Source organism: Nannobrachium achirus, assembly GCF_963921795.1.
Source record: "Nannobrachium achirus genome assembly, chromosome: 10".
Classification (NCBI taxonomy): domain Eukaryota; kingdom Metazoa; phylum Chordata; class Actinopteri; order Myctophiformes; family Myctophidae; genus Nannobrachium; species Nannobrachium achirus.
This window is the reverse complement of record NC_137819.1, coordinates 55,339,708-55,411,796: the sequence shown is the minus strand read 5'-3', so window position 1 is coordinate 55,411,796 and position 72,089 is coordinate 55,339,708. Positions and strand designations below refer to the sequence as shown.

At 43.0% G+C, this 72,089-nt stretch overlaps 3 protein-coding genes across 3 annotated transcripts; all 3 read right to left on the bottom strand.

Annotated features, from left to right (window-relative positions):
• Positions 1-2,884: 2,884 nt before the first annotated feature.
• On the bottom strand, positions 2,885-3,875 carry LOC308292140 (large ribosomal subunit protein uL10-like; the record flags this gene model as incomplete). The annotated part of the gene is made up of 1 exon (XM_080734405.1): positions 2,885-3,875. Exon 1 carries the CDS (start codon positions 3,833-3,835, stop codon positions 2,885-2,887), a length of 951 nt encoding a protein of 316 aa, XP_080590531.1. The 5' UTR covers positions 3,836-3,875.
• Positions 3,876-40,262: 36,387 nt separating this feature from the next.
• Positions 40,263-42,930, bottom strand: arl4ab (ADP-ribosylation factor-like 4ab). Its single transcript, XM_080734417.1, has 2 exons — positions 42,802-42,930; positions 40,263-42,088 (listed from the first exon to the last, which is right to left on the bottom strand). Exon 2 carries the CDS (start codon positions 41,982-41,984, stop codon positions 41,379-41,381), a length of 606 nt encoding a protein of 201 aa, XP_080590543.1. The 5' UTR covers positions 41,985-42,088; positions 42,802-42,930; the 3' UTR covers positions 40,263-41,378.
• Positions 42,931-44,051: 1,121 nt separating this feature from the next.
• Positions 44,052-68,631, bottom strand: scin (scinderin). Its single transcript, XM_080735146.1, has 16 exons — positions 68,356-68,631; positions 64,289-64,443; positions 63,665-63,826; positions 62,284-62,433; positions 61,871-61,963; positions 57,317-57,449; positions 56,237-56,325; positions 54,685-54,900; positions 53,289-53,410; positions 49,341-49,431; positions 48,609-48,779; positions 47,919-48,096; positions 46,584-46,705; positions 46,015-46,092; positions 45,273-45,333; positions 44,052-44,751 (listed from the first exon to the last, which is right to left on the bottom strand). The coding sequence occupies exons 1-16, from the start codon at positions 68,543-68,545 to the stop codon at positions 44,588-44,590; spliced, it is 2,175 nt and encodes a 724-aa protein (XP_080591272.1). The 5' UTR covers positions 68,546-68,631; the 3' UTR covers positions 44,052-44,587.
• Between the last annotated feature and the right edge of the window lie 3,458 nt (positions 68,632-72,089).

The following is a 72,089-nucleotide window of genomic DNA, read 5'->3' as shown; positions in this document are numbered from 1 at the left end:
GCGAGGCGTTGTGTGTTTGTAGATCTGCTGTTTTCACTACTTTTGTGCGACGGCCTTGTATGATGAAGCAGGGCTTTGCTTTGCGAGAAAAAACTACAAATTTGAAACTTGGAGATCCGAGACTGGAACGAAGGCCGACATATTATTTTTAATTTATTCCAAATGGCCGGCCTGGACCGGCCAGGGAATGAACCAGCCGTTCGGGAGTTGTCCCGCTTTTCCCAATGGCCAGCACGTCCCTGCCCGGTCTAGAGGGTCCTCATCATCAGGCTGTAAAACGAAGGCTGAACAAGCGCCCTCGCCCTGCACACTGATGACTGTCCCGCAGGACCCTGACACATGGCATTGTGGGTAAAGGCCAGAGGATGGATGTGCATCTCAAATGAGTTGGTTGCCATCAGGCACGTGCACACATAGACATCAAAGGGGGCTTGAGCCCCTACCCTTTTACCTGTCTGTAAAAAGTGTCCTCTCCAGACCATGAATGCCATTTTCACTATGGTGAAAGAAATGCAAATTCCCCCTTTCCATGCCATACCTGAAGGCAGCATTCAAGAGAATTGTCTCGACTTGATTATGCTTATAGTTTATCAAGTACCGAAAATAGCCGACCTCCAAGCTCACAACGCGGCGCAGCGAAATGCATTGTGAGCTTGGAGGTCTGCTATTTTCAAAATGTTCACCAAACGCCCTTTTCGCAATTTGGGCCCCTGCCTCTCTAACATTCCCTGCACGTACCTGGTTGCCATTCCGTCATGAGGCTGTTTTGTCCATGCAGGCGGACGTGACACCAACAATCTGTGTGTGCAGCCCTCAACCTCCTGGTTCTCTCAGGTGCCAGTAACCTCATGGGAGAGCAAACCCCTTTAAAAACACAAAGCTGTGTCCCGACCCAAATCACTCCCTACTCACTTAAAGGTGTATTCAGTGATAATGAAAGTGGCCGGGGGTCATCTTGTCCCTTACTGGCCTTACAGCGTGGAATTTTTTTTATATATTTTTTTTACACCATTATAATGTTCTCGTTTTGATCATTAGACCCAATCACTGAATATCGGTAGGCCTACATCTCCAGCTTCAGGATATGTATGATACTGATTTATTGTGGCATTTTATGAGTTCAGTAGTTTACAATCTAGGCATTTAGCAGACGTTCTTAATTCAGAGCGACTGTGGTTCTCAAAACTTTTATTTTGACCATCATAACCAAACATCATAACATAACTACGGCCATACTCTGATTGGTCGAGGACTGGCTGGCCACCTCTGAAACCCGAATCTAGCTATGCTCGCAACACGGGCCATGGTGGAAGTCCTTATATGGTCAGCACACATTCTAGTGAGGAGAATGACTGGAAAATGTACCAATTATATTTTTATTTGAATGAAATACAATCACTGAATATACCTTTAACTATATAGTGCATGTGCACTATAGTGATTATGCTATCGGATTATGTGTCCGAGTGTAAAAAGGCTAGTGATGAATAGTATCCCCTTTTTCAAAGTGGGTGACGGGGCACCCTGGGGTGCCGTGACGGCAGTCCAGGGGTGCCGCGAGATCATTTGATAATATTTGGAAGTACAAAGTTATTCTCAGTAAGTTCTAACCAAAATGGCTATTATCTCAACGTTTTCCTCGCAACATAATGACTAAAATATCGTCACTGTCGGGCAGAAACCTTGTATCTCCATGTTTCAAATGTGTATGTCTTTTGGTAAAGTAAAGCCCTGCTTCATCATACAAGACTGTCGCACAAAACTAGTGAAAACAGCCGATCTACAAGCATACAACGCCTCGCGATGCGAGACGTTGTGTGCTTGTAGATCTGCTGTTTAGTACATTGTATAGATGATAAATACAAAACGAATGGTTTTGGACATACAAGGTTTCCACCCGACAACGACAATATGCTATAAATATAAGGTGCTGGGAGTGAAAATTATAATGTAGGGGTGCCTCGGATTAAAAACAATATTTATGGGGTGCCCTGAGACAAAAATGTTTGGGAACCCCTGCCCTACACAGTGGACTCATCTTTGACCGCAATGCATCATGAAAACAGAAAGACAGAAAAATGCTCAGGTTTTTCTGGTGAGCGACAGCAATTACAACATTAACAGCGATGCGACACAAATACTGTCCAAAAGTGTTTTTTTATTTTTATTTTGCAAATGAGTTCACACTATATATAGTCTAAACCCCTTATCCCTAAACATCTTTTTGCGTTTTTTACTATTTTTTTTTTTTTTAGCTGATCTACACGTTCACAACGTGTCGATGTTTAGCATGGACGAAAATAGGGCCCCCCAGAGTTAAAGCTTCTGTCTGTAAGTTTCTGGGCTGAACTGCTCCTCCATGAGGCAATCCCCACTTACCGTAGTCAGGGGAGATATTAGCTTCAGGCAGTACTACTTGTCAACCAGAAGGTGTCCTACCCAACAACAGGGTTTAATTAGTTATATTGTATTAACATACAATAACGTTGTATTCATTAAAACAAGTTGTGCAGCACATGGCCATCATCATCTTGAGGTTTGAGGTTCTTTCAGGGAACTGAGCCCATGGCACTTTGATTAACGGAATCAAGACATTGATCTAACTTGTGTGTACAAAATAATAACCAAATGATAACCAAATTCCCAGGAGTGGTTATAGTTGAATGGGCATGTTTTTTCCCCCAGTCTATGTGTCCAAGTGTCCCTGAACAAGACAATTGAGACCGTAGGGAGCATTTACTATCAAACCCGGGAGATCCTGACCGTCAGCAAGTAGGTAGGTAGGTAGATGCCTCAGCTCAGCTGACCTGTTATAACATCACATTGTTTTTTTAGTTTTTTTTTTTTTGAGTCGTCAAAGTATTCTGTTCGCTGTACTATGAAGTTAGTCGAACAGACCAAAGCCCATGTCGTCATCTGAACTCTCTTCCGACTCGATTACCGCTACCTCCTTCTCCTCCTCCCTGGCAGAAGCAGCAGTTTCTGCTGTTGCAACAGGAGCTGCAACTGCAAAGGCAGATGGATCAGCCAGGAATTCTTTAACCTTATCTGCCAGGGGGAAGGAGTAGTCCGTCTCCATGGCCACCGCAAGGACTCTCTTGTAGCCATTGACGATGGAATGGGGGATGGAAGCAAGAGTAGGGTAGCCAATCTCCAGACACACGCTTGCAATGTTCCTCACACTCTCCAAGAACCTGGCTTGTAGAGCCTCCTCGGTGATGTCCAGCACATCAGGGCTGTACACACTGCCCTTGTCGTAGACCTGCTGGATGATCAGACCGAACGAGAAGGGCGAGATGTTCAGCATGTTGAGGAGCGTGGCTTCGCTGGCACCGACCTTGTCTCCAGTCTTGATCAATCCAACGTCACTCAAGATTTCAATGGTTCCTCTTGAGATCTTGGTGGTGATGCCCAAAGCCTGGAAGAAAGAGGTCTTCTCGGGACCCAAGCCAGTGTTCTGGGCTGAAATGATTACGTCACAAGGGGCAATGGCTCCAGCACGGGCAGCAGCTGGCACCTTGTTGGATAAGAGCAGCTCCCTGATTTCAGCAAGATCCTCCCTGGTGAAGACAAAGCCCACATTTCCTTTAATGTGGAGCAGCAGCTTCTCCAGGGCGGGGTTGTTTTCCAGGTGGTCACGGATGGCTTTGCGCATCATGGTGTTTTTACCCATCAGCACCACAGCCTTGCCACGCAGAGACATGCGGATGGTTTGCATTTGCTTGGAACCCACATTGTCAGCCCCGACAATGAAGCACTTGGGAAAATCATCCAGCAGTTGGATGATTTTCATGAAGTAGTTGGACTTCCGTGCGGCCTTGTCTTCCCTGGGCATCTTTGCAGTGCTTCCAAGGATCGCTTAGCAGTTGGTTTAAAGACAATCGTTATCTCACGTTAGGATCGCGTGAAAGAAGTTATTGACCTAATGACCAAGGCAACTTAACGCCTTAATATCTATAGCTGACCTGTTGTGACATCACATTGTTGACCCATATTTGGTAATACCCATATATGGACGCTCCATATATGGCCAAGATAGAATTATTATCAGAATTACAAATGCCTCAATGTCTATAGCTGACCTGTTCTGACATGTTCATACCGGTATATGGAGATCCCTGATGTTATCAATATTAAGCCCATATCTGGGAATGCCAATATATATACATTCTAGTCAATCTAACCAGTGTGGCTGCCGCGACACGAGTCCCACTAGCAAATTAATTCCCTTCTTGTCCCCTGTATGCCCATATACAGTATGGAGAACCCTGATATAATCAATATTAAGCCCAGAGCTTGGAATGCCCATATATGGACATATTGTATGAGTCTCATGTGGTCTATAACATCTATGATGTCAGACGTCAGTCATATCCATTTGGGAAAATATTTTGTCCACATTTTGTCCAACTTAAACAAACAACCAGTAGGCTCCCTAATATGACGTTCCATGGGCTTTTGCTGTGATTTGGTGGTGACCAAATCATTGGTTAGTCAACTGTTTAGCATACATTAGAAGAAAAACTTTCACACATATAGAATAAAAACTTTAGGAGCAGGTGCATACTGCGTAGGCAAACAAACAATTCAGGCATGATGCCTGAATTAGCTTCAGGCAGTACTACTAGTCTACCAAAAAACAACATAAATGCAAACTATGCAGCAACGCAATGTGCTTACAGAGACACACTTTCCAGAAGCCATATTTGGGCCCTCATTTTAAAATTAATCTTGCTAGATTAGCTCAATAGCTTTTTTTCCAGTCTATAGCGCCTGAATACATGAAAGTACACTTCCAACACAAGCAGTTATATCTGGACAGTTGTATACAGTACATACTACAGACAGTACATAGGCCTCCATACCGGTATACACAAAACCATAACATCGTTAGTTTCACTAGCTTCACAGCAAACCAAAGCTCGAGGCAGGGTTTAATCAGCAGATATTAATATAACAACTATCACAAAGTGGTCATTGCTTCTGTGCTATTAATAACAGCAGTGTGACCTACTTGTAAAGTGAGACAGTGTTCATGTCATGATGCATGTGACGTGTCAACAAGCTGCTGTGTGGCTTCTCCACACGATACTGCCGACATACACCAAGCTCTGGGCTCAACCACCACATACAAATAACACCAACAGCAGGCTCATTATTCATACTCATATTCCACTACAAAATCCTAATGGAACTTGACATTGAAAAACCCACAATTGAAATGCTCTGGTCTGCACCTCCCAGTGCTGATAGCTTCAAACGAATGTCAACGCTCCTCCTTCATTACCAGACTGAGGGCCCTATTTTGACGGTGGAACTTGTGTTCAAGGTGCACGGTCTTAACTTGCGCCGTGAGGGTGTGTCCAGCGCGGGTGTCTCTCTCCATTCCGACATGTCGCCACTCCGAAATTGACTTCTTATTGTCGGAGTGGCGACATTTCCATAGGGGTTAAGTTTAGGGTAAGGGTTAGAGATAGGGTTAGTGTCAGAATGGAGACATGTCGGAAAGGAGACATGTCGGAGTGGCAGGGTGTAACCGTCCAGCGCTATGGTGCTATAGGTAGCTAAATGTTATGTGGGCTCGGAGCATCACATAAGCCCCTTTTCGACTGCAGCTTTAGCACCACACCACACCACACCACACTACACCACACCACACCGCATAAAAATATCTACATTTTCCATTACACAAAAGTACCCCTATCGGTAAGAAACAAATTGACCCTTTTAACTGTGATTATAATACAATATAAATTTGTATTAGTGTAAAAAAAACATCACAAGGATGCAGCTGGGACGTATCATCAGTGATGTAGCCTGGGGTCGACGGGTGTTTCGGGTCTCGCAACATCATACACCCTCGCCCAGGTGACCCAGCCGGGGTTGATCAAGTCCCGACTTACGTCCCAGTAGCTATCCACGATCAGTCCTATTAGGGAAAGACAGGGTCACTCAATGTGCAGCACCGGAACTACTCTGCCAGGATTGGGGAGCCATTCTGGCGCGTGGAATAACTAGGCTCTATGGGTTGACTCCTGGCCGGGCTCCTCCTACGTCTTACCAGGTCCTCTCCTGCTCTCACCAGGTTCAGAACCTGTGCGTTGCACCAGACCCCAATCCAAACATTCCATTCAGCTGCTGCAGTTGAATGGCCCTCCTAAAGGCCTCACCGTGGATTTGTTGGGCTTCTTCCTCACGGAAGACACAGGCTGGGGCGCTAACCCAACCTGCTCCCGGGTGCCGTCTAAATTCCGGCCGTCAACCGAGTCTCCGGTGGTCACCAAACTATTCCTGGTTGTCACATAGTCTATTCCTATGAGCCACTATAAATAGAACTAATAGTGTAAAAAAACATCACAAGGATGCAGCTGGGACGTATCATCAGTGATGTAGCCTGGGGTCGACGGGTGTTTCGGGTCTCGCAACATCATACACCCTCGCCCAGGTGACCCAGCCGGGGTTGATCAAGTCCCGACTTACGTCCCAGTAGCTATCCACGATCAGTCCTATTAGGGAAAGACAGGGTCACTCAATGTGCAGCACCGGAACTACTCTGCCAGGATTGGGGAGCCATTCTGGCGCGTGGAATAACTAGGCTCTATGGGTTGACTCCTGGCCGGGCTCCTCCTACGTCTTACCAGGTCCTCTCCTGCTCTCACCAGGTTCAGAACCTGTGCGTTGCACCAGACCCCAATCCAAACATTCCATTCAGCTGCTGCAGTTGAATGGCCCTCCTAAAGGCCTCACCGTGGATTTGTTGGGCTTCTTCCTCACGGAAGACACAGGCTGGGGCGCTAACCCAACCTGCTCCCGGGTGCCGTCTAAATTCCGGCCGTCAACCGAGTCTCCGGTGGTCACCAAACTATTCCTGGTTGTCACATAGTCTATTCCTATGAGCCACTATAAATAGAACTAATAGTGTAAAAAAACATCACAAGGATGCAGCTGGGACGTATCATCAGTGATGTAGCCTGGGGTCGACGGGTGTTTCGGGTCTCGCAACATCATACACCCTCGCCCAGGTGACCCAGCCGGGGTTGATCAAGTCCCGACTTACGTCCCAGTAGCTATCCACGATCAGTCCTATTAGGGAAAGACAGGGTCACTCAATGTGCAGCACCGGAACTACTCTGCCAGGATTGGGGAGCCATTCTGGCGCGTGGAATAACTAGGCTCTATGGGTTGACTCCTGGCCGGGCTCCTCCTACGTCTTACCAGGTCCTCTCCTGCTCTCACCAGGTTCAGAACCTGTGCGTTGCACCAGACCCCAATCCAAACATTCCATTCAGCTGCTGCAGTTGAATGGCCCTCCTAAAGGCCTCACCGTGGATTTGTTGGGCTTCTTCCTCACGGAAGACACAGGCTGGGGCGCTAACCCAACCTGCTCCCGGGTGCCGTCTAAATTCCGGCCGTCAACCGAGTCTCCGGTGGTCACCAAACTATTCCTGGTTGTCACATAGTCTATTCCTATGAGCCACTATAAATAGAACTAATAGTGTAAAAAAACATCACAAGGATGCAGCTGGGACGTATCATCAGTGATGTAGCCTGGGGTCGACGGGTGTTTCGGGTCTCGCAACATCATACACCCTCGCCCAGGTGACCCAGCCGGGGTTGATCAAGTCCCGACTTACGTCCCAGTAGCTATCCACGATCAGTCCTATTAGGGAAAGACAGGGTCACTCAATGTGCAGCACCGGAACTACTCTGCCAGGATTGGGGAGCCATTCTGGCGCGTGGAATAACTAGGCTCTATGGGTTGACTCCTGGCCGGGCTCCTCCTACGTCTTACCAGGTCCTCTCCTGCTCTCACCAGGTTCAGAACCTGTGCGTTGCACCAGACCCCAATCCAAACATTCCATTCAGCTGCTGCAGTTGAATGGCCCTCCTAAAGGCCTCACCGTGGATTTGTTGGGCTTCTTCCTCACGGAAGACACAGGCTGGGGCGCTAACCCAACCTGCTCCCGGGTGCCGTCTAAATTCCGGCCGTCAACCGAGTCTCCGGTGGTCACCAAACTATTCCTGGTTGTCACATAGTCTATTCCTATGAGCCACTATAAATAGAACTAATAGTGTAAAAAAACATCACAAGGATGCAGCTGGGACGTATCATCAGTGATGTAGCCTGGGGTCGACGGGTGTTTCGGGTCTCGCAACATCATACACCCTCGCCCAGGTGACCCAGCCGGGGTTGATCAAGTCCCGACTTACGTCCCAGTAGCTATCCACGATCAGTCCTATTAGGGAAAGACAGGGTCACTCAATGTGCAGCACCGGAACTACTCTGCCAGGATTGGGGAGCCATTCTGGCGCGTGGAATAACTAGGCTCTATGGGTTGACTCCTGGCCGGGCTCCTCCTACGTCTTACCAGGTCCTCTCCTGCTCTCACCAGGTTCAGAACCTGTGCGTTGCACCAGACCCCAATCCAAACATTCCATTCAGCTGCTGCAGTTGAATGGCCCTCCTAAAGGCCTCACCGTGGATTTGTTGGGCTTCTTCCTCACGGAAGACACAGGCTGGGGCGCTAACCCAACCTGCTCCCGGGTGCCGTCTAAATTCCGGCCGTCAACCGAGTCTCCGGTGGTCACCAAACTATTCCTGGTTGTCACATAGTCTATTCCTATGAGCCACTATAAATAGAACTAATAGTGTAAAAAAACATCACAAGGATGCAGCTGGGACGTATCATCAGTGATGTAGCCTGGGGTCGACGGGTGTTTCGGGTCTCGCAACATCATACACCCTCGCCCAGGTGACCCAGCCGGGGTTGATCAAGTCCCGACTTACGTCCCAGTAGCTATCCACGATCAGTCCTATTAGGGAAAGACAGGGTCACTCAATGTGCAGCACCGGAACTACTCTGCCAGGATTGGGGAGCCATTCTGGCGCGTGGAATAACTAGGCTCTATGGGTTGACTCCTGGCCGGGCTCCTCCTACGTCTTACCAGGTCCTCTCCTGCTCTCACCAGGTTCAGAACCTGTGCGTTGCACCAGACCCCAATCCAAACATTCCATTCAGCTGCTGCAGTTGAATGGCCCTCCTAAAGGCCTCACCGTGGATTTGTTGGGCTTCTTCCTCACGGAAGACACAGGCTGGGGCGCTAACCCAACCTGCTCCCGGGTGCCGTCTAAATTCCGGCCGTCAACCGAGTCTCCGGTGGTCACCAAACTATTCCTGGTTGTCACATAGTCTATTCCTATGAGCCACTATAAATAGAACTAATAGTGTAAAAAAACATCACAAGGATGCAGCTGGGACGTATCATCAGTGATGTAGCCTGGGGTCGACGGGTGTTTCGGGTCTCGCAACATCATACACCCTCGCCCAGGTGACCCAGCCGGGGTTGATCAAGTCCCGACTTACGTCCCAGTAGCTATCCACGATCAGTCCTATTAGGGAAAGACAGGGTCACTCAATGTGCAGCACCGGAACTACTCTGCCAGGATTGGGGAGCCATTCTGGCGCGTGGAATAACTAGGCTCTATGGGTTGACTCCTGGCCGGGCTCCTCCTACGTGTTACCAGGTCCTCTCCTGCTCTCACCAGGTTCAGAACCTGTGCGTTGCACCAGACCCCAATCCAAACATTCCATTCAGCTGCTGCAGTTGAATGGCCCTCCTAAAGGCCTCACCGTGGATTTGTTGGGCTTCTTCCTCACGGAAGACACAGGCTGGGGCGCTAACCCAACCTGCTCCCGGGTGCCGTCTAAATTCCGGCCGTCAACCGAGTCTCCGGTGGTCACCAAACTATTCCTGGTTGTCACATAGTCTATTCCTATGAGCCACTATAAATAGAACTAATAGTGTAAAAAAACATCACAAGGATGCAGCTGGGACGTATCATCAGTGATGTAGCCTGGGGTCGACGGGTGTTTCGGGTCTCGCAACATCATACACCCTCGCCCAGGTGACCCAGCCGGGGTTGATCAAGTCCCGACTTACGTCCCAGTAGCTATCCACGATCAGTCCTATTAGGGAAAGACAGGGTCACTCAATGTGCAGCACCGGAACTACTCTGCCAGGATTGGGGAGCCATTCTGGCGCGTGGAATAACTAGGCTCTATGGGTTGACTCCTGGCCGGGCTCCTCCTACGTCTTACCAGGTCCTCTCCTGCTCTCACCAGGTTCAGAACCTGTGCGTTGCACCAGACCCCAATCCAAACATTCCATTCAGCTGCTGCAGTTGAATGGCCCTCCTAAAGGCCTCACCGTGGATTTGTTGGGCTTCTTCCTCACGGAAGACACAGGCTGGGGCGCTAACCCAACCTGCTCCCGGGTGCCGTCTAAATTCCGGCCGTCAACCGAGTCTCCGGTGGTCACCAAACTATTCCTGGTTGTCACATAGTCTATTCCTATGAGCCATTACAACTATCCTAAATTATAATACACTATAATGGATTATAACTGTGATTATAATACACTTTAAAGTATTAATGTATTACTATGATAATTATAATTCACTATAATATATTATAATAGTGGTCACAACTCAATAGAACCTATTATCATGTATTACAACTATATCCTGGTGGTCTAAATGAAAAGTCAGTGAGTGATCAGTCATTATGAAGTGTTTGGCCCCGTTTGGCCTAGCTCAGACCTACTCTAGAGTGGATACTTTTTAGTACCACGTTTAGTAACACCTTCACACCACTCTACCCAGTTCCTTGTAGTGGAAAACCTGGCACAAGTGGGCGGTGTGGTGTGGAGTGGTGTGGTGTCGGGCCTGTGGAAAAGGGGCTATAGTGCCATCACCTTCAAGAACTAGGCTGCGCTTAGCGCGAGGCGCAGTCCTAAGTGGTGGAGATAATGCTATTCTACAGTAACGACGAAACCATGTCATACCTGGGATTCAGGAATGCATGCGCATGAAGTGAAAACACGCGAGCTTAAGCAGCATTAATAATGTGATGATTTAGATGTCAGGAAAATGTGGGTGAAACAAAAGTTGCATGCCAAAACATGACATTGAAAGAAGAGATGGCATATGGCACACTGAATCACTGTATGCCTATGTCTCATCATGTCCAACAGATAACCGTCATATCTTGACATATCAATTAATATTGACATGTTATTTCTCAGTTGGATATTATTAAAGCACCCTAAAGTGTTCCATTTCTCTCATTCCTTACAATAACAGACAGACATGATTAGGCATTTGGAGATTATGTTTATGAGTTGGGTATGGAGGTTAAAACGTATTATATTATTTATACTTAGTGCAGTTGCTTGCCATTGTTGCACACAAGCTCACAACGTGTCGCTTCAAAAATTGCTGCCCTAATGTTTATGTCCTTAGAAGTATAGCAAACGTGGGCACGATGGCATGTGTTCATCTCTGATGAGAGAGCGTGACCTGACTATTACACCGGTGTTTTTTTGCTGCATGGCCTTGTCAAGCAGCAAACACTGTCTGTCAGCCTCGCACGCCTTCATCCTGGTCTGGACTGTACTTGTCGACACAGAAGCCACACACACACACACACACACACGCACGCACGCACGCACGCACGCACGCGCGCACGCACGCGCGCACGCACGCGCGCGCGCACGCACCAGCCACTGCCAACCCCTAAAAAGCACAACTTGTTTTGACAGCGCATGCCGACAGTGAATGTTGACAATTTGTCTCTATATCGCCTTCTACCTGATTTTTTCTCTCTGTATATCTGTCTCTCAAACACACACACACACATGCACATTGCACACACACACATGCACATTGCACACACACACACACACACACACACACACACACACACACACACACACACACACAGAGAGAGACACGCTCCAGCCTGCTCCCAGAGAAAGTTGCTTGGCTGTTGACAGTGGATGGGGTGTCTATTAAACCCAAACACACCTGCAGGCTGTGTCTAGACCTGTGTTCAGCTGGAGAGACATGCTGTACTGTAGGCTACGTCAGGGGTTTTCAAAGTGGGTGACGGGGCACCCTGGGGTTAGGGCTGTCACAATTATTACATAATTGTCTAATCGTGATTATTTGACATTATCGCAATTATTTTGTCATAATCGTGAATGTTGAAAAAATTCCGAAATAGTGGAAATAGCAGATCTACAAGCTCACAACGCGTCGCATCGCGGCGCGTTGTGAGCTTGTAGATCGGCTATTTCCACTATCAAAGTTATTTTTTAAGTAGTAAGTTGTCAAATATGTCAGTAATTTCTTTGTATATTTAGGTTATGTGTCATATCTACCATGTACAACTTCAAAGCCTAAAAGCCAAACAGAAATTTAATTATCAACGACAAAAACACAATTAAATCGTTAATCGCCAATTATTTGAGTGACAATTAATCGTCATGTAAAATGTCATATCGTGACAGCCCTACCTGGGGTGCCGCGACGGCAGTCCAGGGGTGCCGCGAGATAAGTTATTTTCAGTCAGTTCTAACCAAAATGGCCATTATCTCAACGTTTTCCTCGCAACTTAATCACTAATGTATCGTCACTGTCGGGCAGAAACCTCGTATCTCCAAGTTTCAAATGTGCACGTCTTTTGGTAAAGCAAAGCCCTGCTTCATCATACAAGACTGTCACACAAAACTAGTGAAAACAGCCGATCTACAAGCACACAACGCCTCGCGATGCGAGGCGTTGTGTGCTTGTAGATCGGCTGTTTTCACTAGTTTAGTACATTTTATAGATGATAAATACAAAAAGAACGGTTTTGGACATACAAGGAAAAAAATATATAATGTAGGGGTGCCTCGGATTAAAAGAATATTCATGGGGTGCCCTGTGACAAAAAGGTTTGGGAACCCCTGGGCTACGTACATCATCCATGCCCTGGATGAAGTGCCTTCAACTACGGTATATATATATATACACAGGTATATGTATACAGTGATGTTAATAGGTTTTCAAAGTAATGGGTCCCGGGACCCACAGGTGGTCATTCGAATGAGTCCCAGAAAAAAATTATGGGTCCCCAATTTGGGTCCCCATTTTATTTATTTTTTGCATTGTGAGCTTTTAGATCGGCTATTTATATTTGCCTCTATCTTATATTATTTTACAATTAGGCTAATGTTTGGACATTTTTGATAGTATAGTTTTAGCTTGTTGATTACTTTGGTGCAATAATGTTCTTTTTTTTTCTTTTCTTGAGGTAATAAAAAGGTAACTTATAAGTACAATTTAAGGTACTTTTACTTTACTGGAGTATTTCCAATTTTCATTACTTTTACTTCTACTCCACTACATCTCAGAGGCAAATATTGTACTTATTCCACTACAATTACTTGAAAACTTTACTAGTTACTTTGAAAAGTATAGCCTACATAACCACTTCAGCCATGGCTATTTTCAAAGGATATTATTTGGTAACATGTGATACAGAATAATTGTGCATAATGAGTACTTTTAGTCCTAAAGTGTAGCCTATACTTTTACTCAAGTACATTTTGAATTCCGGACTTTTAACTTGCAGTAGAAGATACTTTTACTTAAGTAAAACATTTGAGTATTCTTCTGTGTATGGAGAGACCACTCGACGTAATACTATGAGAAAGTGGAGCGCTCCGGAGAACTGCTGTTGTAAATCACAGATAATTAGTTTCTCCGCTTTGAAAATCAGACGTCTTTTTATGACTTAATGAGTTTATGACCCTCTGCCAGCCTCACTGACTGTGCCAGAGAGCAGCCACGGCAGTAGCTTTTGCATGTAGCTAAACGTAGCAGCATCACATCAGAGTGACAGAGAGAGCACGTTCATTCATGCTGCTGCAGTGCAGAGTGCGGTGGCTCCGCTGCATGCAGAAAGAGACAGACAGACGGCAGGCAGTTTCTGGCGAGGATATTAATGAAACGAAATGCTGTTTGCGACACGTTCATTCCGCAGGGACCCTGACCGCGACGCTGTTGTTTTGCCAGTGTAGAGACGTCACGTTTCTGCGCCGTCAGTTGCACACGTTCTGTGGGGGAACCCCTTTTGGTGTATCACCTAACATGCTGTGCCACTATGATCAGAGAGCGGCCCGGTGCTACGCTAAAACTCAGGCACCCATTGAATTCTGTGACCATCTATGGGCGCACAGAATGGCGTCGGTGGACGATAGAACGCACTGTTGTTAGTTCTATCGTCTGTTTTAAGACTTTCTACGCGGATTTCATTTGTGTTAACGTAGGGTAAAGTAACATGCCTTCACCCATGAATAATGGTGGCGTCTGTGGACTTTTTAAAATATATATTTTTTCGCGACGTGGTAAATTATTTTAACGTGGATGCGTCCGTGGGACCCCAGGGCAATGACGTGAATGCGTCTCTAGGCAACGTGAATGCGTCAGAGACGCGGGACGCGCACGTAATGACGTCACTGTGTATATATATATATATAGGACTTTTGTCACACAGTCACACAGTGCAGGACTGCTACTAGGTCCTAGAAAACCACGCACTGACATTTCCTGAAGCCTAAAGCCTGTGCGTGTGTGTGTGTGTGTGTGTGTGTGTGTGCGTGTGTGCGTGCGTGTGCATCTCCAGCTTTCCCTGTCACTCGTGGCAGAAGCGTAGTGACACTGAGGTGAGGGTAAAAGTTTACATCGAGGAGATGGATGGTGTAAGACAGGACTAAATAATTGAAACACGGCGTCCACATTTAGTTCACATGGTTGAACAGACTGGCAACAGTCATATCTGAATGCATAGGATGATGTACGCGCACACACCAACACCTACATACACACACACACACCAACATAAACACACACACACGCGCACACACACCAACACACACACGCACACGCACACGCACACCACACACACACACACACACACACACACACACACACACACACACACACACACACACACACACACACACACACACACACAGCTATGTTATCCCTACTGCTGTGTATGTCCGCATGTTTCCTGCAGGCTGATAGGCTTCCTGTCTGTGCACTGGTCTCTTTCCGTCTATTCAACTCTTATTTTTGGTCTCCCGCCAGGCCTTTTTTCTACAACAGTACAGCTCTTTTCAGACAAGTCGCTATATATCAGGGGTTCTCAAACTGGCTCCGGGGACCCTCCCTGGGGTCCTTGAAGGGATTCTAGGGTGTCTCCAGCAAATGTAGTTAATATATAGCATCACAATCAATGATATACTTTTTTATATCAATTTATACTTTGGCTATTTAAGCTATTGATTTACAAGCTATTGCGACGTTATTTTTATTTTTTTTATTACAAATGCTGTCGCTGGCACAAATCATTTCGGATGGAGGTCCCCAGCCAAATACTGTACATATCAATTTAGGAACTGCAGCCAAAATGTAGTAGAATCTGTGTGATCCAAAGCAAGAACATTGATTTAACCACTTTCAACCTTGGCATCCCTATTTTGGGCAATTAAATACATTTCTAAAAAGAATAGAAGATCTACATAAGCTCAATAATACCCATTACTCTGCAACAACAATCTTGTACCACTATTTTCACACTTCATAATATGATTTAAGTGGTTTTAGTTAAGGACAGTGGGTGTGAGTGCAGTTCTAAATCGTATTATTAGCCTGTAGGAATTAGTGTTTGTTTTCTTTTATTTTGAAAGGAAATGAGAGACAGGAAAGTGAGGGCAGGCATAAGGGGAAGGACATGCAACACAGGTCTACACTGCAGCCGGGATCAAACGAGGAATGTTGCATTTATGATGTCGACACACTACCTTGTCTGCTACAGGCACAGCCCAGGAATTACAGTTTAACTTAATGTCAGGATCGCTACAGTACATGGTGACGGCAGAGTAGGTAGAGAGGCCAGGGACATGCTGGGCCCCTGATTCAGCCCGGGAAAAAGAGTTGGAGAGGCCCTCATTGCGCGCTGTAGAGAGAGAGATCTCTCTATAGCACTGCTGCTACTCAAAGATTTGCCATTTCAGATCATGACAAGTGACAAGCCAGTGGGCCAATTACATGAGTTATATTTCGTTGTTGTCGGCTGGAAACCTTGTATGTCCAAAACCGTTTGTTTTGTATTTATCATTTTAAAAATGATTTAAACTAGTGAAAACAGACGATCTACAAGCACACAACGCCTCGCCCCGCGAGGCGTTGTGTGTTTGTAGATCTGCTGTTTTCACTTTCTGCTGTTTTCACTTTTATCCGGTAATGAACCGGCCGTTCGGGAGTTGTCCCGCTTTTCCCAATGGCCAGCACGTCCCTGGGAGAGGCCACCAGTTCTCCCCCAGGCCTGCCCTGTCTATGTGTCGAAAGAGACACTTAAAGCCTAACTGCTCCCTGGGTGCCATATTAGTGACAGCCACTGCTCCTAATAGTTAGTTAGGATGGGTAAATGCAGAGGACGAATTCTACGTATGTGTAAACGTAGAGTAGAAAATACGCCAATAACAACTATTTAGTTACAATACCGTACATGCGACACAATACTATTTTTTGGTATGAATGCATTGCATATAATGCATTAAGTGGTGGTGGTGGAGTGTTCAGATAAGAATAACAGACCCCCCCCTCCCCTCCCCCCCTTGCAGTTGTCAGGAAGTTCATTTTGAGAGTTCCTTGAAATCCATGCATAGGATGTGTGAATGATGCAGTATTTATTTAAATTAGCTCAGGGCAACGGGTTTGTTGGCCAGACTGCATGTCAGTGGACCCTGATAACTGTTCTATCTATACACATGGTCTCGTAATATAAATGTCCCCGTGCCAGTTGAAACAAATCCTGACACATACCTCAGTGGGCATGAGTCTAGGGCAAAGGTAGTCAAGATTAAGCCTCATGCATGCTTTTGCATGTATACTTTTCGCTGAAGCGAAACACGGTTTAATAATAATAATTGGATTTCGAATAATTGCAATAGACAGGACAAAAACACGAAATACAAAAAGAAATGTCCCCCCGCAACCTTTTGTTCATGAGCACTGAAGTTGACTTGTGATGATCAAAAGAAGCAGTGGGGTCAACAGCATTCTCTCTATCTCTGTGTGTCCATTTGAATATGACTTCAAAAATCATACGTCGGTACACTCGGTACACCGTCTAGTGCAGTGTTTCTCAAACTTTTACATTTCAAGGTTTCCCCTTAACTCTGACAGTGTACAAATGGAACCACATGGTTTAGGGTCCATTTGGTTCCATTTGTACACTGGCTGAGTTACGGACTTGTATGGGTCAATTTAGAGCCCCCTAAAGCAGGGTTCCCCAATTAGTTATCCCCAAGGGCCGAATTATGTCCAGGGTACCAAGCCGAGGGCCACAACATTGCAGGGGTCGACGGCGGCGTTCCCGCTACTCCAGCGACAGTTCAGATATCGTTGTTGTCGGGTGAAAATCTTGTATGTCCAAAAAACGTTCGTTTTGCATTTATCATTTTAAAAATGATTTAAACTAGTGAAAACAGCCGATCGTAGATCTGCTGTTTTCACTACTTTTGTGCGACGGCCTTGTATGATTTGCGAAAGAACGTACACATTTGGAGATACGAGATTGCCACCCGACAACGACGATATACTAGTGTTGTTGCTGCTCTTATACCACCATTATTACTGGGGTTGGTGGGGGCCAGACAGTAGCCCCCCACGGGCCGCAAATGGCCCGCGTGCCGCCTATTGGGGAACCCTGCCCTAAAGGAACCCACAGAGTCCGTGGAATAGTGTGATCTACAGATGAACAGAACAGTTGTGGATCACAGATAGATACTGACAGTGCCTAGTTTTGCTGTTTGGTGTGTTGTCTTTCTCTGCACCGTGATTCGTGACTAGGACGTACTGATGAACAAAGAGAAGATTTGGGTTATGGTTATTATTGTGCTGAATTAATGACTACAGTGTGGACACACACAATAGACTGAAATAAGCAGATATACAAGGGATATCTCTCAGCTCTCTCACTCTCTCTGTCATGCCAGGGAACTTGAGAGGGTCTCGTCAATGTCTGACGATAGTGTCAGGAATGTCCTTTATTCATGGAGGGTAGCAGAGCAGCATGTGTCTGTCTTGCATCGTTGAGAAACACTGCAGAGCGATAGCAGTTGTATATAAATATAATTTTATTTATAAACCTTTTCACACAGAGAGAAGGATGGAGAGTCAGCAGATTGATAGATAGATAGGGATTTGTGATGTTGCTGAAACGGGAAACTGGAGAAGCAGAGTTCCCCAAGAATAGCCATCTCTCCCAATTTATTGGCTGTATTTATGGAGCCGGTGCTCTGGGCTCCACACCCAGCTCTCTTTCTGCATCTCTTCCATAATACAGTATCAGGGACGTGCAGAGAATGTTAGAGAGGCAGGGGCTGAAATTTCTAAAAGGGCCTTTTGGTGAAAATATCAAAAATAGCAGACCTCCAAGCTCACAAGCTTGGAGGTTGGCTATTTTCAGTGCTTGAACTATAAGCATAATCAAATCAATACTGTAGATGTGGCCTACGGCATGGATTTCTACACAAAGAGGGCACATTTTTAAACATAAAGATGCTGCATTCAAGTTCAGGAGAGTTTGGACAAGGCAATTCTCTTGAATGCTGCCTTCAGGTATGGCTTGGAAAGAGGGCATTTGTATTCCTTTCACCATAGTAAAAACTGCATTCGTCTGGAGAGGGCACTTTTAACAGACAGATAAAAGGGCAGGGTCTCAAGCCCCCTTATGTCTATGTGTGCACGTGCCTGTACAGTATGAGTCAACCAACCCATTCCCTGAACAGCAGTGTTGAAATAAATCGTCAAATGAAAGGTAATTAAATTGACTTTTTAACTGTTGCAAATTATTACAGTCCCAATATTACAGATGCAAGCTGTGGAAATGAAAATCATTTGTTATGAATTGAGAGTATCTATATTTTTGAAAATGAAAAGGGGTCTGATTGGTTAGAGAGGAGGCTAACAGTCATGGTGGGCAGTGCCACAGACTGAAGGGTTGAATAGAAAGTTGATTTGGGACGTAGGCCACATGGCTTCTGTGTGCTGGCAGGGAGCCTGGGCCGCCACTACTATGCATGGGCACAGAGGGGCTCTGCTCTGGGCCAGTGGCAGAGAGATGAGACCTATTCTGTACCCGGGCCTTAGAAGGACTCCTCCTCCTTCTTGTAAGCCACCTGGCTACCATCCAGACCTTCATTTATAGAGACATCTTCGGTACGGGTGGCAGCCAGTGGGTGGTGGACGAACACAAGAACGCTAATACACAACATATATGTGTGCACGCGCACACACACACAAGATTTTGAACACAAATATTGTATGGGGATTCCTGACAAAAATATTTTCAGATGCAGCTCTGCTGCCAAATATGTGTTAATTTAGGGTCCTTCTCGGTGTGTTCCAATAAAGTTTGCATCGGTAGCTATACGAGTGTGCGGCTTTACTCTTTTATTATTTAGTGTTTGTTCCGTTGGCTGGCACCTCGACCGGTGTGCCAAGCACCTTTTGATAAACACTTTTGGGGTTCCTTGACATGACAAAGTTTGAGAACTACTGGCTTCTCGTGGCTTGGATGATTTGATGTGAATAATAATCAAAAGCAGAGCAGATTGCTGGAGTAGGCTAGAAGATAATTAGCGCTGAATCTTTATCAGGGAGGAGCAGATGCAGGCCCAAAGCACTGCAGAGATGAATGCTTCTCACTGCCTTCCTCTCCATCATTTCAGCTAGGAATTAGACGCACGCACACAAACAAGCTGTGTGTGTGTGTGTGTGTGTGTGTGTGCGCGTGTGCGTGCGTGCGTGCGTGCGTGCGTGCGTGCATACACACACCGCACACATGTGATAAACAGCCAAAACACACTCGTCACACAGGATAGAGCGCTACAGGCTGAAGAGTAAAAATAACTCTTTGTTTTTGTGTCTGTGAACATATGTTTCCGAGAGGTATTTTCGGGTGATTATTTCAGGGGCCTACACTCTTGTCTTATAAGAGGATTTGCATCCTCAAGTTTGAGCTCTTTAAGCTGTGATGTACGGCACAGACAGTACATTAAACAAACAACTTCAAATTACTTTCTTGAACCAGACTGTGTCCCCCACCTCCTGTAGATAAAACATGTGGGATAATCTCAGCTGCAGAGATGAATGTTTTGTGGCTGTGCTCTGCTCTGCTCACACAAGAGGCTCAGAAACATCTGTATGTTAGGAGGTGTCATTTAATCATTATATATCATAAACAGGAGGCACTGGCAGGGAAACCACCAGGTTTTACAGTCCTCCTCCAGCGAGACACGGCAATTATGTCATTATTCACTTTGTGGCAGAAGGGTGAAATGAAGGCGTGGGCAGAGATGGTTAAGTAAGGCAATTGTTTTCTGTCAACATATCAAGAATAATCCGAGCATAACACTACTCCCTCTGTATTGTTATGCACAGCCTTGATAACCTTTACTTATTTGTGTATCTCCTGACACAAAAAAATATATATTTGTTTATTTATTTTTGCCTGTATTTAACCAGCTAAATTAATTTAGAACCAGTTCTCATTTACAATAATGACCCGGGCCACATGGCAAAAACAAGACATTAAAATAGAGAACATTGGGTGCTTGGGTGGCACAGGGTTCCTGCAAACCACCACAGATGCTTTAGTCCTCTGCACTGCCCTGGGGTTGGCAGGGCATCCATAAGAGCACAACTGGCCATTATTTGTGGGAGGGAAGGGCAATCTTTGTCCCTTACTGCACCAGCGACTCCACAGGTTTGTCAAAGCGCCTGTCAGCAGGGGGGGTTGAATTGTGAGGAAATGGGGTGTTCCTCCACACGCGCTACTTCCTGGCTGGTAAAAAGAAGCGGCAGCAGGTTTCATTTGTATCAGAGAAGGCACACAGTTTCAATACCATCCTTGGCACCAACTAGTAGGAGTCAGCAGTGACAAGATTACACAAATGACTGGGAATCAGGGAATTAGCATATTAACCAAATTGCGAGAATAGGACAAATCGCACAAAAAAAGGACAAGAACTTTTTCTTTTTTTTTAAGTAAGGAGAAAACTAGATGAATAATTACAGACATCGTGTAGGAGACTTTTGATTCAATCCTTGAAGGCAGAGACAGATGCAAGATTGTTATCAAACTCGCATTGTCAATAAGACACAGCGCCATGCACAAAGTGGCTGCTTAATGTTTAACTGTAAGTGTGACCATGTTTCCAGTGAGAGATAGTGAGCGGGTTAATGTGTAACTCCAAAACAGTACTGCCTTAAATTGAGCAATCTGTTGTGAACAGATTAAGGTAAAATAAGGCTCCAGAGGGACCTTTGCTGTGAAAGCAAAGCCCCAGAGGGACAATTGGTTGAGCAGCAGTTATGCAGTAAAAACAGTAATCACATAGTCTCGCAAAAAACAACAACACAAGACTCATGCATCTAAAAAGGGTTGGGCCAAACAAGTTAATTAGAGTTCATGCATATGAAAGCTTTGGACCACACAAGTACATTTGAGTTTAGATGAGATTTAGATGTAACGTTAAATCAAGCCAATTTTAAAGCAGTCCAATAAAACCGAAATAAAGAAATGCTGAGATTAACCGCTTTGAAACAAAATCTCTCCTTTAATTACTGAATCTTTGGTTCTCTAGTGTTTAATGTTTGATGAGCTTTGCACCAACACCTTGGGGATGGGGATTACTTGTGCGACAAAAAAGAAAAAAAGGTCTGGGTTCCCTTGACGCTGCAACACAGCCGATAGGAGTTATATAACTGTGAGATCAAATCACAAGGAACAGTCTCTTATTTAACACCAAGTACTTCAACCATCCATAACATCTCTCTTCTTCTACACACGCATGCCAGCATGTTTAGTGAGCATATGCACAAACATGTACTGAGCAGAGTATGAACAACTAGGCTGTCACGATATGACATTTTACATGACGATTAATTGTCACTCAAATAATTGGCGATTAACGATTTAATTGTGTTTTTGTCGTTGATAATTACATTTCTGTTTGGCTTTTAGGCTTTGAAGTTGTACATGGTAGATATGACACATAACCTAAATATACAAAGAAATTACTGACATATTTGACACCTTACTACTTAAAAAATAACTTTGATAGTGGAAATAGCCGATCTACAAGCTCACAACGCGTCGCATCGAGCTTATAGATCTGCTATTTCCACTATTTCGGACATTTTTCAACATTCACGATTATGACGATTATGACAAAATAATTGCGATAATGTCAAATAATCACGATTAGACGATTATGTAATAATTGTGACAGCCCTATGAACAACACACACAAACAAACTAAAAAAGGAGTGAGAGAGAGCCCTCGTGTGAACATGAGAGAGAGGGATGCTCAAAGGGCTTCAGATGTCTCTGAGTGATGGGTTCTGGTCTTATCACCAGCCACACGGCACTGAGGTTTATCGGTTTCCTCCTGTGGGCCTGCAGGGGGTCAGAAGGAATGGCTAGAACAGCCGGGGCCTGGCCTGACGTAAAACAGCACTGACTTAAAACAGCACTGATCACAGGCCTTTGTTCTTTTAGACACCATAGAGTGTGGGCTACTTGGTATTGTTTATTCATGTTTGGTGTCTTATAATCCCGTAAGGGATGGGTCTTTTGACATGACATGAGAATAAAATAAATAATTCTTATTTTTTTTTCATTCAGAGGTCATATATTACATTTCTATTATCAGTGCCGGTTCTAGGAAGCGCGCAACATTTTTGGTGTTTATTTTTAGTTTCGTTTTTTGAGGATACGGCCAGATACGTGTGTCTTTGAATGACCTGATGGCCTCAGCACATTGATTTAATACTGACACACACACACACACACACACACACACACACACACACACACACACACACACACACACACACACACACACACACACACACACACACACACACACACACACACACACACACACACACACACACACGGGTGGATTGCATAATGCAATTTGCAACTTGCATTCAACTGCATGTGGCATATTATCAAATTATTCTGTTGATGTGGCCCCCTTAGTGGTTGTGGCCCTGTCTATTATCAATACAACTAACTTAACAATGAGGCTTCACATTTGATAATAAAAAATAAATAAGAGGATAAATAGTAAGCAGCAGCATTGTAGCAGGCAGACTCTCGTGAAACATATTTCATAGTGGGAGCTAAGGCGTACACAGTACACAGTACAGGAACACACTGTAATGCCTGATTATTATATGTAAAGTTAAAAGAGTATATTAAGCCTTAATAAAACAGGATCTAGGATCAGACACACAGAGCTGTTCTTTTTATAGTCCCCATCTCCTCAAATATTCAGCCACACTAAATCGGGACCCTGCGAGTTACAATTTAGCTGTTGAGTAGCTGGCAGACATCCAGTTTGTCTTCTCCACCGCTAGCAGCTCCAGACACTGTAATGAAAGCACTTAATGAAATGTCTCAATAAAGAGAAGGGGGGAGGGGGGGCGGGGACGTTGCACTGTCTGTACGCTTGTTTTGTTCATATTCAAGGCAATCCTTGCCTGACACGTATCTCTCTCTTTCTGTTTACATGACTGGGCCCAGCCATGATTCCCTGGTTTTAACACGCAGCAGTTGGAGTTACATAACATCTGGGCCTCAAAGTCTGATTAACATCCACACAGACTGGCCTAGAGGAGGATTCTATTCATAACTGTGAACTAATGAACAGGAACTACTCAGATGTTGACTGATCGGTCTGTGTCACCAAATGTTATTCGGGGTAAAGCCAGATTTATACTTGACACATTGTTAGCCTATCAGTTCTAAGTTCTAAGCTTATGACGATTAATCTTCTAATTCTGACCACAGAATGATTAACACAAAGGCCTATACACGTACAATATAACGTATAAGCAATACAAGAACTTGTGAATCCTTCTGTCGTGTTCTCCTCCCGTGAATGTCACTTGGTTCTAAGGTTGTCCTCTTTGGAAACATAGGCTTTTCAAGTGAACACTGTGAATCTTGTTGTAAGTCAAGATAGTCGAGGCTTGACCCATCACAGCATATATATGAACATAATTAGACTATACTCCATTTAAAGTTTTAACCCCTACAGACTTTGTGGACCAGGGTCCCCCAGAGGTCTATACTTGGGTCTCTTCCTTTTCTTTTACCCTCTACACCAAATCTCTTAGCAGCGTTGTTGTGAGCTTGTAGAGCCATTTTCACCAATTATGACATGCCCGAAAAGGGACACCAGGAACCCTGTGGTTAAGCAGTGTAATCATATAATTTAGATAATGTGCTTGCGTATTTTCCTCTATCACAAACGTGTATGTCCAACACACAGTTTGTACCGCATCTGTTTGTTCCTGTCCTGCCGCGTAATCGCACATACAGTATATTTCTCTCTTTATCGCAGAACAGTATGCCCATCATTGCCCAACGTAACGTTTGTACTGCATCTGTCTGTTCCTGCGCTGCCTAGTTTGGCTTACTCTCAATCAGTCATGATGATGACTCATATCATTCGGCCACGTGTATATGACCTCTGCTATTGGATATAATCTCTATTATTAATGTGATTAATAAACTTCAGAACATGCTGTGTGACACTACCTTTAGCTGTCATCTTGTTCTCTGACATGGTGCTTCATCACCACACAGGTGTACTTCACAACAAAAGCTGAGAAAGAATATCAATTGATTGCATACTAGGATGTCGCAGTGCCGTGTCCGGTATCAAGTCGGTCGGTTACTTAGGCGGTTTGTCCAGAACAGCTGATCTGACTGCTATGCCAGATCAGGACCGACCAACTTCAAACTCGGCATGCGTAGGCTATCGACGAAGACCTGAGGGTGTGATGCATCAAGTGGGAAGTTGGTCAGATCATCGGATCTCCAAAGAATATTACAAAAAAATCAAACCTCGGTTCGAAGTGGAGCGGTGAATTTGAGCAGCTGTACCCTATGTGAGTGAGTGAGTGAGTAAACTGTGCCCGTGAGTGAGTGGTGAGTGTGCCTGGCCTGCACAAAACAGCGCCCCTCCTTTAACTAGTGTGTTGTGTGTGGCCACTCAAGGTATTGCCAGGCTACGGACACGGCCAGCCAGCCACCCAGCCAGCCACCCACCCACCCACCCACGGACATACCCACGGACATACCTGTCTATTGGGAGCGCTTTCACCGCTCCAAAAATGGATATGGAGTACACTGATGTCATCAAAATCACACCACAGACTGGCCTAGACTCCATTTTTGGGCATTTCTGACATGGAATTCGAGATACCGATATGGGCTTAAAAGGGACAGACAGACAGACAGACAGGTATGCCGGATGCTCTGACAACGGGTCCAACGAGTATTGCAACTGTGTGGGTCATGCATTTGCAACTTCTTCCCGACCTTACATTATTCCAGAGTATAGGCCCTATAATATAATTGTAAATACACTTCAGATATATAGTTCAACATTTATTTTGACTATATTCAAAAAGGTATATAGGCTAATTAATATATTATAAAAAGGACAAACACACAACACACTTCAATAAATATAAATATATCTATACCCAGCATGTACTGTACTGTAATAGCACATACACACACATACAGTCAATGTAATGTATTATCTATTAAAGTGAAGCTCATAGTGCGTATGTATGAGCATGTTGCATATTTTAACACATATCACACAGAATATCTTTGCTGTGCGGATCAGGCTGATGAATGAGAACAAATGACACTCTTGTTAGCTAGTCTTACAGATTGCAGAGATAACGGTAATTAAACCCTGGGCTCAAACATACACAGTCAAATATTCAGTGTTCATTTACCCATTTATAACTCCATTACATTTGATAATAATTAATAACAGTAAGACGCCTAAGGGCGAAAAGCGAACAAGGTCGCGCCATCTGTCTTGGCCATATTTAGATTCTGTTAGTGTGGTTGAACCCTGGTGACAGGGCATCATCTGGGATACAATCCCTTTTATGCCCATATATGGAGATCCCTAACAGAATCCCTTTTATGCCCATATATGGAGATCCCTGCACTGAGTATCTGACATCACTGTGATGTCACCTGTTTATGCCCATATATGGAGATCCCTGCTCTGAGTATCTGTGTAATGCCACTATGATATCACCTGTGATGTCACAGTGATGTGTCGGGGGAACCACAGTGTCAGGTGTTACCCGATGGATAATACGGTCAAGCTGTGACGGTTCTGATAGTAAACTGCGATAACTACTAGAAAGGTGCAATTGGAAATTGCAAGTGTGGTTGCCCATTTATTGTCTGGATAGCCATGTGAAACTTGACCAATCCTGACCAATCCTCAAGCTAGCACCACTCCCCCATTGAACTCAATGGACTATTGATTCAAGGTAAAAACCCATTCACAAATAAAGTTTATATATCTAGAATAAATACATTTCCCCAGGACTACTAACTAGAAAGATGCAATTCCGGGAAATTGCAAGTGTGGTTGCTGTGACACAAATGAGTTATTAACAATAATGGACAGGGATTAGAAGTAGCACAAACCAAAGTAGATTTAGGAATACTGCACTACTACAAAAAAGCGCTTCATCCCATAAATTGGGTTGGGAATGACAAGCGGTTTGTACCATGACTGGGGCCTGTCAGCACCCTCTCTCTGCGGAGGAAACCCCATCCCCGTCTTTCCATTGTTCTCTTCACACTGAGGACATTAGCATGAACACACTACACAGCCCGGGGGGGAGACTTACAGGACACTACAGAGGAAGGGTCAAGGAACTGTGCTTCTTCCTGTGGAAGCCCGGAGATGCATTGTGACGTTATCATTTGATTAGCGGCTTAAAGTTGGACAACATTTGTTTTATGGATTAAAAGCGAAAAGCAGTGGTTCTTAAAGTGGGATCTGGGGGACCCTTAGGGGCACTTGATGGGGTTCCAGGAGTGGTGGTCCCTAGCAACGGTTTAATTTAGGTATTTTTTCACCAGCCGTAAATTTGCCTGATGAGGGAATAGCTCACAATGTGTCACGTTTCTACGTGTTGAGTTATACATTGATTATTTTCTGCAAATGTTTGCCTACTTTCTCTGAATGAGAATATTATGACATGCCCAGAATATGGATGTTAGGGTTCGAGTGGTTAAAAGTTTAACCAAGTTTCATATGCCGGTGTTTACTGTAGTCGTGTATAAGCTAAGTGTTGTGGGTAAGCAAGGAACCCTCGAGAGGCTTTGGCCCTAATTTGCATCTCAGTGTTGACTGTTGATGTGTTCTCAGCGTCTTCCACCAGGTTCTCATGGAGGAAGAAAAAAGCTTCTGAAATGTCATCATATCATATCGTCACTGTCGGGCAGAAACCTCGTATCTCCAAGTTTCAAATTTGTACGTTTTTTCGCAAAGTAAAGCCCTGCTTCATCATACAAGGCCCTTGCACGAAGGTAGTGAAAACAGCAGATCTACAAGCACACAACGCCTCGCACCGCGAGGCGTTGTGTGCTTGTAGATCGGCTGTTTTCACTAGTTTAAATCATTTTTAAAATGATAAATGCCAAAACGTGAGTTTTGGACATACAAGGTAGGTTTCCACCTGACAACGATAAAATATTATTTTAGTAAACAAATGTGATCTCTTGCTCTTGTGGATAATATCAGGGTCGCATTTAGCAGCACATTATGATGACTTGTTGTTCACCGGGAGACACATAATGCAGCCAAGAGCAACACATTTTGTCTAAACGTGGCGTGAGAAGTGCTCAAGCTGTCCAAAATATTATTCCTCACAGCTCCCGCATGCTTAAAGGCAGAGAGAGAGCGGCTTCATCAGCGCCAAGAGGCACTTGGACGGCCTCGAGGCCTATCTCGCAGCTAAACAGGTGCCTCCTGTTGGAACACGCTCAAGCGTTTGCCGAGGCACGCCACCAAAGAGCAACATTTCCCAGAATTTGCACGTAATCTGCTCGGCTGCAGATAGCGCCGCCGTTCCCCTTGCCATCGCTGCTGCCTCCCTCAGACCCATGCACTCGACCCTCTACCTCAGTGGTTTTCAACCTTTTCAGGCCGTGACCCCCCAAATAATCATATTTTAACTGGGGAGTGGGGACCCCCCACCCTGACGAGCACTAAGAGTTGAGGCATTACATTTTGTATAACACAGCTCTATTGAGAAAATAGCCAAAATCTCATGAAACCAGGGTTCAATTAGTAAAAACAAAAAAAAAAGAAAAGCTATAAAGTAGCCTGACAAGGCATCGCAGGTTCGAGTCCCGATCCTGACGATCTTTACCGCATGTCTCTCCCCATCTCTCTCTCTCCCTGTTTCCTGTCCATTTCCACTATAAATAAAGGCAGAAAAAGGCCCACATTTTTTATTAAATTGTTAATTACCAAACATCAGGCAGGCTACATTTCCCAAAGGAAATGCTCGTAGTCAACTCAGTCTGACCAGAAGCAGGGAATTATGCTCCCCACAGGCCATAGGAATTAAAGACCAGGGCGGGGGGCGGTAGGGGGTGAGTGGGGGTTATATCAAAAGCAGAGGAGTGAATGTTGCCTCCCCCGCCCATGCAGTGGTGTCTACACCCAACCGTCTTCCTGCCGTATTCCCATAAACCCGCGACGAAACACAGCGGCTGTCATTCAGGAACCAGGATGGGCGAGAAACAAGGAACTGATTGCGGGGGTTTGTGTCAGCGCTGTGACTTTTCAAGACGTGCGCTAAGCTTTCCCAGGTGTGTTTTGTTTGCCTTTGAAAACGGAGGAGGAAAGGAGGGGGTGAGAGACGTCTCAATCTGCTGATGCAGGAGGAGCAACTCGAGAGGCTTTTATCAGCCACGAGGCCCCTTGTGTGTGTCAATCAGAGGCGCTAATTAAGCGTCACGATGGCTCCCTGCTACCTGCTGAGAACATAATCCTGTTGGTTCACCTCAGTAAACACCCTCCTGTCAACAACCCTTTCCCCCATGCATGTCGGTACACTCGCAAGCGCACACACACACACACACACACGCACGCACGCACGCACACACACACACACACACACACACACCCTTCTTCTCGATACATGACAGCTGTCAATCATTCGCCAGCGTGCTGGGACAGTATTTTCCCCACTGTGATTGGCCAGGTGGTGCTGGGGTGTATTGACTGCATGTTGTACACATCCCTGTTGTTTTTCACCAGGGTTCACCAGATGGTCACAGGAGTATGGAGCCAGCCAAGGCTAAATATATAACAATTTATCCCTCACTTATAAATAATTTCCATACTGTGTTAGAAGCAATGAAACATGGATAGTGCGCGCAAGTGCATCTGTGACAGAATGACATAAAAGGCCATCTGCCTTGATCGTTGTTGCCGGGCAGACTTTAACCACTTTCACCTTGGCGTTCCAGTTTTGGCCGTGTGCGACATTTTCAAAAACTTCAATAAATTAAAACTCTGGAATTCAACACTTTCGTAATTTGATAAACCAACCAATCCACAAGTTCACAACACATCACATCGCCACACATTGTGAACTTGTAGATCGGTTTTTGCTATTCACCATACAACAAAATATAGTGCTTGACCATTTTGTCATACAAATAGTGAAATTAGCTGATCCACAAGCTCGCCACGTAGTGTGGCAACGTGGTGTGAGCTTTAGGTAGTTGGTTAAGTCAAAGCAGCACAGAATTGGAGGAGAGATGGCATCTGAGGTAAATTGGCGGTTGTGGGCAGGAGCGAAACATTAAAAAGCACTTTAGCTGAGTGCATATATCTATCTGTCACTCTATTAAAATATTCAAACACTGCAATGGTGGCGTGATAAATAAAGATGACATAAGGTTCAGTGGACTCACGAGCCCACGGTATGGATTTCTATGATTGTGTAAAACAGCAGAGGTATGAGAGAGACAGACTACATTCAAAATTAGGAAGAGGTTACATAAGAAAGTGAATGGGAGAATTTGCTAATCATGATTTAATTCCTCTTGAACACCAATGCACTAATGAGGTGCTGCTTTGTAATATTTAAGGAGAATTCCTGTATTATCTTAATGACTTTCATCCGCTGTCCCTATTTTGGGCATCATGTTGATGCCACGTGATTTTACTTTTACTTGTGTAGTTCGGGCCGCTACACAGACCTAACACAACCTATGTCACACTGATGATCTGAGAAATATGCCCATATATGGAGATCTCTGTATCTGTCATTCCTTGTTCCTTTTATGCCCGTAATGTTAAGCATGGGAACCCAGAGGCTAGAATGAGCGCAGAATTATGATGCGGAGGAGGTATTGGTGGCAACAAACAAAACTTTACTTAAAACAACATAAATCAGGGCCAGACTTACAGTAGATAAAACAGGAACAAAACGAGGTTCGCCTCACAGGGCAGTGGTACATAACAGGTAACTTAAAGCCTCGCAGGGCATATAACAGGTGGAGCCCAAAGAGCCAGGGTCTTAATGGACAATGCAAAAGCAAACTGTGAAACACTCAGGGCAACTTAAGTAGCAAACACCAGTAAGACTCCCTAATCGGGAGATAAGCGACCGTCAGGCTGTGTGTAGAAACAGAGTCAATGGCCCAAACCAAGTCAGTAGGGGGGGAAAACGACAGGGGGCGCTGAGGGGAAGTGCAGGGCACAACACGTAAAGGTATGGAGATAATAATGAATAAATAACTGATGTCATAAGTATATGCCCATATATGGACATATGTACCTAAAAACAGACTGATTTGTTTGGGCCTGATGCCATGAAGAGTTGATGGCCTAATGCCATGAAGCGGTTGAACAACACACTCCATATTTGGGCATAGCTGCATTGGGAACACCTTACCTTATATGGTATTGAGTCACATGAGCGTGACAACGTAGTCCATCAGCCCGCCCGCCCATTAGCCAGTTGTCTATTTTATTTTCTATTCTTGCTGGGGGTTTTTTTCCCCCCGAAATGTTGGTAAAAAATGTCAATATTGGAAAATAAATAAATAGGCCTAAAGAAAACGCTGTTGTGTGGCCTATAATAACATGCTCAAGACAGGTACGCCAGGGTTAATGTGGTTAATTGTATAAGTATCTTGCTTTGAATGCAATGCAATCATAATAAATCAAAACTTTTGTGGAGGAAGTGGAAACATCCTGACTGCCATCTTGGGAGACTACCCTACTCTCGCTTTGAGAAAGAAAACACCCCTGAACCCCAGGACAGGACAGAGCAGGACAGGACAGGACAGAGCAGGACAACCCGGCACGGCGAGAGGAGTCACGGACTGGGGCAGGAAACCCAAGATGTTCCCACCCTTTAAGTTAACAAAGCCCCATCAGACAAAACAGAACACACACTTCCTCACTGACTCTATACAGAATGGTGCAATGCCCACCGCCGTCACTAATCCACAGCCAACCAACTAGACAGAGCATTCTGTACATATAGGATTCTATGCTACATTCATTCCAATCCGATATTAGTTTTGATAAAGTCTATATATTTTGCTGTTTTGTTCGATTTGAAATGAAGTGTAAATATTGCTGAAAATATACAACATTTTGTGCTTGAATCACTGCAGAGTGCTGACTAGGGCTGTCACGATATGACATTTTACATGACGATTAATTGTCACTCAAATAATTGCGATTAACGATTTAATTGTGTTTTTGTCGTTGACAATTACATTTCTGTGTGGCTTTTAGGCTTTGAAGTTGCACATGGCACAAATTATGGACATATTTGACAACTTTCTACTTAAAAAAATAACATTGATAGTGGAAATAGCAGATCTACAAGCTCACAACGCGTCGCGATGGGACGCGTTGTGAGCTTGTAGATCTGCTATTTCCACAATTTTTTACTTTAAAAAAAATATATGAAACATTTTCAACATTCACGATTATGACGATTATGAAAAATAATCGTGATTATGAAAAATAATTGCGATTAGACGATTATGTAATAATTGTGACAGCCCTAGTGCTGACTGCATTGCATTGGTTTGTTCAAGCTCATTTGTTTTGGCTCTACACACCAAAAACACACCACACACGTGTGCACCCACACAGACATTGATTTATAATAGAAGTATTGTGTGTACAACTATTGTGCAATCCCTTTTGGACCCATACTGAACCTTCCTGGTTCAGTATCAACAAGGAATATAAAGAATAAATCACTTTGAAGAGATTACACACCTTGAAATCAAACTTGCCCATCAGAGTTTGTTAGCTGAGTTTACACAGTGAAGTTTCTGGGGTCAAATTAGCTATAAAGGCAGCCATGGTTATTTTTGGCAATGACACATCTGATAGATGTTTAAACCAAACATGTCCAGTTGCACGTACAGATGTCTTTGAAGTAGGGCTCAGCCGCAAACAAAGCAGAGTGAGAGAGAGAGAGAGATTGTGAGAGTGACTAAGATAAAACATGGCTACAGCTAGAGCTGTCACGATTATGACATTTTACATTACACGATTAATTGTCACTCAAATAATTGCGATTAACGATTTAATTGTGTTTTGTCGTTGACAATTACATTTCTGTTTGGCTTTTAGGCTTTGAAGTTGCACATGGTAGATATGACACATAACCTAAATATACAAAGAAATTACTGACATATTTGACAACTTCATACTTAAAAAAGAACATTGATAGTGGAAATGGCCGATCTACAAGCTCACAACGCGTCACGATGCGACGCGTTGTGAGCTTGTAGATCTGCTATTTCGACAATTTCTTACATGGAAATTATGACGATTATGAAAAATAATCACGATTATGTCAAATAATGGCGATTAGACGATTATGTAACAATTGTGACAGCCCTAGCTACAGCTATAGAACAGAACAAGGTGGTGTATAACCCGGCTTCCTGAACGGTGTGACCCTCTGCAGAAACTCTTCTCTCAAGGCCATCAGTGTGCCAGCTTTCATGTGCCCCTGACCATGGAAATAAATCCCCAGCCATAGAAAGACACCACCCTCTTCCCTTTGACCCAGAGAGGGAAACCAGCTTTCCTCTACGAAAGTGGTTCCCAGGGGCTGTGGACCTGTTTTTAATTGGTCACACATTTTTCAAAACAATTTCAAAGGATTTTCTTAATATGAAATATATAGCCTATATAGCTATAATAACAATAATAATTCAACATGAGTGAAGGTAGACTATCTACAAGCTCACTACGTGACGTATGCATGATGCATTGTTGGCTGTGACATGTGAGCTATATTTGCTGATTTGGGAAAATAATTATTAATTTATAATGGGTCTCAAGCTGAAAAAGTCAGAGCTAGCCACAAAAGGGACAATGTTATTCAACAGAATTTGTGGGCCACGAAAGCATTAAAAGACTGAAATTTGTTTGAGTAAAATGATCAAAGTCTTCTGCAAACATTCAAAAGGCCTTTGATTCAAATTGCTGGCAAAAGATAGAAACACTGCTGGAACGTCCTACTAGAAAGGTCATGATTATGCAACAATGTTTCATTTCATCTCTTTTGTTTAGAGATGTTCAGTATCAATGAGAGACACTCACCCCTTAAGGCAGGGGTCTTCAACGTTTTCAGGCCAAGGACCCCTTAGTTGAGAGAGAGATGAAGCAGGGACCCCCACAACCTGTTCATAGATTCCATATAGTTTCATCGTTTGACAGCACGATCATCAGTGTATTTTGGATTCATGTCAATTTGTGTTTTCAGATATTTAACCACTTGAACCGTCAATACTTAATAAACTTGACCTTTCACTCTGTGCTTAGTCTGCTCTTTTCCCCCTTTGCACTAAACCCCTTTTCCTAAAATAGCCGATCTACAAGCTCACAACGCCTCGCGCTGCGAGGCGTTGTGAGCTTGTAGATCTGCTATTATTGGCTTAAGTTCTCAGGAAAAAAGAATCTTTCTATCAAACAAAGATTTGGAGGACCCCCTGTGTTAACTCTGAGGACCCCCTAGAGGTCCCGAACCCCCTGTTGAAGACCCCTGCCTTAAGGAGTGAACCCCTCGGCTAGGTTGACATTGATATTGTAGCTTGCTTTTTTAAGTTAAAACCTACAACAGGTTGAAAACATATGGCAGATATGACTGTCCTTAAATAAGGAATGTGTCCACATGATGCAATCAACACAGCTGCGGCTATTCAAATCAAATTAATCTGGGTGTGTTAGATTTAGGTGTGTCAACACTGTCTATGCTTGCATAAGGCTATGGGCACAACTAAAACCAACACACACAGACATTGTGCAGTTTACTGCCATGTTTCAAATCTGTTGTAGTTTCAACATAATGTCAATACAGTGGTTTGTTGGCTTATGAAGCGATTTTGACATTATGACATGCCCAAAATACAGATGCCAAATTGCAAAATCTTTTGAAGCAGGTCTTGACTTTTCTGTATGGGGTGCCACAAGCAAAAAATAGAGCCCTCTGAGTAAACAAACTAAACAAAAATAGAGGTATTCTGAAAGTTTGTTATGCCACCCAGACAAAATTAGTGGGAAAGCTATTGTTCAACCTTATATTTAAAAACTAAATTAGTATAATCACATTTAAAAAAATACTATGTATTTTTTAAACCTACCAGCCAGGATGTCTCCATGGTTTTGAATCAGTGCAGATGTCATGTGTCCTTAGCTTCAGCTGCATGCTCTCTAGCTATGGAAATACATAGAATACAATGTAAATTGTCATTATAAATGCCATGTTTAGTCTATGTATTAGCAATTAGGTCAACTGTAGATTTCATGCCAAAAATATCATGGTGTGGTCCAAATTAAATTTGCTATTGGCTATAGTAGTCTATTCAATAGCCAATAGCTAAGCTAATACCAAAATTACACGTTTAGTCATTATGTTAGCCAACCAATTAATTTGTTCTTTCACAACCCTGTTTTAGTAAATTTCTCTTTCAGTAACTAAATAACGGATAGGCCTACAACCACTGCAACTTCTGCTACAGTTGCCTTCAACCTAGCTAACTTTGACGTTTATGACAGCTTAGCTAAATGGATTGAATATGAACACAAACGTGATTATTGTCACACAAAACAAGCAAACCTCTTGCCTGTAGTGCATGGGTCCCTCCTGTGTCCATTTCTCTTGTGCCTTGTTGTTCTTCAACATGTTTAAATTGTAAACGTAGGCCTAAACATGTTCTGGAACTTGCAATGAACGCGACTCCATCCAACAGCATCGTAGATCAGTCGATGGACAGCTCGCGGGTGGAAGGTTGCCAGTTAAGCATCTTTTCCAGCAGTGAAGTGATGTTGCAGGCAGCAAGTGTTGTAAACACAATATAAAAACAAATTAAGTTCAGATGATGCCATGCTTCTACGTGAACCCATGGACATTTGTATTGACCAAATGCATAGGCCTATAGGAACACTATTTGTGCATATCTGTCAAAGTGATAAAACACAGAAAAAAGCCCAAGAACTTATTTATCCTTTCTGGGTGCCTTGTTTGTTTGTTTGTTTAGGGGAGAGGGGGCATAGCAGAGCCACCCCCAGGCCCCAGGGGACCCTGGGCAACCAAGGTTTAGCTTTTGAACTGCAGCGGGAATTAACCTCTGTTAAACTTTAAGTGGTTAAGTTTCAGTTGCTGTTCTCCCGTAATGGTTGAGTATGTGTCAGACATTTCTGTACCCCTACAAAGGTCATGTTTATGCTACAGATGCTGATGTTCTATGTCAATGAGCATAGTATGTCCATTTTACAACATTTTATAAAAAGTTTCTAAACTTGAATGGTGTCCCTTTTGAAGCTATAGGCCTATTGTCATCCCAATACATGAGCAGCTACATTGAAGCCCAAAAGAACAAAAGCTTTTGTGTTGTTCAGCTGAATGAGTCATAAATGATCAGATCTATTTCTTCCTGAGTTTATACACTACAATAAAAGCCACCCATTCAATAATTGTGCGCAACACACACACACACACACACACACACACACACACACACACACACACACACACACACACACACACACACACAAATGCTACACTGACTCATATTATGCTATTCGCTACAATCTCTATTGTTAATGTCTACCATGGCATGCATGTTTTTTCTTTTCTTTTCCTATTCTTCCTTTTGAACAAGTCAGCTACTCAGCATTTCAGTCACATTAAGACTGATATGTCATTTTGGATTAATGCCATACAATAGGGGAAAACACCCTTTAAATAATATTGCTCTAGAACAAAATGTATTTATCAGATAAAAGAACAAAACAAAAGAAAACATAAATAAAAGATAGGGCCGGGGTGGGAGAAAAGAATGATCCCATACTTCCACAAAGTGTGAAAAGGACTGATGCTTCCTGATCTCTGGGCCAGCATGGTGGGTGGGGGGGGGGGGGAGTGGGCCAATGGGGCGAGCATGTGGTGGATTTCACTAAAAGTAACAGAAAATACCCTGTTACAAGTAAAACACCGGTATTCAAAATTTTACCAGGGTGAAATTGGCTCCAAATATACTTACAGTGCCAAAGTAAATGTACGCAATCTTTTCAAAACCCTAGAAACCCCTTAAAAATAACGGATCTACAAGCCCACGTGTCACAGTGTGACACCTTGTGAGCTGAATAGCTATTTTGAAGTATACAATTGGGCTTGTTTGGTTTGGTTACTGCGTGTTCTGTAAAAATAACATAACATAAATCTACGAAGTCACTTGTAACTAAAGTTTGTAAGGTAAACACAACTGCAATATTTGCCTGAAGTAGGCTATAGTATTACAAAAAAACTCAAATAAAGTATCTCAAAAATGACTGAATTAAAACTTGTCTGAATTAAAACAGTACTTAGTAAATGAACATAGTTAAGTTGCTTTCACCCACTGGAGGTGAGTAGTAGTATAGTATTAGTAGGTTTTATTCTGGTCAGGAAGCCATGACCAGGGCACAGGGAGCGGCTCTTCCTCTTTCTTATCACTATTATGTCTTCCTCCCTGCTCTGACGACGATACGGTCCAGTCCAGTCCACACCCTGTACAATTCACACCCATCAGGAGGAGGGCGGGGAGGCGAAAAAGGCCCAGATCAGCAGTTAGTTCACACACACATCACCATTCAGCATGTACAACTTTTAGGCGTTCACACCCATTTGGAGAACTACCCAGACTGTCGTTGCAGACAGGCTTTTGACTCTGCGACTCCAATCTACTATGTAGATCCAACGGTGTACAGGTTGGAGTTACAGACCTGTAACTTTGATAAATGATCCAAAAAAGACCAAGGATCCCTTGGTCTCTCACATTGAGAACCAGTGAAGTGTGAAACTTAATACTTGACTTCATAAACGACCACTAACACACAACAGGTCGTTTGTTCTGGCATTGACGCAGCGATGCTGCCTCAGTTGTGTGACAGGTAACAGACGATGTTAGAAGAAGGTACGGTATGTACTGTTTGAGGGAGAACAGGAAGAGCTTCCATTTAAGGCCTGTTGTGCATGAAAAGGTTAACCCTCCAGATATACTGTATGCCCCACATTCCTTCTGGGAAGTCATTAATGACCATGTGCACCGCTTGTTTATTACAGGGAGCTCCAACATTTATGACCACAGCTAGTGTGCAATACTATACACACAGCATGGGCGAGCCTGGAGCCAGTGTGGACATGTGAGGGAGGGCTCTACAAGGTTTTGACTCGACGCAGTGTGTTACGGGCCAGTGGTTAAGCCCACAGCAAAGTGGCTGTTCTATAGGCCCACTAGTACTAGTGCTAGTGGACTAATCTCTTGATAATTACTAGACTGGATCAAAGGGAAAGAGTTGGGACAGGATTTTGCGCTGCTGCAGGAAGGAGAAGAGGGGATGATACGATGGTATGGGAACAACTGAACCCTGCGGCAGCCTCCGTCACTTTGATGAACTGGGTTGGCTTCTCTCAGCCAGGGGCATGGGAACTGGGAGCGTTTTAACCTGCCATGCCATCCTGCCCAGCATGAGCCGTCTGTAATGGAAATACTGTACACGCACACAAAAACGGTGGTACTCCTGTGGCATGGCTTAGGTTATAGCACCACTGCCATATAAAAACATGTAGTCAAACCCCTGTATGCACTGGTTCTATGCTACTGTACCTTAAGGAAATGTTATCTTTATGTTAAAAATGCAATGCTCCTTCAGCAAATAACACATTAGAGTTTTATATTTGCGTTCACCCTCAAAGTGGTTGCCAAGTTTTCGAAAAGCTGCTGTGAACTTATTAGAAGGCTGCATATTTTACTCCACATTTTGAATTCTCTTTTGAGTTAGTGGACTGGGAGCCTTGGCATCACAAACAGCACCAGGGTTTCTGGGAGTACATTGCCTGTGTGTGCATGCTGGGCACCCAATCTGCTTGCATAGTCTACTGGAGCCTCTGAGCCTATTATAATGTTACCATCATATTCACTTTGATTATCCCGATCTGCATGCAAGGTTTGATACTTTGAATTTTGTAAAAAGAGAATAGTACATCATTTGGGGGGTGTTTGCATGCGTTAAACCTCCCCACTCCCATCACATACATTCTCAAAAAATATTAGGCTAATATTTTAACACAATTATAATACTGGATTCTCTTCTGAGCTCCACTATTTTATTATTACTTGTTCTGGGACTACTCATGGTCAATTTAAAGTTTGATACCATGCCTCTGGAACAACCTGCCTGAACACCATTAAAAGGTAAATAATTTGGCTTTCAGACTCAATGATAGTTACTGTATATCCAAACCTTTTTTAATTGTTGTATTTCTTGAATGTCTCTTCACTGTTTATTTTCCAATTTTTCACATCACAATATATTATTGAAATAAGCCCACTTGGGTTTCTTATTCCTGCACATTTCTAACATTCTTTGTAAATCCTTTATCATTGTGTGCAAATAATATTTTAGTTTTGTCTTGAAAGTTATTTCTTTGTGGCTCCTTAACCACTTCAACCCTATATACCGGTACTGTCGGCACGTCGCATTGCGGCACGTTGTTAGCTTGTAGATCCACTATTTTGACGGAATGTTGAAATAGTGTTCACGTCACATGGTTAAGCGGTCATCTCTGCTCTGACCAGTGCCCCCTCCTCCATGTCTGTTATTGTTCCAGGAGAAGGAACATGTCCTGGGCCAGAACTGGCCGTGCCCAGACTGCCCACTCTTCTCAAAACACCCACAGCTCCCAAAACCAACATCCTAGTACAACAGGAGCCAGTCCACAGGATAAACATCTAAAATAAATGGAACTCTCAAATAAAACACGCCAAAATCTGAAGGGGCTCTTAGTATTTACACACCGGTTATCGCAAAGCAACCCAGAAATATTCAAACTATTTCTAAAAATGTTTGACTGTTACAAATGCATTTTTTTTGGTGAATCTGTTTTAGCTGTATCAGCTAATGACTTGAAAGGGCCAGCTGCAATCCAGAAATAGAAAAAAGGTCCCGTTGACATTATTCATTGGGAATATTCATGAGCGTGCAGACTCGCTCCCTACAGTAGCTACTTAACCTCTAGCTGTCACAGTTTAACTTGAGCTGCTTTCAGTGAGAAACCATGAGAGCAGTGGATGGGTGTTAGCTGGAAGTAAATACACAGTGATGTAATGTAAGGTAGTACCCACTACCCATGTAAAAAAACACATGACTGACTCCATCTGTTCAAGCTGTTTCAGGGCCAGGAGGAGCCCTGTAACCTTTTCTTCTGAAAACATAACCATAACCCCTAACCCTTTCTCTGTGTTTACACTGTGTTGTGTGCAGCTTAATAACCTGGCATCCCCATTTTGGGCATGCCAAAATAATGTAAATCAGGGGTCTTTAACGTTTTCAGGCCAAGGACCCCTTAGTCGAGAGAGAGATGAAGCAGGGACCCCCCCCACAACCTTTTCATAGATTACATATAGTTTCATTGTTTTCACTCTGTAATTAGTCTGCTTTTTCCCCTCTACACCAAACCTCTTTGACAAAAATAGCCAATCCACAAGCTCACAACGCCATGCAGGCCCGAGAGGCGTTGTGAGCTTGTAGATCGGCTATTTTTGGCTTAAGGACACTAGGGTTCATTTAAAAGAGAAGAAAAGTTTCTATCTTTGGAGAACCCCCTATAGTAACTCTGAGGACCCCCTGTTGAAGACCCCTGATGTAAATAAATATTATATTTAAATGTTAAAACGGCAGAACAAATAGGCAAACATTGCTGATCTACAAAGCTCACATGACACAGTGCAAGGCGCTGTCAGCTTGTCGGTCTGCTATTTTTCTAAGCTTGTACATTTGCTACACAGACAAGTGGAGGTGAAGGAGCAATGCAATTTTCCACTGGTGTGCCAAGTAACCTGTGCTGTGACAAGATAAAGAAACAGGCTGTGCTGTAGTATAATGTTGTATAATTGTGCCACAGTTTCTTTATTCAAAGTGAACAAATTGGATCAAACACATTCATATAAACACCCTGCGAAACAAAGACAGAGTGAAAGGCTGACACATGTAACAGAACCTCTCTTTAAAGTACAAACAAATCCCCTCCCCCACTTCTTTTGAAGCCATATTTCTCTTCATCTAGTCTCATAAACTTCATATAAAAATGTTGTTCGTGTAAGCTTGAAGGTCAAGAAAAGGACCGATAAAGTGCATTTTGACTCTTGTCTTGATTGAACACTCGTCTTTTAGACATGTTGGCTCTGACGCCAGCCCTGCTTCGTATGAGGATGGAGATTTGACATGGCAGCCAATGAATATTCCTGCTGAAGCAACAGACTCTGTCACTCAACAGAATTACACAAGACGCATCCACTGTGAGCAAGGCTGATAGTCACACAGTCGCTGTAAATGTTTAAACTCCATGACAGACAAACCATTTATATGATATAGGAAGAAGCCCCATCTGTGCATTCTTAACTTGGTATTTCATCAAATCTAATGTAAACGTCTGTGGACCCTCTTCCCATTGTGCAACATGGAGACAAAATACTCAGGACTATCTGTCGTTATATTTAAAAAGATTGACGTCTGCTAATTTGAGCGCTCTCTCTAATCCATGTCTCTACCTGGAATCTCAACACTAGCTTTGGTAAACAAAACAATACACTGTTTCCTTTACTTTTTATCAGTAAAACTGCAGAACAGCAGGTAGGCTACACAAACATGAGTCAATCGTCTTGTTGGAGTCCATAGTCCAGTATTGATTGTTTGTTGTGATCTTTGTTGAGGGCGGCAGTATGGCGTAATACTTCCTTTAACAACATTAGTGTTCCTATACTGACACTGGATTGTCATTATCCAAAGTCCACGCGGCAAAATCAATCGCGCTGGCCCCGGCGACAGCAACATCGTAATAACCCTGAACAAACAGTTCCAAACGGACTGATCAAACTCATCAATCAGCCACCGATACAGACTTCCCAGGGAAGTCAGCTGTGTTGGCTCAAGGCCGGGCCACTTGTGGGGCATTCACTTGGCTCCACCACCCATTTCAGTCCTCAGACCGCTCTTATTGAGCGCCTTCCTGTGGGTGTAAATCATCTCTTTTTCTTCTGCTGCCGAAGCACCTTTCTCCTCTTCATGATCATGGCATGGAGCTTCTCCAGCCCTTCCGGCAGACCTTCTCCGATGATGGCACAGGTGGGCTGCAGGTGCCAGGGCGTGGAAGCGCCCAGCTCGTTCAGGGCCAACATCTGTTCCATCTCAGCCAGGCTAAGAGAGTTCCTGAGGTCCTGCTTGTTGGCGACCACCAGAACCGGCACTCCCTGGTTCTCTGCCAGCCGTGTGATCTTGTGGAGCTCCGTCTTGGCCTCCTCGATGCGCTCGGCATCCACCGAGTCCACCACGAACACGATGCCGTCCGCACAGCGAGTGTATGATCGCCACAGAGGCCGTAGCTTCTCCTGACCGCCTACATCCCAGAAGTGAAAAGATGCCGTCCGCCGGCTAGGACCCAGCGACATTTTGATCTTCTCCGTGTTAAATCCTTTCGTTGGGACAGTGTTCACAAATTCGTTGAAGCGTAGGCGGTACAACACAGTGGTCTTTCCCGCACAGTCCAGTCCTAGAATGACAATGTGGAGGGCCTGGAATGACGGGAGACAGGAAAAGAGGGCACTCTGGTCCGATAATCCGTTCCCCATCTTGATACGACGGCGTATGAGGACACAGGAGCCAAGGGAGGTCTCTCTACTTTCACCAGATATTCCCAAAGCTGCTCTTAATCCCAGGGGGCTGCAGCAGGAACCTGGACAAATAAAAGAGGTTTCACTGAAAGCAACTGTAAAAACACACAACTACAGCACTCTATATTGCTTTTATAATCAGAGAATTGGATGAAAGTACCATCTCCCATTATCATTCTAGAACACTACACATCCTGAAAGCAATCTAGGCGTTATTCGGTAGCAGGGGATGAATGAGAAATAAAGCAGCGGGGCGTATGGGAGCCTATTTGCACATGTAGCGCCACGGCAGCCAACAGGGATTTGATACGCTAATTCCTATTCACTGGGTAGACTCAAGTCAACAGGACGCCTCTTTAATTCCACCCAGGTCGAGGTTTCAATTTTCTTATCCTTTTTTACAGTAACATACCGATATCAGAAGTTTGGAGCGGTTTAACGGTTTAGTCTAAAACCTTTAACATTCAACCGCTCTTCTGTAGATGTGATCCAAAAGCAGGGAGGAAAAAATAAAAAGGGAAAGATGTTGCTCAGCAACATACCCACATACGGTGCTTGGTTTTTAGCCGAATATTTCAACAAGTGTTCGAAAATAAACGGTTGGCATAAATTAGGGTCTGTCACTGGTTAATCTGACACACGAACTACAACTAAAACCCCCAATTACATTACACAACAATATTAAACTGTCAAATTATAAGCAGGCAGCGAAACATTTACAGTGTTTTGCGTGCACGTTGCTACTAGATAATTATAAATGCATCTTCGTTCTTACCTGTTAATTAATTTGATCATCTGGTTTAATAAAAAAAACAGCAGAAACAGTGAACGTTGCAGCAGCAGCAGGTAATGTAAATTGTAATGTATCCTCAAGCGATTGTCATCCACTTCCACTCATCCAGCGAGATAAAGTGCGTCTGGCGTGTCCGTTGTGTTGTGGCTTCCCTCTCCATTCCCAGCAACCGGAGGGGAGGGGCCAACGCCGAACACCGCAGATCTACAAGGCGTCGACGCGTCGCGTCATTGTCGTGTCAAGGGCTTGTAGATCTGCGGTGTTCGGTGCGCGACACCGTCACACGGCGAAGTGTCGTTTAAAAAGCGTTTAGCCCCACCCACCCTCAGTCCGGTGATTGGCTGAATCGCCACGGCGCACGTTAGCGTGTGGGGCGTCTGATTGGAGGAGAGAAACGCCGGTCGTCTGTCATAACGACACACCCACAACACCACCTGTTTTCTGTCACTCATGAACTTTCAGTGGTGGAAAAAGTACTCAAATGTTTTACTTAAAAGTATCAATACTGCAATGTAGAAATACTCGATCGGTTACAAGTTAAAATAAAGTTAAAATAAATAAATTGGAAACACTCAATTAAAGTACACATAAATACCTCAAAATTGTTCTTAAGTAGCCTACAGCTACAGTATTTAGGTAAATGTACTTAGTTACTTTCCACCACTGGTATAGTAATTTAGTAGGCCTAGGCAATGCAAGGAATGATGGAATGTAGATTAGATTGCTCTGCTAAAAACCTATGGTGAAAGATGTAGCCTAACGTTTTGACAAACGTTTTATTTTTATTTTTATCCCCACCCCATAATTTCATAAATAAGTAGGCTAAATGAAAGCAATAAAATAAAATATTTTACTTTTATAAGGCCCTGGACCACCCCCATTTCAAAGTACCTATTTAATTGTGAAGACTAAAAGTCATATTAAAGTTGACATGAAAGAAACCCTCTACAGTACTACAGTACGTTGGTGTTGATTACCCATTGAACGCCAGCACTTTGAGCGCTTATGTACATTGATAGGCCTATGCATAATTCACTAAGAGGATGGGTGTTGATTCAGGTCGGATTGCAGATGACGTCAGTCTTAATTTACAAGTGTTTGATAACAATCACCTAGGAAATCGGGCCATTGACCGTAATACACATGGACACTCTGTCTACAACACTTTATTGCAAGTGAAGGTTTTAACAACTGGATAGAATAGATCAAATAAAATAAAAACGTGAGGGTGAGTGAAAAAAAAAGTTAACAATATTGTTTAATAATATTGTCGATATTCAAAGTACAAAACAGCCAGCTTCTTATTTCAGATTCCCCCACCTCAAGACAAACCACCGGGGGATTACAGTTATTTATTTAGGCTTACGACCTCGAATCCGTTACAATTCATGTTACTTGAGCACCACCTCGTGGCTAAAAAGCTGCACTATATATAATACAATGTACTTCAGTTTAATACATCAGAGTAAAAAAATAAAACAAAATCATATGAAAACATAAAAATAGTTCTGTAAGCATTAAAATACATCACAGTAAAATAAAAAGACAAATAAGCACCGTTTTAATTGCTGTGAAAGCCATTTGTAAAACACACAAAAGAGTTCTGCATGCATGAAATGAAACAGCTGAAAAAAAAATACAAATGCAAAAAAAAAAACATTTCCTGCACATGACTTAATTTGATATTTTCAGTTTTCTGTGTGTTAATTAGATGGAAAAGATGAATCTCAGTCTGCATTCATAATTTATGATCGAGAAAACAAAGTCCCTAAAGTTTGAGTGCCCTCATATTTGCGGCCTCTGGGCTCCAGTAGGAGGGGTCCCATCCCAGGAACCAGCCGGTAAATGTGGGGGGTTCATAATTCTGCTGGATGATCACCACCGGAGTCCGTTTGTCACGACCGCCTGGGTCTGTCTCAATGTACTGCTTGGCTGCAAGGGAAAAAATAAAGTCTCAAAGAAGATCAACAGGAGATAAATGCATCCTGTAGCACAGGAGCTCAGAGATTGGGCTATGTATGAAGATAGTTTTTTAGAGAGGACAGTGTAGAGGTAACTGGAAACTAGGGCAGAACATGGGTCAACTGCACCACAGACATGGCGATTATTATGTGGTCTATGAACAATGAGTTCAGCTACCATTGTGCTTTAGAACATTTCTTAAAGTCTGCATTATGTAAAGTTCATGTCCTATCCTGGATTGGAAAGGGTCTAAATCTATAAGTGAGTATAGGGAGACATATAGAGACCTTTACTGATACATATAGATTGGGTAAAATATAGTTATTAAAATACAGCTACAACTGTAAACTCTCAGTAACATTGATGCCTTTAATTTTTGGTTCAGTTTGATGAGGCCAAGCACTCTCATATTTTGTTTTATGTTTAAGGAAAATATAATAAAACAAAACAAAAAGTAAAAACCTTGTACACATGAGGGACAAGTGACTCACCCGCTTTGACAGATTCTGTTCTCTCAATCTCATTGGCATCCTGGCCAATCCAGACAAACACCTACAAGAAAAGAGACACATATGGACACTATTAGTTTGAATGTGTGGTTCTCAACCTTTCTAGGTCGTGAGCCCCCAAAATAATCATATTTTAATTGGGGAACCCCCACCCTGACAAGCACTCTGAATGTAGGAGTTGAAGCATTCAATTTTGACTTGGTTCCACAAATCAATATTTTGAAAATAGCAGATATATAGGCTTGTAATGCCTCGCGTTGCAAGACTTCTGAGCTTGTAGATCGGCTAATTTCTTATATTATGTGACAATTTGGCTAATGTTTGACCAGCTTTTATAGTATAGTTGGTTGATTAATTTTGATGCAGTAATGGTCTTTTTCTTTTTTTCTTCTCTTTCTTTTTTTAGGTATTAAAAAGCTCTTAAAAGTCCTAAAATTTTCACTTCACTGTCATCTGGGGACCCCGTTAAAATCATGTGGGGAACCCCCTGTGGATCTTGACCCACAGGTTGAGAACCACTGTAGTCCCTCTGGAAGTTTGGTTGACTTCCCATGCTCACCCAATACAATACACCCATACGTATGTCTCATATATTTCACCTTTACTTCATATTGACATTCATTTGGCATATTTTGAAACATGCTATATAACACACAGTAGTGTTAATTTAAGCATTTGAAACTCTGAGAACTCTCAGAGATTTATGTTCTGTATGGGTTTTTACCTGGTCCCAAACATCTAACAGCATCACGTCATCTTCTGCCAGGTCAGCCTGAGTAAACTCTCCAGGAACCTCTTCAACCTGCAGAGCACCAGTGTTAATTAACTCACATAATAATAACACAATAACTTATTTCAATACTGGGGTAATATTTATTACATTTACTGTTATGTGAAGGAAATGTTTTGCAAACATAACAAATGAATAATAATAAATAACATATTACTTAGCACAGAAAGTATTACTGTAAACTAATTACAGTACTTTAGGTTGCAACTTATATCTAATGTACAGGATTACATTTTCAAAGGGACACAGGATTGTCTATTAACTATTCGGATCAAAATGTAAAACTATTTGCATATTTGTATATATCCATGTAAAGTATACATGATTGACACAATTAAGGTCTAATATTTCTATAGGCTAATTGCTACAAAGCCTGTACATCCAATCATTTTGGGCATAAACAAGAATAATAAAAAAGAAGAATAAACATACATTTAAGTCTGCTTATGATGAAATGACGGTATGTGAAGTGTTTTTTTGTCTGGCGACATGACGGTACTTACGGTGAACCTGCCAGTTTTGTTGGAACAGCCAAACAGACGAGGTGGTTGAGACATGTTCTGACTCTCCAGACCGGCTGATGTCTGGTAGTCTTTTTTACCCCCTAACGCTGCCCAGAAATCAGCTGCAATACAAACAAGAAAACGTCACAATGATGGAGATTTAACCACCACATCCCTATTCTGGGGTGAACATTCTGTAAAAATAGCCAGTCTACAAGCTCACAACACGTCACAATGCAACACACTGTGAGTCTGTACGTTTTGGTGGAGAATTGGTGTGAAGTAATACTAGTGTTCATAGAGCGTTATGGGGTTTAAATAGTTAAAGAATCACTAGAGCAGAGACCCTCAGGTTAATATGCATTATTATGCCATGGACCCCCATTTGACACGATGTTGATCTGTGGGACACAAATCTACACAATATTCATTTAACTCTGAGAGTGTACAAATGAAACTGTTAGCAGGTCCATTTGGGTCATAGCCTAACTATCAAACATTTTTATCTTGGGACCCTCTGGAAACCCCTCAAGGATCCCTGGGGGTATTTTCAGATGGGGGTCCGCAGGCAAATACATATCAATTTGGGGGTCCTTGACATGAAAAGGTTTGAGAACCACTGCACTAGACTAGAGCGGGTGCTTCTCTTGTTCATTATGTACAGTATAATTTCTGCTCCGTTACCAGAATAAAATAACCTGGAACTAACAGTATCCGCATGAAATGTTAGATTTTACATAATTTCCTTAATGCAAATGTGCTGTGTCTGAGGGTCAATGGAGCCTGTTTTGAGAAAAAACGATCATTGTACCATTAGTTGTAAAGGGTGGACTGTGACCAGACGTTGCTGGTTCAAATACTTGCTCAGACCTTAATCAACAACTATCAATGAAGTACTGTACCAAAACAAAGTACTTAAGCCTAACTGCTACAGGGGAGGTGCTCAACAACAACTATGAACATTGGTTGAATTAAGCGGCTCTGACGTGTGAGTGGGTCTTTATTGTTAGCCTGGCATAGCCAGACTAATACACACGTGTACAGTATCTGTCAGATTTGTCTGGTTTACAGGCTAGCTGTAGTCTACTGTATGGGTGTAAACCAGAATGTTGTTTAAGACAGCATGCATGTTTAATAAACAGACCGTGGCATATACATGGACAATAACTATTTAAATTTTCCAATTTTAGTTACAGTACAGCTGTAAAAAATGTTGTTTTACTCCGGTGTTGCGTGCCTAAAATATCTTATCTAGAAGGTCACAATGTGTCTATCTGTGACTATCTTCCATCATATGACGGAGAAGCCTATAAATTAATCATTAGGATTAATTACCTGGCTCCTGTCCTTCTGTGAGGCGCTCGGCTGGGCAGTTCAGCACTTGGCTCATATATTCTGCCCCTTTCTCCTCTTCAGTGCTGGAGCCCTTGCCCACCCACAGATACCCCTGTCCGCTGGGCATCTTCAGTAGGTAGGCATCGTTGGAATTTAAACTGGCAGCACTGGCCTCAACCTGAAAGAGAGTGTGACACGAAATCATTAAATCAATATATATACAGCATATATACAGTATATAGGGCTGGGCTGGGCAATAGGCCTATTGATATAGATTTAGGGATATGAGACTATATAGTCTGTGGTTTTAAATATAATAATATCATGATGGCATAAGTGTTTTCCTTTCCCGGTCTAATACTGTATGCCCTATATTTAACAAAAATAATATGTTCAAAACATTTCAATAGTGAAAATAGCCGATCCACAAGCTCATAACGCACCACACGCTTTGTGAGCTTGTTTATCGTGAGCATTTATTGTCACAATATGCTATTATTGTCACAATATACGTGGAGGTGTTTGGTCAAAAATATTGTGATATTAATATATAATTTAATATTAGGCTACATTTGTAACAAAATGTAATTGTACAAACTCTATAACAATAACTTAAATAAATAAACTTTGTATAAATACTTTTGTATAAATATGCTCTGGCATGACTGCCTTGAAAAATGTCATCCTTACCTCAGCAATTCTCGTGATGGTATCAAAGTTCTTGCGTGCCTGGAAGAGGCGCGTTTGTGGCACGGGGGCCTGACCTCCTAGGCGGGAGGTGCCGTTCTTGTAAATGATGAGAGGCTTGGACTTGAAGAGGCTCAGGAGATGTGGTGGCTCCTTACCTTGAGATACCCTGACCTGAGGTCACAGAAGGGGAACATTATACACACACTGAAGGAAAAACTGTCTGCAACCATGGCTAAAAGCATCCACTAGGTGGCGGTTTAGCACAATTTACTGCTCAGTATGCAGCAAAGTCCAAAAGAACAGTAATAAGTGTATTGTGTTTTTTCCTGACATTTAATGATATGCAAAGTGCTATACAAATAATAATGGTAATAATAATTATTATTTTGAACAAAAGTGTCAGATTAGGACAATGGTGCTGTTAAGTCTGACATCATTTTGTAGGCAGAGGAGAACTTTTGGGGCCAAAAGGCCCCAGCGCCCGTGAATCTTTTTACTATTTTTACTATTTACAAATTTTTCTTCTCTTTCTTGTTGAAAGGAAAGTGGTAGAATTATACTTTAGTCGTTATTTTTGTCTCGGATCTGTTGAAATAGCGAGGGACAGATATTGATAATAAATCTGCTTGGAGGTCTGACTACAAAATGATGTCACGGCTTAAAAGCCCCATAAAGTAGGAGTGTTCAGTAGGAGTCTGCACATGTTTCTATGTCAGGTTAAACATTGTTTACCTGCACAGCATGTCCTCCTAGTGATTTATCCAGCTCCACCGTCAGGAAGGCAGAGACTGTCACCTCATCCAGGGTGCTGCTCATGCCCTGCCTGCAATAAAAAATACACAAAGAAGTAATTCATTAATTAACCAGTGGCGGACAAATTACTCAACACAACCCCCTGTACTTAAAGTTGTACCATGTAACTTTTTTTATAAAACAAATCTTAAAATTGTCCTAACTGTTAAATCACTAAAGTTTTAGAACACCCACTCCGTTATTTTCAGCTTCTGAAGCCTTCTCTTTATATGTTTTCTTCTTAGCAGTGACAGGGGCGGGATTTCGCGCCAAAATGACGTAATCTGCATCATCTGTATACGTTGTGTATACGTTGCCCAATCACATCGCCGATCATGCACACATGGTACACTACCGGCCAATCATAGCTTATCTGCTCTGGTCTCCAGGAAGCGCCTCCGCTTGGCTACAGTGTTTACCATGGTGAAGGATTTTAACCTCTTAATCCACAAATCCTGGCCAGAAAATTACGTTCTACCATGCGTTCTACCCCTCCACGGATTACTATCGGTCGCGGTGGTTTGCGGCGCCGCTCCGGTGGTCCGCGGTGGTGGTCCGCGACGACTCCGGCCGAAAAACGGCCGAAAAAAGCAATACCGCTACTGACCACTAGTTGAGCAACTTACACAGTATAGCTTTAAGTCAAAGAACTCCTGGTCAATAATCACTCCACTACAAGTGAAAGTATAGCTCTGTCAGATTTGTGCTTGAGTTAAAGTACTTAAAGCGGCACTATGTCACTTTCAGGGACGTGCTGTCCATTGGGAAAAGCCTGAACGGCCGGTTCATTCCCGGCCGGTCCAGGCCGGCCATTAGGGAAAAAAATTAAATAAAGTGTCGGCCTTCGTTCCATTTTGGGGGCTGGGTGGCCAAAGTAAATCATCACTGTCGGGCAGAAACCTTGTATCTCCAAGTTTCAAATTTGTAAATCTTTTCGTAAAGTAAAGCCCTGCTTCATCAGACAAGGCCGTCGCACAAATGTAGCAAAAACAGCAGAAAAAAAAACTAGCAGATCTACAAGCACACAACGCCTCGTGGTGTGAGGCGTTGTGTGCTTGTAGATCGGCTGTTTTCACTAGTTTCAATCATTTTTAAAATGATAAATACAAAACAAACGGTTTTGGACATACAAGGTTTTCACCCGACAACGACGAAATATAAATCATGTAATTGGCCCACTGGCTTGTCACTTGTCATGATCTGAAATGGCAAATCTTTGAGTAGCAGCAGCGCTATCAGCGCGCAATGAGGGCCTCTCCAACTCTTTTTCCCGGGCTGAATCAGGGGCCCAGCATGTCCCTGGTCACCTTTTTGTCCAATCTGTATGGTAGAGTGTGTTTATATAAATCATACAATTGTGGTGGTTGTATTTTGTCTCCCTGTTCTTTATAGATCTTGTCAAAGGTCGTGTCTCACCTAGACACAGGATCTGACACAAGGGTTCTGACCTTCTTCAGGTCAAGATTCAATTTATCCCCTGAGCAAGCAGGCCGGCTCTATTAGCTCAATATAATAAATATTTCAGCACTTGCGCAGGACACCGGGCTCAAATCCGGGGTACAGCTAAGTATTCTAAAGTAGATGCTATTAAAAATGCTTAATTATTATTTTTTTAAATCCAGAAAGTAACAGATCTACAACCAATGCAACATGTTCAGAACTTGTAGGTCTGTTATTTACACTATTTAAAAACAAATAGGGCTTAAGGTTAATTTCTATTGTACTTTTTCACTTCCTAGAAATATCAGAGTCAAAAGTAGCCTACAATATTTGTCTTTGAAAGTGGTTGTATTTTAAGTGTCTTAAAATACAAATATTATAGTAATATAGTAAATAATATAGTAAAGTACAGATACTGACAAAAGGTACAGTGCTCAAGTACTGTAAATGTATATTGTTACTGTCCACCAACCACCATTGACTACAATTACTGATTGTTTATTATCAAATGAGGAAGCACGGTGAATGGAGAGCTCCAGATATGATCACACACAATGCAGGGTATGCAAATCAAGAGTTATGCTTCAGTTATTTACTTAGCGAGTTATTATGACACAGACTGCTACTTATCAGCGGCAGAAGATCAGCGGTCTAATCATGACTGGACACAAATGCAGAGCTCCTCATCTGAGCTGATGGTTTCCCTATGCCCTACTATCAAACACTGAGGCTGTGTTAGCATTCTATACATTTAAGTCTGTTTTAAGAAATCTGCTGACATGCAGCTATTAGCTATAATGGACAACTGTTGCTTCAACCAAGGACGTGCTGGCCATTGGGAAAAGCTCCCGAACGGCCGTTTCATTTCCGGCCGGTCCAGGCCGGCCATTAGGAAACAATTAAACTGTTTGCACAAAAGTAAAAATTAAACTGTTTGCACAAAAGTAGTGAAAACAGCAGATCTACAAGCACACAACGCCTTGCCTAAAATGATAAATACAAAACGGTTTTGGACATAAGGTTTCCACCCGACAACGACGAAATATAACTCATGTAATTGGCCCACTGGCTTGTCACTTGTCATGATCTGAAATGGCAAATCTTTGAATAGCAGCAGCGCTATAGAGAGATCTCTCTCTCTATAGCGCGCAATGAGGGCCTCTACAACTCTTTTTCCCGGGCTGAATCAGGGGCCCAGCATGTCCCTGGGCCTTCAACTGTTGCTTGCTTTAGTTGCCTGCTTCAGTTATTTACTGCAATCCTGAAGAAAGGAACTTTTAGGGCATTTGTCACTAATGAGTGTTGTCTATTTTGTGTCTCTCTCGACCAAAACTGTATTCAGGAGATTGTACTGGTGATGCAGTCTCTAGGAGCCCTCCTAAATATATTGTCTAAGAATATTTCTAAGAATTCTTTTACAAGGCACACATGCACACTGGACCACCATCGGTGTACCTCCTCCTCTTCAACCTAACATAACAGTATATTATAATTACATCGTATTCACTAAATTTGTTCTAGAGTTCTTTTTTTAAATGCAGGCCTAATAGTCAAGCAGCGTGATCTCCAGGTGCCCAGCAGCACAGCTGACAGGCAGGGGAAGAACAAATAAAGACTGCAGTACTTGTCTCTGGCACCTTTTCTATAAAATATTTATACATTTTAGTTGATAAAAATAGTTACTCAATCTTGATTACTTTCACTACACTGGTGCTGTGTAAAACTTCGTTTTCAATATTCTTTAGTTACATAGATGAAGTCTGTTTCAGTTGATTGAGTGACTACCCCAACCCTCCCACTCCTTCTTCTTCTTTTTCATTTCAACACAACAGAATGTCAAGACAGCGTTTTTCTTCTTAAATAGCAGTTAGTGTTAACACTCTTGCAATATAAGGGACAGTAACAGACTGGCAGGCTGAACAGGCTTGTGAAGATGGCATGCTCTGGGGTGGATGTGGTGGTGGTGGTGGACTGGTGGTAATGGTGAGAACATGGAAGAAGCTGGTGGCTATCATGCTTGCTAACCCCTTCCACCCAACAGACTCAGTCAGTCCTTTGTGCCTGGAGCCAGGAAGATGTACAATGATATGCTAACGGACACTCCACAAGCAGGCTTTCTGCCTGGTTTGTGGACTAATATCAATGAGATTCTTGCTCATGCTATGACCCTTTTCCCATTTTTAGGCTCTTGGCCTTTTTGGCTCTCTTTTTATCTGGCTGTCTATTTTTTATCTGGTATGTTTTTATTAACTTTTCTGTGTTTTTTTTGGACTTGCTGTAAGGACCATGGTGACTGAATTTCCCTCATGGGATCAATACAGATCTATCCTGGCTATCCTAATATCTAAAATATCTAAAAGCTCAAAAGACGTGAGCTTATAGATCAGCTATTCTTTGCATGGGAGCGACACCAGCAAATTACGAAGTAGGCAATAACTCAGGCTTTACCAGGTGTAGATAATCTGTCCTCCTCTGTAAGTGTACAGAATGATGTAACAGTCTCCACCGTAGAATTGACCGTAGGTTTGGGGGTCAACAGGAACCCTGCCATTGCTCTCCACTCTCCAGATCTGCACAACAAGAAAATGATAGGGTTGAAAGGGTCATTTGGATCATCTATTGATTGATTAACTGGTAGGCTAATTCAATAATATGTTTAGTGATGTAAGGATGTGTGGAAAAATTGCAAATGCTGGGTAAACACATTATCTTTACCGTAATTAGCCTACCTTATTATATTATCATGTTATGGCCTAAATGAACAGCACACAGATTCATCAAATAATGGGGTAAATATCCAACAGATTCATCAATTACAGTACTAAATAAATGAATTAGTTGCAGTCTAACAGTCTATTTGTTTTCGGCCTAAGGCCAACAAATGTTACACTACGTGGATTGAATACATTTGTTACCACACAAGGTTTCAACTAGGGCTGCAACTATCAATGATTTATTCTTCTAGCATAATCAACGTGAAAACATCGAATAGATTTACATATATATTTTTTTACTTTTTCTTTATATACATTTACTTATATTTGTATAATTAACTCAACTGATTGGTTTGCAGCCCAGGTTTCAGCATGGTTTTACATAGTAGCCTAACCAATGGTTCTCAAAGTGGATTCCAGGGACCCTCTGGGTTCCTTTAGAAGGGTCTAAATTGAAGTATGTAACTCTGACAGCGTACAAATGGAACCGGGTCCATTTGGTCCATTTGTATGCTTTCAGAGTAAAGAGTAGACCTTGAAATGTGAAGGTTTGAGAAACACTAATGCTCTGGTACCCAGGGGCGTCACACCAAATTCTGGGCCCTTGGTACAAGGATTCACTGCGGGGCCCCTGTGCTTTAACTATTGAAAAATAGCAGATCTACAAGCTGCGAGCTTGTAGATCTGCTATTTTTGAAAAATCATGAAAAATCTTTGAATATTTTAAATCCTTCTGAGTTTTTTTTTTTTTTTTTTTTTTTTTTTAAACCTATGTTTCTATGTCAGTGGAGCTCAAACCTTTTCATGTGAAGGACCCCCAAGATGACATGTATTTGGCCACGGACCCCCATCTCAAAATATTTAGTTCCAGGGACCCCCCAGAAGCAAAATCTTAGTTACAAATGTTCGCTTAAAAAATACATATATTCAAAAATGTGCACACATTTTCACGACTTTTCAAAAATAGCAGATCTACAAGCTCGCAGCGCAGCACTCGGTGCCGCGCTGTGAGCTTGTATATCTGCTATTTTTCAATAGCTAAAGTATAAAATACTTAAGGCCCCTCCACCACCTTGGGCCCTAGTAACTCAGTCCCACTTTCCTACCCCTTGTGACGCCCCTGCTGGTACCTGTGTGTCCCCGGTCCCATTGTCCACCATGTTGTAGCGGGCTGCCATGTGACGGGACTCATGGAGCTTGGAGGCATCGAACTCCACCTGCTGGATCCTGGCGATCCTCTCTGTGACGTACACCTTCCCAAAGCCCTGGCTCTGGTTCTGATCCTTCCAGCCCGAGAAGAACTGCTTGAAGATGGGAGTCTCCCCGCCTTCTGGGAGAACCTGGATCTGTAGGCGGGGGATCAGTGGTTAACTAAAGCAACCTGCGGGTTGCTTTAGTTAACCACTGGGGACCCCAAGGGGACCCCAAGGGGGGGTCCCCAAATTGTTTTGTGGGGCTCCCCAGATGATTACGTTAAAGGGCCTACACCATGCTTTTAAAACTATATTTTTTGTATAAATATATGCTCAAAATTGAGTCTTAGACAGGTTTTAACCCTCAACAAACACTCTGACCATTCTTTTTGTTTGTTCTAGCTCTACTATAATGAGGCTCTCCAGCTGCAATACCAAAACGGCCTCTGTTTGCTCAGGGGCGCATCTAGTGGGGTTTTTCCAGAAAAAGTTTTTTGAAAAAAAAAAGAAGTTTTTGAAAAAAAAAGTTTTTTGAAAGTGTTTTGAAAAAAAAAAAGTTTTTTGAAAAAAAAGTTTTTTTTGAAAAAAATGTTTTTGAAAAAAAAAAGTTTTTTGAAAAAATGTTTTGAAAAAAAAGGTTTTTGAAAAAAAAAAATTTTGAAAAAATTTTTTTTTTTAAATTTTTGAAAAAAGATTTTTTTTGAAAAAAAAATTTTTTTTTGAAAAAAAAAAAGTTTTGAAAAAAATTTTTTTTGATTTTTTTTTTTTTTTGACTCTGAAAAAAAAACGGGAAACGCGTGTGACGTCACATGCGTCAACTCTCAGAACAGCACTGTTCTGAGAACCCGTGGAAAGCTTTTCATCTCTGTCTTCCCAAAACCAGAGAAAGACACAATGTACAGAAATAGGACTTTGTGAGGATAGAAGGTGCCAGTGGGACCCCAAAAAAAGGTTTTAAAATAGAAAAAGTGAAAATTCATGGTGTAGGTCCTTTAATGTGAAACATTGTTTTCTCACTCAACAGTAAACAAACCAACATAACGTTTAAGTGTATAGCTGCACATTTCTAAAGTGACAATTAAGGACTTTTTAATGCCTTTAAAATGACAAATTAAACCTTGGCCAAATGTTAAAATATTAGAGGCAGAAACTGTGAAAATATCCGATCTTCATGCTCACAACGACTCACATTGCGAGGCGTTGTTAGCATGTAGATCAGCTATTTTCACAATAGAACCGTGTTATACAAAATGTAATGCCTCAACTCTCAGTGCTCGTCAGGGTAAAATATGATTATTTTGGGGGCCGCGGCCTGAAAAGGTTGAGAACCACTGACATACAGTGCTCTAGCGTCATGTCCAGGGGGTGTACTCGCACATCAAGCTGCCTCACGCTGATCTATAGGCCACATGCCTGAAAATAGCTGATCGTCTATTTTTGGTATACTGATTATACACATCAGTGTTACTGGCTGATAACATTCATATACCTTGGTGTTTGCTGGGTAGCCCATCTGTTTGATAAAACCCTCCGCTGTCTTCATGGCTTCTTTCCTTTCATTGGGGTTGGCCTTCTGACCTGCAGGATATACATGAGATGAGATCAATGCTGATATGCAAACCACAGCCTGTTGCATTGTCGACGACGATAAGCCCATTTGAAACAACACTGCAGCCTCGGGGGCATACTAAAATATCACCAGACGATAATATACACAATGATTTAGGTTAGCTTTAGGGGTCTGAATACAATCTCAAGAGATAATGGATGACCAGAAAAAAATAAATTCGGATCACGAGAACCACATGGGAACAGTGAGTCCATTGTGGATCTCATAATTCACGTGGCCAGCCCCTGACGTCTATCTGTGTGTAAATGTCAAAGACGTATCTATGATGACACATGACTCCAAATTTGGGCAAGGTTTCAACCTGAACCGAACCCTATAGGCCAGGGTTCCCCAATAGGCGGCCCGCGGGCCATTTGCTACCCCAGTAATAATGGTGGTATAAGAGCAGCAACAACACTAGTATATCGTCGTTGTCGGGTGGAAATCCTGTATCTCCAAATTTGTACGTTCTTTCGCAAATCATACAAGGCCGTCGCACAAAAGTAGTGAAAACAGCAGATCTACAAGCACACAACGCCTCGCGGCGTCTGTTTTCACTAGTTTAAATCATTTTTAAAATGATAAATTCAAAACAAACGGTTTTGGACATACAAGATTTTCACCCGACAACGACGAAAACTGTCGCTGGAGTAGTGGGAACGCCACCGTCGCCCCCTGCAATGTTGTGGCCCTCGGCTTGGTACCCTAGACATAATTCGGCCCTTGGGGAAAACTAATTGGGGAACCCTGCTATAGGCCCATAAAATATGTATGTCAAATATTTCAAAAACTATACATGATTTGGATGCAGTTTGCCAGATTAGCTCCGGACAAACAGACAGACACACAGACACAGACCCTCTTATAGACGACCTGCCACCTAGAGACCCACGCCATAAAAAAATAAACAATGCTTTTATTGTTACCGCACTTATCTAATAGATACAGTAGGAGTTGTACCTTTCCACACAAAGATCATCTTGTTCTTGCCATTGTCCAGAATGAAGCATTCATCTGACAGCAGGTGACTCTGTTGAAACGGGTTCTCCTCAGACACCAGGGTTGTCGTCATGGACCCCGACGCGTCAGAAATCTGGTGACAACAGAACAGACAGCCACCGAATCAGTCAGTGATGAGGCACTGGTAGGGACAGGGTAGTGTGTGTGTGTGTGTGTGTGTGTGTGTGTGTGTGTGTGTGTGTGTGTGTGTGTGTGTGTGTGTGTGTGTGTGTGCGTGTGTGTGTGTGTGTGTGTGTGTGTGTGTGTGCGTGTGCGCGTGTGTTGTGAAGAGGTGCCATGTGTGCTTTCAAATGGTCTTTCAATGCGCCTTTACTGGAAAGGCTGGATGGGGGTATAAATGTGAGCTAATTCCCTTGTGTAACATCCCGTGTTTCTTCAAGTTTATCATAGTCGAAAAGTTCTTTCCACATGTGCTGCATTTCAAGCAGTTGCGTGGCTTGTGATAGTTACTGAAGTGAGTATTTAGGTTTTTCGCAGTATCAAAGGAGTTAGGGCATATTGGGTTATAGCAGCGCCGTGGTACTGTATGTACTGTATGGCAGCAGCGTGCTCCCTTAAATGCACAAATACATTTTCGTTGTACTGTGAATGTACTTGTACGTGTGGGGTAATGTCGCCATTCCGACATGTCACCATTCCGACATGTCACCATTCCGACATGTCGCCATTCCGACATGTCGCCATTCCGACATCCCACCATTCCGACACATTTTAGTCCCACCATTCCGACAAGGGCAGCAAATGGTGACAGTTACACTTTTCAGCCACTAGATTGCACCATAGTATTAGAAATCCTCAGGAACAAAATGGCATGTAACTGTGGAATGAATTAACCTTTTTTAATAATTTAAAAAATCACTGAATCAGAGGGACAACCTGCATCAGTGGACCCCCGCAGACACAGCGGACCCCTGGGGACCCCCTTGCAAAAAAAAGAAAAAGAAAAAGCCTTGACATGTTTCCAGTTTATATTGTAAAATCAATGTTAACTTATCTCAGAGAAGCAGAGAAGTGTATTTGGTATCACAAGCTCTGAGTTATAGACAAGGGTCCATTTGGTTCCTGTTATCCATCATTAAGCTAGGGACCCCTTGGGGACCCCTTGGTACTCCCTGAAAGATGTAGCTTAGTATGCAATCTTTCTGGGGGGAGGGGGTATGGGGTGGTGGTGGGGTGAAGAGAATGTTTATAAACAAACCCCTGCCTGACTAACGACCCTCTTTCATTCCGCCAGGAATGTGTTACTCAGAGTGTGGAATACCAAATAAACTTCCAATATATTTCTTCTATTTTTCTTTTTCTATTATTTATTTTTTACTTATTTTTATTTTTTGGAAAAAGGGGGGTCCCCGGTGATTTAAGGGGTCCCCCGTGGGGGTGTCAGTGATGTCTTTGAGGGTCCACTGATGCAGGTTGTCACTCTGATTCAGTCACTGATTCAGTGATTTTAAAAATTATTACCAAATACACTTCTCTGCTTCTCTGAGTTAAGTTAACAATGATTTTACAATATAGACTAGAAACATGTCAAGGCTTTTTCTTTTTTTTTGCAAGGGGGTCCCCAGTGGTCCGCTGTGTCTGTGGGGGTCCACTGATGCAGGTTGCCCCTCTGATTCAGTGATTTTTTAAATTATTTAAAAAGGTTAATTCATTCCACAGTTACATGCCATTTTGTTCCTGAGGATTTCTAATACAATGGTGCAATCTAGTGGCTGAAAAGTGTAACTGTCACCATTTGCTGCCCTTGTCGGAATGGTGGGAATGTCACCATTCCGACACAATTTAACTAGTCGGAGTGGTGGGATGTTTTTCTGTCGGAATGGTGGGATGTTTCCAAAATGAAGAAGTATCACCATTCCGACAATTAGAAGTCAATGTCGGAATGGTGACATGTCGGAATGGCGAGAGGACCCCGTACGGGTACTGTTCTTTGAAAATGAGTTGATCGTTGACAAATGAAACTGTGCCTGTGTACCTGTACTGTATTGTTACAATGACAAATAAACTCTAATCTCTAAACTCTAATCTCTAAACATGCATATGATGTCTTAGCTGCGTGTTCTTGTATGTGGTTAGGGGCGGTTCTAGGATTCTGGTGGCCCTAAGCTAGATTTCTTTTGGTGGCCCCCAAAACCAGGGATGAAAGTGGCTTGAAGTTCTTGCCGGAACTCCTGGAGATGAAAATCAGGGACACCTCTTGGCCGCGTCTGAATAAAAATCATGAAATATGAAAATGAATGATAGTGATCCACAGATCATTTTGATAGTTTAATCTGTTAAAAAGACTGTCAAAAGAACCTACAGTAGCAAGTTCACACTTTTGAGTGTTACTTGCATAATATCCTATGTAAACCACACTTCACACCCAAATATGTCTGAGAAACGTTAACATTTCCGTCTTCTGCTGCGTGTTTTTAGAAGTGTTGCGAGTAGCCAACTGAAAACTTGTTATTTGTTATTTTCATGCCCTCTGGTTTTAACAAGAAACATGGAGACTGCCATGCTCAACTAAAACGTTTTCAGACTTATCAGGATGAGAAAGCAAAGCAACCTAACCTACAGACATTGTATTGCAGGGTGAGAGCAACTGTGGTTCAACAAGACCGTCATTGTCTCCACCAGCCGAAGGCACGGGGAAGAGTATGTTTTCGTCTCCGTCCGTCCGTGCGTCCGTCCGTCCGTGCGTGTGTCCTCGCAGTTTGTTACCACCTAATCTCAGTCGCCGTTGGCCTGGTCGCTGCCAAAATGAGCACACACACTCCCTGGATGCCAATTCAGAACCTCTGACCCACATTTTTCAAATGGGCCTGTTCTAGCGCCACCATGAGGCTGATGTTTGCAAAACACATTTCTGTACACTACTCTTACAGATTTTGTCCAACAATCCTACAAATCGGACGGTAGGCAGTGTCTCGACAGTCATGTGATCGACATGGATCTGTCCGATTTTGCATATTCCATCCTGATTGGCTAAGATTGGCTTCCAAAGTTTGTAGGATTGAGCCGTTTTGAACAAAATGCCTCAAATCACAAACGCAAAGTGCAATTATCATAAAATCTCACACACATTCCCACTAGGCCGAGGAAGAAATGCCACTTAAATCTTTTTAAATCAGCCTCATGGTGACGCTATAACAGGCCGATTTGTGGTTTTACCTATAACTCCACCGATCAGTTTCAAACTTTGTAAGCGCACTCCCTAGAGGCCAAGGAAAAACCCTTTCCCTGCATTTTTCACATCAGCCTTTTATAGCGCCACCATGGGGCTGTTTTTTGACAAACACATTTTTTGACACTTCACTGTTCACTACCACTACCATACCTGGTGGAGACCTGTGCTCGGAAGAGCACTGCTTCTAGTTTTTTTGTTTTTTTGTTTTATTATGCATTGTAATTTTGTATTCACATGTTTTATAGGATATTTGTATGTTTCTAAATGGACCAGAGGAAGATTAGCTGTTGCTCCAACATCAGCTAGTGGGGATCCATTAAATCCTCTACAATATGTGCACCTGATGGAGGCAATGCCTGGTAGGCCTACACAGTTTAAACTGCATGCTACACAGGGACTAGGAAGTCAGTAGCTGCCAATAAAATTAGTGCTGAATTGTCAGATGTCATGAAAGCTGTGAAGAACACACTGTTCTACTTCACCATTCTGAGGCTTGATGGATTTCACATTGTCACACATTTTTAAGTTATGCATCTAGTCAGGAGTGTTTACTTCTCCAAATTAACGGCACAGAGCTGGCTGACAATTTCAATGATGATGTCTGGGTTGTGAGCTGCATCCAGGTGCGCAAACCTACCCATACTACGTATATCAAACTCCCCAAATGCATAGAAAACTGCATTTTGCCACAGTTTTACTTAACACTCACAGCACAACCATCCTCTAATGTGGTAGCTGTGGCCCTAAGCGACCGCTTATATTGCTTATAGCAGGAACCGGCCCTGTATGTGGTCCATATGAGACCCAAGGAAATGAAACTGCAAGTTACACTGAGTGCATGAGAAAGAATTCCCTTTTTGTTGGTGCGGACTCTGAGGCAACCACAGCTTATTCCGTTGCTTAAACCTTTGGCAGTGGGTTAGGGAACGAAAAGCAAATCTTGTGGGTCCCAGAGTTGATCACAGAGGGGGAAGCCATAGTATTAATAGCCTTCTTTGCATGAACTCCATGTATTGGATTATTTCCTTGCAAGGCATTTGCATTGCTCTGTATACACGTGTGTGTGTGTGTGTGTGTGTGTGTGTGTGTGTGTGTGTGTGTGTGTGTGTGTGTGTGTGTGTGTGTGTGTGTGTGTGTGTGTGTGTGTAGTAGTAGTAGTAGTTATGTTTTCTATTTAATTGATGTGGGATGGGTCAAGAAATTATACACAGAAATAAAATATTAATTAATTCATTCATTCATTCATTCATTCATACATACATTCGTTCATTCATTCATTCATTCATTCATTCATTCAGTAGTAGTAATAGTAGATATTGTACCATGTAAAGCTTTGCCAGTTTCCTGTTGGACATGTCTGCTACTGTGTCATCACTGTCATCTCCATCTGAGAGCTCTGGCTTAGAGCCAAGGACCTGTTAAAACCAGGAGCAGGATGACTTAAATAAAGCTTAAAACCACAGGAAGGCAAACCAAGACAAATGAGGCTTGAACCCCCAAAAATGAAAGAAAAGCATCATCACAAGCATTATTAAGGTCTTGATGGATATACTGTAGGTCATGCATATTTAATGCCATATGCGCATATTTCCCAAAACCCAATCCTACACACATACAAGGAGCTCTGCATCAAATGAATGTATAACTGCTCTATATAAAAACAACTATTTAATGCATACTATACAATAGAAAGAGTGGCAAAACATTCTGACTTCCAAAGTTGTGTTTAACAAACCTCGATCAACTTTGAGGGTTCTCTTCCCTCTTCTACAACCACAAGCTTGGCACGGCCATTTCTCTCGTTGTCACGGATGCCGGCAGCCACTTGTGCTGCTTTTAGCGTCTCAAACTTGTTGCACAGGGATCCACACCACTGGTAGATCACCTGAAGACACAGACAGACAGACAGACAGACAGACAGACAGACAGACAGACAGACAGACAGACAGACAGACAGACAACAGCACAGACATTATTATTGCAAATATCGCTATAGGGGTACCACAGTTAATCAAACTAGTTGGTGTAATTGACTATGAAAAATAATCGATAATTGAATATTTAATAAAAGAATGAATTAATAATCAATCCCCATTTTGGGCATGAAAATGTCAAAATGTTGTGAACATACAGTAGCAGATCTACAAGCCAGCTTGTTGATTGGATATTTATATCTCAAATACAGTATGTGATATAGCCTATGTAAAACAAAAGATTATTCAATTAATGAAGAAAAAAAATCAAATCTCGGTTCGAAGTGAAGCGCTGAATTTTTATTCTATGTGTTCTAGAGCTATGAAATCTGTATTCTAGATCTATACATTCTGTGTTCTAGATCTATACCTTCTATGTGCTTTAGTTCTATATTTTTATGAATTCTGAATGAATGAATGATTTTATCTGGAGGGCCAAATTGTCATGTGAAGCTTGACCAATCCTCAATCCTGATTCGCACGGGACACACAAAGCCACTCCTTGGAAGCGGCTTTCACCGCTTCAAAAAAGTGAAAACGATTGACTGTTGCAGCCTGATGATGTTTTTGTGAAGAAACTATCTGCTCACATAAACGCTCCTTTCGTAAACATGCAGCAGGAGGAGTCTGTGCCAGAGGGCTTGTGTTCAAAGAGGAGAGCATTAATGTTTCAATGACAGTCAACAGAAGCAGGTGGCATCATGTTGGATTAGGATGTTTGCAAAGCACCTATTAAAGATAACACGTGACTGGTAATTTCTCACTGTCCAATGTAGACTGACTAGTTCTGTTCTACTTCTTCGTCAAAAGCTCTCTCACCAAGCGAATTCCCAGGTCGTACAAGTGCATTTCTATCTGCTGATTTTCTTTTTCTTTTCTATAGTATTCTAGTATTATTTGCTATACCCGTTGTTGTATCCATGTTTCTTTATCTATCCTGTGTTTCATAAATGCTCATCTAATTGAACCTTAAAAATGGGAAAGCATAATTTTAGATTTTAATTTTGGATATACATGTATAAGCTCACAGTGCGTCACTTTGTGCCGCGCTGCAAGCTTGTACATCTGCTATTTTTGGAGGGATGTGTAGAATGAATGGGTTAATTCAGTGGAATGAGGAAGGCATGTGGCAGGTTCTCTCACAGCTCCGAGGTCAACGATGAAGCAGTCTCCTTTGTTGAAGCTGGACCAGCTCAGGGGAACCTCCATGGCCCTGACAACACGCCGGCCCTTGATGTGGAAGAGTCTCCGGGCGGAGAGGTCGTTGGTGACCACATGTTGGAAGCCTGACGCAACGCCTCCAGTCTGCGTGGAAGAGAAACACACACTCATGCTGTCAATGTTCTCTTCCATTGCTCCTCTTTTTCCCCTTCTCTCAACTATAATGCTCCATTCCATGAGTCACTCGCTCGCCATGGCCAAACATAATGATGTTGTGGAATCAAAACACATTTTAACCACACAAACGGTTGGTTCATGATGAACTGTAGTGTCCCTATTCTGGGGTGAACCTTATTTGGCAAAAATAGCTATATCTACAAGCAGTGAATCGGCTATTTTCGGCGATAAGTTTTGGTATAGAGGGAAAAAAGAGAGGGCCTTGTATAGACCCCTGGGGGATCCCAGTCAATCTATCAGTCTGTCTGTCAGTCTGTCTGTCGAAAGCAAGGATACCACTGTGAATGAGCCTTATCAGTAAGAAATAAGATCTGTGCTCTTGGGAAATTTGCAATAACTTGAGATCACTGGAATGGGCTTGTGCCATACTTTGTACGTGATCCCTCCCTTGAAGTAGGTGGTGAAGGATGTGGATTCGAAGCCTTGTTTTTCCCTGTACTGGACAGGCCTTCCACCCAGGAACTCATCCAGCTGCACGGTGAAGATGGCTGCAGCTGTGCTCTCGTCCTGTGTGCACTCATTGCCTGCATGTGCAAGTAGAGAAACGGAAGTGGTGAGATGAGGAACTGCTTCTTACCACCACATAAAATGTATTGCATTTGCATGAGACACACTTTTATGTTCATGAGACACTATAGTCATCTTGTAGCTCACAAAGTGTGAATCTTGAGCCGCTACTCTCTCTGCCAAATGTATTCAATTCGATCCAATTCGATCTTTATTTCAGACCCAAGGGAGATCCATATCACAATAAAAGACAACACAATAAATACAAATACAAAACAAGACTTCCACCATGTTCAGTTTCTTACATACAGACAAGCAGGGACGTGCTGGGCCCCTGATTCAGCCCGGGAAAAAGAGTTGGAGAGGCCCTCATTGCGCGCTATAGAGAGACTCTCTATAGCGCGCAAGCCAGTGGGCCAATTACATGAGTTATATTTCGTCGTTGTTGGGTGGAAACCATGCATGTCCAAAACCGTTTGTTTTGTATTTATCATTTTAAAAATGATTTAAACTAGTGAAAACAGCCGATCTACAAGCACACAACGCCTACCGCGAGGCGTTGTGTGCTTGTAGATCTGCTGTTTTCACTACTTTTGTGCAAACAGTTTATTTTTTACTTTTGTGCAAACAGTTAAATGTTTTCCTAATGGCCGGACTGGACCGGCCGGGAATGAAGCGGCCGTTCGGGAGTTGTCCCGCTTTTCCCAATGGCCAGCACGTCCCTGCAGACAAGTGCGCCATTGATTCCACAGACCACGGTCTAAACTAGAGGAGAACCTGACAGAACTACGTATATGGTTAGTTATGACAGCAATGAAGTCATTTACTGACTCGGATGCCATACACATAAATCTATACATGAGATTGCGTTTCACAGCAGAGCAGGTGGGCAGCCCAACACTAACAAACATCTGGCTTGCACTGGAGCTTCTTGGAGCTCTCAGCAGCAGCCTCATACTGTCGTTGTCTGGTGGAAACCTTGTATCTCCAATTAAGTTTCAAATTTGTACAGTATATTATTTCGCAAAGTAAAGCCCTGCTTCATCATACAAGGCCTTCGCACAAAAGTAGTGAAAACAGCAGATCTACAAGCACACAACGCCTCGCGAGGCGGTGTGTGCTTGTAGATGGGCTGTCTTCACTAGTTTAAATCATTTTTAAAATGAAAAATGCAAAACGAACGGTTTTGGACATACAAGGTTTTCACCCGACAACGACGAGACAGTCATTACAAGTCAGCACGGTCGCTATATTAATTATGAGGGTGAACACATTCACTAGAAGTGGACATATGGTGTTTCGTTGGCGCAAAGTGCTGTGTGATGGACATGAAGTGCATTAGAAGTCCATTTGCAGGGTTAATGATTCATGCTGGGTGGGTTTTAAGAAGAAAGTAGACATAAAACATTAGTGGTATTGATCTGGTACTGGGAAAGGAAGTGCAGAGAGAAAGATGAAAAGAGAGAGACAGTGAGAGGGATGGACAGAGAGATGCATTAACCACTTTCAGCATTCTTATTTTGGGGATGCCATTACAGCCAACCCATTCTCACCCCCTTTGCTTCACCCTCCCGACGCCGTGTCTTTCTTTCCTTTGCTTCACCCCTGTGAAGTTTTGGGAGTGACTATTGCGTCTAGGGTGTGACGGAGACGGAGAGTTTTTGGACGAGACAGAGTCTTAGTACGCATGCGCCGACATGTGTTTACTGGAATATTTTTCACTGACGGCCGTCACGGGGAATCGAACCCCGGTCCCTGGATTTGTATTTCCACGCTCTACCGACTGAGCTAACCAGAGTGACTGGAAAGTTACTTTTTTTTTGTGCTTTTATCTTTGACAAAACGTGGAATGCTAACGTAGTCCCTTCTTTGAGCCACATTCGGAGGCGGAAGCAGTCCCCTGGTCAAGATTTACTATTCTGTCCATAACGGCACGTAATTCGGTAACGCGGCTGAGTCGGCTCATGCGGCGTTCCCACCGCTCGTCGCGGCAACTCGGCTCGCTATCGCTCGCCTCGGTGGCGACTCACGGGGGTCATCGCCGCCTGAGACGGCGCCGCTCCGTCGTTTATAGTGGCGTGAACGGTAGCGACGGGTGGCTGGTAAACCAAGAAGCCTTCAGAGCGGTATCGAATCCCGCATCAGGAACTACTTTTTTTTCTTTCTTCTTAGACCACCCAATGCGTCTGTCCCTTGAGACATTAGGCAATCCGTCCGCGTCTATGGTGAGAAGCATTCGGTATTTAAGATCGCGTCAGTTGTATGACGCAATAGGGGTGAGAACCTGTTGCTACAGCAGATGTACAAGCTCACAATATGTTGCATTGTGACATTGTGTGAGCTTGTGAATCAGTTATTTGTGCTATTTGTCGTAAGACAAACTACATAGGGCTTATGTGGTTAGCAAAGGAAGGAAGTGGCTACTGAATACTGCAGTGTGCAGCAGTGTTAGCCTGACTGCAAGCGTCAGACTTTTCACACACTACGTTTCAGGGGTGGTAATGTGCGGACTGATTTATCAGGCTACAGCAGTGTTGCATGTTTTTCTCAGTATATTAGCAGATGTTCTCTACCGGTAACAAATTACTCTTCATTCAAAGCAGTTTTTGTGTCCATACATTTACTGTAACATATAATAAAAAGTAAAGTTAACAGACATAATATGCATAACCTAAAGGTCCTATTCCCTGTTATAGAAATCCTTCTCAGGCCATCACCTTCTGCTGCAGGATCCGTCAGTCACTGTATGAATCATAACGTATTTATTTTCTTGTGTCAAAGACACAAGAGACAAACTTGCATGACTTCATACTTCACATTTTTCTGCCACTATACAAAAGTCACAAATTGTGGAATGTGGAATGTCAGGCAACACACTGTAAAACGACTATTACACTGAGACAAGTCTGTGTTGCAGAAAAGGATCAGAGATCTACCCACATATCAGATACATATCATCCGGTGAACCAGTAGGGTACAACAGCATTGAGGAGGAAATACTTGGCATAATGACTTACATAGGGGACAAAAAATTCGACTCTAAAAAGGAATAAGAAAGATAAATGAAACTGTAACCATGTAATAACTTGAAAGTAACGTTCCTAATAATGTCCCCAGTGCCCCACTCATTTTGCTCTTCCCACGAGCCCTCATCAGAAAAAGTGTAAAGTGACTACTATAATTACATTTTCTGTGACTAGATTAAATTATTCTAGACACAGATTGTACAACATATGCTGACATGGTGTAATGCGGCCCAAAATCAATCACCCAATCAATTGACAAAGACAACTTATGATACAACTGAACGGGGTGCATGGGGTGCCTCCATATCTCCCCATAGGATCCCACTCTAACAGACCTATACAGGCCACTAATCTTAACCGAGGGACATGCTTTCATTTCCCCATACACCTGTTGCCCTTAGTGCCTCTATTTTATGGAGGTGAGGGGAACTGCATACAACCTCCTGGGCTCTGTCTCCTCATCCAAAGGTCTAACAGACCTCTGTTAAAGAGTGGGATCCTATGGGGAGACACAGAGCCCCCCCAGGTGCCATGGGTACCTGGGGAGACCTAGTCCCCTAGGGCTAGGGTAGGAAGTTCAAAACAACGAGTCCATAGCAACAGCAGAATAAGCTGTTCTTCATTGGCAGAGAAGACATCGGCAGAGACGGTTGCGTCCATTTATCATGGGTGCAACACACTCAGCTGCGCTGCACAAATTTCCAAACTTTTTGTGCTGTGTTTATATACCGGTATCAATCTATCCGTCCGTCCGTCCGTCCGTCCATCCATCCATCCATCCATCCATCCATCCATCCATCCATCCATCCATCCATCCATCCATCCATCCATCCATCCATCCATCCATCCATCTATCCTCCACTGTAGCAATTCCCAGAGAAAACAGCCAACTCAACAACTCACCCAGCCAGTAGTGCAGGTCATAGTAATCATTGTTCTTTGCCTTTCTTGTCATCAGAATGACATAAGCATCTCCAGTGTAGAAGTTCCCGTGTAAACCCTCAGGGACTGGAGCCAAATCCATGTTCTCGATCCTCCAGATCTGAAGGCCTGCTGTCTTGCCCGCCTTGTCAAACTCCTTGTGGTGCACCATGTCTGCAGCCGGGGTGGTGGAGAGCAAATGAATGTGGAACCCAGGTGTGGTGAGAGGAGAGAAAGGGTCGTGCTGGAGAGGCACAGTGCTTGCTTCTGTTCCTGAGGAACTGACTGACTGTAAAGAGCCACTGTGCAGGGCTTTGCTTTCACTGTGCTTAGGAGTGGGTGTGTCTAAATTATGCCAAAGTACACATCCACGCAGACACAAACACGCATGCTTTGCAGTGGAGCTCAGAATGTTTTTAACAGAGACACCACACACACACACGCCCACACACACACACACACGCACGCACGCACGCACGCACGCACGCACGCACGCACGCACGCACGCACGCACGCACGCACGCACGCACGCACGCACACACACACACACACACACACACACACACACACACACACACACACACACACACGCGTGTGCACACACACACACACACACACACACACACACACACACACACACACACACACACACACACACACACACACACACACACACACACAAAATAGGACAGTTTAAAAATAGAGGAAATTACTCACTCCTCCGTGACATTTCAACAGTTTATTTCTATTTTGATCTTAGGGTTGCAAAAAGCAAAACCACATTGAACTTTAAGTTCCCTTTAAAGTAACCATTTCATTATCTAAATGAAACTTAAAAACCACTGATTCCACCTTGTTCTCTAGTGAATCATAGACTATTGTGTCAAAGTGGAACAAAGAGGAAGAACAAACAGTCGTTATGACAGGTCCCTGTCATTACCATCATATGATTACCATCATGTAATGGGGCCAGAGTTGATTTGTGTGCTGTGTGAAGTCACGAGAGAGAAGTGTGTTTTAAGCCCCCTTTCCACTGACATGGCCCAACAACCACACCACTCTACACCGCCCACTTGTGCCAGGTTTTCCACTACAAGGACCTGGGTTGAGTGGTGTGAAAGCGGTACTAAACGTTGTATTAAAAAGTATCCGATCTAGAGTAGGTCTGAGCTAGGCCAAACAGGGCCAAACATTTCATAATGACCGCTCACTGAATTTTCATTTAGACCACCAGGACATGATAATAGATTGTATTGTGTTAACCACTATTATAATATATTATAGTGTATTCTAATTATCATAGTAATACATTAATACTTTATAGTGTATTATAATCACAGTTATAATCAATTATACAGTAGTGTATTATAATTAGGATAGTTGTAAAGGGTCAATTTGTTTCTTACCAATAGGGGTACTTTTGTGTAATGGAAAATGTAGGTATTTTTATGTGGTGCGGTGTAGTGTCGTGTAGTGTGGTGCTGAAGCTGCAGTCGAAAAGGGGTTTTAGTGACTGATTTACACTTAGTTGCCGTAGTATCCCACATGAAAATGACTGCACTACAAGAGCTTTGTGAGCTTGTGAATCAGCTATTTTTGGTGAGTATAAATCAGGCTTTAATATTAATGACACCAATAGCATGATCTCTTTATCTGTTTGCCAGTCTGATCTATTTTCCAAATGTTATGTCTTCTACTGTATATCTAACATTTCTTCTTATCAGGCTGAAGAAACCGGGAAACTGCTTAAGTGCAGTATTGGACTGTCTTTGATCTAATTGTCAGCACATCACCAATGCCACTTTCCGAAAGTGTAATAAAGACTGTAGAGCTGTTGATTTACACAACCGATCTTTATCTATGTTTCCGTGTTTATAAAGGATTACCCCCGTAAGCCATAACACACAATCTCACTGAACAGTCAAAGGCTGTTGGGACTTTAACTTCCTTGTCATCTTGCTAAATAACGGTGCAATGTTTTGTGCAACCAGTGACAACGGTTTGCTAAATGACTTCATCTGAACATTCTAAATTAGACTCAATTCAACCAGGGAAATTCCAGTCATATGCTGTCCGCATGCTGCATCTTTTAATGTCATACCCGGGATGTGAACCTGGCCCTCTTGCGAGGGAGACCAAACTTCTACCACTGTTTAAAGAGGAAATCTAAGCAGTAAACCACAAATCATTTGACTCTAGGAAACACTAACTTGACCCTTTCCTTGATAAGATTAAGATAATAATGTGGGCTTATGCAGTTCTTTAGAGATCAGCAGGTCCAACAAGTGGACCATACCGTTAAGTGGACCATAAATATTCCTACCATCACTTTTGCATCCCACTGTAGAACATTATTGAAATTCCACTTGCAGCACCCCAGATAGATACAGTAGAATGTCTGCAGTATCATACTGATACTACAGCCAAGTTTCAAAGCTCAATCTGTTTAATGTTTTATCTCTGATACTGTATCAGAGAAACATCTAACAGAAAAACATCTAACAGATTGAGCTTTGAAACTTGGTGCGAATATGGAATAACTAACATGAGGCAAAGGTAGATTAAACTTGAACTGCACTCTGTCGAGGTGCAAACTTGCTTCTTGTGCACAAGTAGGCCTGTGCACCATGAAGACATTACCAGGAATGCTCTTATATACCAAACTCTGTGACCCAAACTCTGTGACATCAGGAATGCTGGTCCCTCATTGGCTGTTAATGATGACGTTGCCAGAGATGCTGGTCCCTGATTGGGCTACGGTCTTCAACAAGAGGAGACACCGACATACATACACTTACCCAGCCGATTACAATATGTGCGCGCTCTGCTTGCGCAAGTAACTAGAAAGGCGCAATTCTGGTAAATTGCGAGTGTGGATTCTGTCATACTATTTATATTATATACCGGTATTGTGATGTTATGTGAAGCATGACAACAGTGACAACAGTGTGTGAAGCATGACCAAAAGCTGATTCACTACTCGTCTGTAGTGCAAAGGTTAACAAAAAGCAGGTTCACTTTGCTGGCAAATATACCGTAGATCTCGGACCGAGAACAATAGTGTGTTGCCTAGCAAATTGAGTAAAATGAAAAGTCGATGTCAACAGTATGTAACAGTGTTGAGTCTCTCACACAGAAGCATGTGAATGATATTTGGTAATTAATCACATGCCTTGACTGGTCTTGTTGCATAACAGGTTCCTTGTCCTGGCTTTCAATCATAGAATGATTGAAATACATTGATTATAATTTTATGTTTTGCAGATTGAAGCAACATCATCATAGAATAGCTTTACTCTCTCTTACAGTGACGGTCAGCCCTACAATATGTTCCCTCATGAAGCTTCCCTTTTCCATCCCAACTTGGGCCATCATTTTAAAGCAGACTTCTCAGATTTTGTTGGTGACACAATACATATTCCTTTTCAGTTCCCAGTTTCAAATTCCAGAATAGTTTTGCATGGAGGGTTACTTCCTCCACCACTGGCACCAACAGCAGCCTTGAACCCAGTGAGGTGTCCCTGCGTGATGCATCAACCAAGCAGTGTGAAGTGCTGTCTGAGTATCTATCTGCCCGACCAGAAAGGAATGGGGTGACCATATGGTATAAGGATTGTGATGTGTGTCCTATATTATCTCGCCTGGTTTGGAGAGATCAGAGAGCCATTGGTCTGTGACTCAATGAGTGCGATCGGTACAGAAAGAAACACCTTGTA

Coding starts and splice junctions, on each gene's coding strand:
- scin (XM_080735146.1), bottom strand. CDS start 68,545: ATGGTGCACCACAAGGAGTTTGACAAGGCGGGCAAGACAGCAGGCCTT. Junction 54,901..56,236: donor GCTACCCAGCAAACACCAAG/GTATATGAATGT, acceptor CCCCGCCTACAG/ATCCAGGTTCTCCCAGAAGG. Junction 48,780..49,340: donor TAGGAGGACATGCTGTGCAG/GTAAACAATGTT, acceptor CTGTGACCTCAG/GTCAGGGTATCTCAAGGTAA.
- arl4ab (XM_080734417.1), bottom strand. CDS start 41,984: ATGGGGAACGGATTATCGGACCAGAGTGCCCTCTTTTCCTGTCTCCCG.